At 42.1% G+C, this 72,089-nt stretch overlaps 3 protein-coding genes across 3 annotated transcripts in view; 1 reads left to right on the top strand and 2 right to left on the bottom strand.

Annotated features, from left to right (window-relative positions):
- kctd12b (potassium channel tetramerisation domain containing 12b) overlaps window positions 1–7,781 on the top strand; it is a 17,899-nt gene extending 10,118 nt beyond the window's left edge. Inside the window, exon 2 of the mRNA XM_085370022.1 lies at window positions 7,210–7,781. Within this exon, the coding sequence (XP_085226148.1) occupies window positions 7,210–7,781 (572 nt within the window). The remainder of the gene's footprint in view (window positions 1–7,209) is intronic.
- Window positions 7,782–55,180: 47,399 nt separating this feature from the next.
- Window positions 55,181–57,663, bottom strand: rhogd (ras homolog gene family, member Gd). The gene is made up of 2 exons (XM_085361896.1): window positions 57,613–57,663; window positions 55,181–56,997 (listed from the first exon to the last, which is right to left on the bottom strand). The coding sequence occupies exon 2, from the start codon at window positions 56,966–56,968 to the stop codon at window positions 56,393–56,395; it is 576 nt and encodes a 191-aa protein (XP_085218022.1). The 5' UTR covers window positions 56,969–56,997; window positions 57,613–57,663; the 3' UTR covers window positions 55,181–56,392.
- A 6,264-nt stretch (window positions 57,664–63,927) lies between these two features.
- fhdc2 (FH2 domain containing 2) lies at window positions 63,928–71,839 on the bottom strand. Its single transcript, XM_085361886.1, has 11 exons — window positions 71,375–71,839; window positions 71,193–71,254; window positions 68,818–68,920; window positions 68,502–68,587; window positions 68,186–68,286; window positions 67,800–67,870; window positions 67,507–67,614; window positions 67,220–67,290; window positions 66,231–66,348; window positions 65,944–66,108; window positions 63,928–65,847 (listed from the first exon to the last, which is right to left on the bottom strand). Exons 1-11 carry the CDS (start codon window positions 71,837–71,839, stop codon window positions 63,928–63,930), a joined length of 3,270 nt encoding a protein of 1,089 aa, XP_085218012.1.
- Between the last annotated feature and the right edge of the window lie 250 nt (window positions 71,840–72,089).

Raw genomic sequence — 72,089 nt, 5'->3', positions numbered from 1 at the left:
AATTAAATTTTTATTAATTGACCTTGTGTGAGTAGCAGATATATTTTGACGAAACATCCAAGCACAACAAAGCATTTAGGGACTTTAAAGCCAGTGCAATATGAAAGTTTTTCCTCTTTTTTTCAACAAACCAACATATCATAAACATTTGTAGGCTACTAACAGACGGTGTAAAAGATGGCTGCAGCCACTATGATGTCACCTGCTGTTAAAAAGCCTCATATTGAACATTGTCTCCATCACCATTTTGTTGTTATGAAACTAAACTTGATGAGGGTAAAACACTTCTCACTGTGAAACCAACGAAACTGCACATGTTCCAGGTTCAATATTGCAACTTGCTAATGACGTTGTTTGAGCATTCAGTTAGTGTTAGCCAAGAAGTTAGCTAATGCTTTTATAAATTATCACTAGCAAACCAACATTAGTAACCTAAATTTGGCCAGACTTGATAAAATATTTATCATATTGTATAAATTAATAAAGAAAACACTTGAAATGCTTACTATATCTTCTAGAAGATAGTTTCATATAAACATCGCAACGCTATGACATCACAACTATATTGACATGGACAGACATTATGATGATGCAGGAACAACATCAGCACAGGGATATCAGCTCTTATATAGAGTGTATATACATCTTTTTTAATTTGTAAAACAGACATAACGCTTTATTCAGCATGATCTCAATTTTTTTTCTATAAAAAGAGTAGTAGCCCCCTCCTGGCCATTAAAAAGAAAACACATTTGAGGCACACCAGCATTGGCTTAGTTTTTAGAAATGGAAACAAAGTCCATCTATCATGCTGTCTATGTACAGCATTAGCAGTCCCTTGAATATTTAACTTATAAAATTATTCAGTTCAGTGAACTTTTAGTAGCATGGAAATTTGAGGTTTAGCTTGCTAATGATTCCCTCTAGCCATTACTTCCCAGCTTTGTTATGGCAACATCTGTGCGCTTCAGCTTCAGGGCACAATTCTAGCAAAGACCTGACACGGGACCTGAGAGATCATCAGTTGATCCATCAACTGTTCATCAAAGCCTCATCAGAAATGGTCTCAGTGGCAGGGTGGCTGTCAAGAAGCCATTCTTAAAGAAGGAAAGCAGGGAGAAAAGGCTGAGCTATGCACACAGAACTATTGGCCTCCCCAGATCCCAGATTTCAGCCGCAAACATGAAGTCACACAGCAGTCTGTGAACATACTAAAGCCTTGACTTTAGTTTGATGGCGACCTTGGTGTGTTTGGAGTAAAAAGTGAACATTTCAACAAGGAAAGAATTAGCAATCATCAGCTATCGGAGAGTGTTATCAGCTAACATTAGCATGTTTGGTTAGCAAAATGTCAACAGAGCCTATATGGCACAGATAACAGTTAATCAGTTCTTACTAACATACTGATAAAAATCCCAGTATTTACCTCACCAAAGATGGAACATGGACTTCTTAGAACTGTTAACCACACAGTGAGCAATGCTATTTGTCTGATATTATTGCATTAAAATAGGCCAAAAGGCATTAACATAAACAGTAGCGGTGAAGCTAGCTAGCAACACAGCCACCTGTATCATCAGCTACCTGTCGCTCAAAGTGGCCACTAATATTAAAAATTACTACTAATTAAAAAGAATCACGTCTTCTCCTGTTGTTATAAAGTGGGTAAATTAGCCATACAGACTAAAAGCATTTTTTGCACCACGATGTAAACATATTTATTTCTGCTCAAAAGCTGGGCATTTTATTATGAGAATGATTTGTTCAAGTGGCCATTTGACATTTATCATTGCCTTTTTTAACCTCTTTATAATTACACAAGTCAAAGAAAATCCTTTATTTTTATTTCAATTGACTGTTAATATCAACCCAGCTTTATTTAAGGCCCTACAAGCTGTTTCATGGCTTTATTTAGTCTCCGTGTGGGAATAAATGGTGCGCTTTGATTTGACCAAAATGAAAGATCCAGGTGACAGCATTACAAACAGCAGAGGAGACGTTTTATAAGAGAGAGGTGATAAACCTCGGCAACAGTGACACATTAGAGTTGCTAATAGCAGTAATGATGGCAACGCAGGGATGTGACACACTGAACAGATGGGAAAGGCAAAAAAGGAGGTGGGGCGGGTGATGTGTGCGAAAAAGCTCTAGCTTTTGCATATATCCCTGGAGAAGTGGCCCGGGGAAAGGGTTGAGTGCACTCTCTTGCTGTTCTTCTCCATAAGGCTTAGTGGTGGAGGAGGAAAGCACGGAGCCCTTCCCCCAGTGGATTACTCCTCTGACACTACTAAGCCCCCATACTCCCACGTTCAGGAAGCCCACAAACACATGTATTCATCATGAAGACACTGAATGCACCAAATGCACAAGCACACACAGCGGAGAACATCTTTCTACCCCGTTCCCTCCTCCCCCTACATCCTTTCTTTCCCTCCGTCTTTAGCCGTCCTCCTTTTCATGCCCAGAATAACAACACACACAAACAAACGCATCTGCCCATACGCAAGCACACCTACACATGCACACACACATACGCTTATATATGCATGCCCAGGCACACACAGCTGACACTGACTTGCTCTTGCACACTAGCTTGAGCACTTTCTGTCACACACTCGCATTCAGGTATTCAGAAAGCCAAGGAGCTGGGAGAATATGCCGTGCCGCCTCCGTTTGACACAAGCAGCTTTTGCCGTTATGTAAGGCTGGTTAGCGTAATGATAAGCTCTGCTAAAGGAAACAGTGCAGGCCGTTGTGTGTCATGGTATGTCTGTGAGCATGTCTGTGTGTGTATATGTGTGTGTGTGTGAGCATGTGTGTGCTTGTTGCACTGAACATGTTTGAGAGTGCTTAACTGTTCATTTGCATTTTCATGCACTGTACCTGCATGCTTCACAGCCAGTGGAAACGTGAGTGATCACAGGAGTAGGTTTCATTGGTAAATGGAAGGAGACACATTAGTTGTGGGATCTCAGGGTCTTCCCCCAGGAAATTTTGAGCTCCACACACTTCGTTTCTTGCATTCTGATGGATTTTTTCACCCCTTTGCATTTTTTCTGCATCAGTTACTGGTAGACTTTTCTTGAATGGGAAATAGCAAAAGTCAGACCCCCAAGGTAACAGTCCAAGTATGCTTTTTTTTCTTATTTAATATGATGTTGCATCAACACACACACTGAGATCTTGAAGTCATGTGATGGCTAACCATGTGACGTTAACTTGTATGTCATTTTGGACATGTGACAATTATGGTATGCACTGGAGCGAGGTACACACAAGAGAGAAGAGGAATGAAAGTCGATGAAAGCAAGAGAAAATACACGTGTGTGAATGAGAGGGAGACACATGGAAATATGAGTATGCAAGGAGCAGAGCTAGTGAAGGTGGAAGAATTTAAATGCCTTGGGTCAATGACCCAAAGCCACAGACAGTGTGCTAGAGAGGTGAAGAAGAAGAAAAAGAAGAAGAAGGGCATCTTTGAGACTAGTGTTGGGGTGATTTGTGACACAAGGATAGCAACAAGAGTGAAAGAGAAGGTTTACAAGGTGGTAGTGAGACCTGCTGTGATGTATGATTTGGAGATGGTGAGACAGACAAAAAAAACAGGAGGTGGAGCTGGAGGTGGCAGAATTGAAGATGCTAAGATATTCATTGGGAGTGATCAGGATGAACTAAATTAGCAATGAGTACATCAGAGGGACTGCTTGAAGCAGTTTGGAGACAAAGTTTGAGAGGCAAGGCTGAGATGGTTTGGACATGTGCAGAGAAGTGATAGAGAATGTATTGGACAAAGTTGTTGAGTGTTGATGGTGGCGCTTCCAGGGAGGAGGAAAAGAAAAAGACCTCAGTGGAAGTTCATGGATGTTGTGAAGGTGGACATGCAGAGGATTGGTATGACAGAGGAGGATGATAAACATAGGGTCAGATGGAGGCAGATAATTGGCTTTGACAGATTATCTCATCCATCTAAAGAGAGCATCAAATAGATTGATTGATTGATTGATTGATTGATTGGTAATTTATTTCAACATGTGAACAATATACAAGTACATTTAGAAAAGAAATGAGAGAAAAAAAAATATACTATACAAATTACATACAAAAAAAACATTCTGATTAATTTACATGTTGAAAGGGAGTGGGAAGAAGTATACACTTATTTAATCCCACCCCTGTCCCATAAATTATCAGTGAATATTTAGTCAGCTTCCTTACTGATATAATTTGTAATAAAAATAGTGAACAGATTTCTGATATACTATATACTATAATATCACATCATGAATTTTTTGTTTGTTTGTTTTTAAATAGAGACATTCACTTAATTTAAATATTTTCCTTTTCTTTATAGATCGAGAAGATCATATTTTTATAACTCTTTTTGAACAGTTTTATGTTTGGACATTGCTTTAATTCCATATTCAGTTTGTTCCATAGTTTCACTCCTTGAACAGAAACACAAAAGCCTTTTCTTGTAGTACGTACCTTCATTGTTTTGAAGTTACAAAAACCCCTTAAATTATAACTTCCTTCTTTCAAAAAAAAACATACTCTGAATATTACCTGGCAGTTCTTTATTTTTTGCTTTGAATAGAATTTGTGCTGTTTGGAATTTCACTATATCGTCAATTTTCAATATTTCAGACTGCAAAAATAGTGAGTTTGTATGTTCCCTATAACCTGCATTGTGGATGATTCGAATTGCTTTCTTTTGAAGAGTAAAAAGTGAATGTAATGTGGTTTTATAGTTATTGCCCCAGACCTCTGCACAATAGCTTAAGTATGGTGAAACCAGTGAACAGTAGAGAATATGAAGTGATGTTCTGTCGAATACCTGTTTTGCCTTGTTTAGTACTGCAATGCTTCGTGATACTTTGGAATGAATATATCTTACGTGAGCTCTCCAGTTAATGAAGAAGGCAGTCAAGGTGACAAGTGGGTTTAGTGACTAAGGTCCTAATCACAAAGCCCTAGAGACCATCTGTCCATGACCACCCAGCACTGTTTATGAGAAGAAAATGTGTATTCCTCGACAGGTTGGCAAGTGGTTGCTGGAGGTTCATGGGAGTCACTAAAACCCCAGTCAAACAGACATGGAGGCTGGTAGTTGACCTCCTGGCAACCACCATCAAAACAGAAAGATGTGCATTTCTAAGCAGTTGGTAAAAACTACTTTGTAGATGCTTTAATCACTAATGATTGCTATGGTTGACCATAGTTTCCATGCAAACTTTCCTACAAACACTCACCAGCTACTCTGCGAGTGGTAATTAAACTGTGCAAAGTGAGGCAGAAACCAGAAAAGGACACGTTTGCCTTTTTTCCTTCAAAATAAAATGGTTGCAGTGCTGAGGCAACCAATTTGAGACTTGCAAATGAATGGTCTCCATTTCCAAGCAACCAAAAGGAAGGTTTTGGTGCAACATCCTCCTTGGGACCATTTTCACCCTGTGAGAGCCAGCAACCTCCAGCTACCCTTCATGGAAAAGACATTTTTCCTCTCGTGACTGGTGGTTGTATCAAATCCAATCTGGTTGAAAACTCTTGAGCTGTGTGCACATTACGGCATGTCAGAACCCTATATCGACATTTGTGTTTGTGTTTGCCTGGATCATCGTGTTCTGAACTCCTAATACCTGTTCAAAAATTTTAAAGACCTCTTGCTGCAGAAGAAAAACATTTCCTGCTGAGTAGTATTGTAGCACAGTGTTTAGCTTGCTCCCATGTAATGTGAATGACGGGATAAATGTTTTGCTCATTCAAATGCTTCATACTGTTTAACGTCCAGCCTAAGAAAGAACATAATATTCAACAAAGTGGATCACATGACAAAACAGTTTGAGAATACATAACAAATATACAATATAGTGAGATTTAACATTACCTGTGGTCAAAATGTGAGATTAGTATAAAAGTGAAGACACATTTTTAAGCGCATTCACTTTAAGGTAGATGCAGGTGCTTTCTGTAATTTCACAAGCAAATCAGAGCGTGTGTGCCATCATGCATGCAGCAGAAATAAAAGGACAGGAAGAGGCTGATTGCTTGCTCAGTGGTTTCATTAAAAATAAATAAATAAAGTGAGGGAGAGAAATAGAAGCTGCATTTGAAAATGGTACATTGGTTTTCAAAGACCGTGAAGTACACAATGTGCACACACTCTAGTTTTTCCAAGAAGTGCCATAGCAGCAGCATCCTCAGTTCTCACACAGAGATGAGATGAAAAATCATCACGCTGTGAAAAAAAAAGCTTCTTAAGCTTTTGGTCAGGAGGTTTCACGCCATCCGTTCAGCGCCAGTATTTATCTTCACAGATAAACAGTCATGCAACCAAAGGTAATTTAAAACTGAAAAAAGCAGTGAAACTGCCCTCCACTCTCCTCATCTCTCACGCTGAGCTCCATTCTCTGCTAATTACTGCCTCCATAATGCTCCTACATGCTCTTGTGCCAGCGTGTGTTTACTTTTGTACTCTTGGAGACAAAAAACTGTAACGCTGAAGACTCAGGTGTTTGTTTCTGTGCCAGCCGCACACTACTGACACACTCTGATAAAGAAGAGGGAGTAAAAAAAAGAAAGAAAGAAAGACAGGTGAAATGTAATCAAATTTTTGTGGAAAGCTTCCCAGGTGGCTAAGACCTATATGCAAACAGAGCAGACATCTGAATGTAAATGCTTGTTATTCGTATACGTTTCATTTTTATGGGAACACTTGTCGGTGAATGGTAAATGAGAAAAGCAGTACAACTCTGAAGCCTGTAAATCGAATGCATTGCTGGATGCAGAGAGTGATTAGCTTAGCTTATTTTAGCATACAGACTAGAAAGAGGAAAACAGAAAAGCCTGACTGAGTCCAAAGATTGTTACGCCTACAGGCACCTTTAAAGCTCCCTAGTTAATCTGTGTTCAAGTCAAATCCAGTACTTATATATAGTGTACATTACTTTCCTGGCAAACTCACCATGACTACAGGACTGTGGGCGGTCGTTATGCCCTCCTGTCTTTCAGGCAAGAACTAGTATTCTGGAATGCCCTCCCTATTGATTTTAAGCTAAGCTAATCAGCTGGATTTGTCTGTGTATTTACTGAACATATGTAGCCTATTGTATAGACACAGTAGCAATATTTTTATTTCACTATAAGCACGAAAAGATTTGAAATCAGCATAAATTTAGCTCATAAATATATATTTTTTTATTTTTTCTGCAGGGAGTTCATCAGATATTTCCAAGGCAATGACCTCTGACCCCCCAGCAGCGACTACCACTGAAGCAGTGACCTCTAAACCCACTGCCGCACCTACACTGTCAGCCACAGCAGAAACCAGCAGCAGTGGCCGAACCCAAAGCCTTCCTGAAACCAGCACCATCCCAACACTGGACCTCCGAAACCCGCTTCCTCCTCCCCTAACACCTCCCCCACCTCCTCCTCCTGCGCCAGACATCCCTGACCTTCCACTGCCATCACCCCCGGTCTTCCCCCTTCCTCTGCCTTCATCCAAACCTTCTTCATCATCCAGTCCTCCTTCTCCTCCATCGCCGCCTCCCGCTGACAGCCCCCAGCGTCCTACCACGCTCAAACTAAAGACGCTTCCACGTTCCAGCGTCAGGGAGAACGGCTGCCCCCCGCCTGGGCTGGATGAGGATGAGGATGAGAGGAAAATGCTGGAGGAGGATCTGAAGAAATGCATCGAGGACTTTAAAAAGATCCGCATGCCCAAAGTTTTTCCAGATCGCAAGAGGCACTGGCAAAGGGACTTGCTAAAGAAGTACAATGCATAGAGAGCTTTGCTGTGGCATCATAAGGAGCAAACCTGACAAGGACTTTAAAACAATGGCGAGGACATGCTGCTAGCGCTTTATATTTACATCGCTTTGATTCTGACTTTGTGAAGAGTGTCAGCAAAAAACCTCTAATGTAGCTTTTGCATGTCAACAGAAGTGAACTGCTAAAGTATAGTTCTCCAGCTGAGCTTGTCTAGCAGACATGCACTACATTTGATGTGTTTACCCAGCATAGAAAACATTCACGTCCAGATTGTGAGTCATACGTATGTTCTTCCCACACAAGGTTTTTTTTTTCTTTTGGAATAGAAAAAATATTTGGACTCATTTTCTTTTCACTCAGTCAAACAATATTAATTGGAGCTTTCTGCCCTTCTCCCTGTACCATGTCTGCTGATCAAGCAACTGGAAAATGTAAGCAAAGTTTGAAATTTTAGGCGTTTGACCTTAATGATGCAAAAATAAAAGACAGAAGTGAAATCTCTGGTGCTAATCATCTAAAACGCCTCACCTCATCAATATTAACTGTCTGACTTCAAAGCCCTTCTACAGTACTCCTTTCTGCCTCTGATTCAGAAGCGTTGCAATTTCGTTCTTTTTGTGATTACATTATCTTCCAGCCCGCACTTTTGGAACGAGGGGGGATCAGAAAGAGAAAGCGGTGTACCAGGAAGGAAAGTGGGTAATTACAGGCAGCCAGAATGTGGAATAATAATGACAATAATGACTACATGAAGCAATGCACAGTACCATTTGTTCCTCTATCTGCTCCACATAAAATGCTCATCCAGCTGCACTAATGAATTACCAGGTGTGTGTGAGTGTAGTCCCATTATGGGCTAAATGATTTCCATAAAAATAAGGGGAAAGAATTTATTTTACATTTACTTTGTGTATTAATTCTGAACATCGTAGTATTCAACCATTTAACAAGCAGTAATATCATTCTGGAAAATGTGCGTACTTGCTTTCACTCTGACATGAGAAGGAGACTCTCCCGCAGTATGGAGCTTGGTGGTTAGCTTAGCTTAGCCTAGCAATTGGGAAACGGCTTGCTTTGAAAACCAGCCTGCCACCACCTCTGCAGCTCTTTTGTAACATGCTGCATTTAACATTTATACAAAAAAACAACTTAAATCTTAAACTTGGCTTTAAAGTGTACATTTGAACTCTAAAGAGTGCCTGCTTCTACTTTGTATGCCATAGTATGCTACTTTGTCAGTTTCTAGCTCCTGATTTATTTTTTTTATTTTTATTTAACCTTTATTTAACCAGGAATGTCCTGTTGAGATCAAAGACCTCTTTTTCAAGGGAGTCCTGGCCAAGAGGCAGCACATTTCAAGACAAATACATACGAACAAACAAAGTTAAAATTACACAAAACAATTACACATTATTGAGGCAGCCTGTAGGCCTTTGAGTTTAGTTTTAAAAACATTTAAAGACAACAATTTATTCACAGGCACTAAAAAAACGCAAGTACACACTGTGCAGTTCTAGGGTTTAATGTATGAGGATATGATAAAATATAATCTGGTCCTTGGGAGGTCTTAAAGTGATGTACATGCAGCTCAGATGAACAATAAAACATAACATATCACACTGCGTCATTATGTATTTAATAAAAATTAGGCCAAACTACAGAAGCAGTGTGTAAAAGAATAAGTACACCCTTAAAGCACCAGTATACCCTCAAATTGGTTGCTTTTGAACGCCACTGCATTATCACACAGCTACTTCTATTTATGCATTAAGGCGCAGGAATCATAGGTGCTGATATTGGAGGACATGAAGTCAAAAATATGTGTACATTTCTCAGCTTCTGTACTGGAATATCATTAAGATGGTGGCAAAAACTGGCACGATGGTACACCCGTGTCTTCAATTCAGCTGTGGCAGCGGCGGGGTTACGAAGAAGTGAACAGTTGGCCAAAGCGTTACAAATACATTGATATGCGCCACAGGATGTGGCGTCAAACTAGGCGTGCGTCACACATTACAGGGGGGGAGCACGGCGAGCATGAAAACACCATTAGTGCTTCTATTGGAGTGTGAGTAGATCAGACTGTGCAACACTCAGAGAAACTGCAATAAAACATTTCACACTCTGAAATCCATCGCTTCTGCTGATCTAAAGTTGTGTGACAGTGGCAGCAGGATAAGTAGGGTATTCCTGATCACCTTCTCCCCAGTCAACTACCCGAGGAACTGTTCCCAGTTGGGCATACTTTGAAAACCTCCAAAAGCGAAACACCCAGGAGGAATCCAAACCAAACTTGTTTCCTGACCCCCAACGGAATAAATCTGATGTTAAATTAAATTAAGAACATTAAATACACCGACCCTTAAAACTGCTGGTGTGAAAGAGGCTTTCTGGAACTCATAATTATATGATGTCTGAGTTTCAAATTGTCGACACTTACACTATTTGTTACCGAAATACACACTAATAAGTTAATAAGTAATGTGTCTCGTGCCCAGCACAGTTTTACAGCTGTGGGGTGTTGAGCCACATAAAAAACCAAAAAACAAACCCTCCTTCTTCTTCTTAAAAGTTACTCACCATAATGACTCTTGCCTAATTACTTTTCTCCAACTGCAACTTAACACACAAAATGCTTTTGAATTTTTAAAACCTTTTTGATAAACTTTCCTCCATGTCTACGCCAGCATCCTGTTTCCAGTGATGCAAGAGAACATCAGACCTCTGTTTTGTTTTGCTTTGACAAAAACACCCATGTTTCATTTGCTTTCATGTTAAGCTTCTACCGAGCAATAAATATTACACAGAGCCTCGAGTATATATATATGTACACACAGTAGAGTTTTGACTTAATGAATGCAGCTTTGAGGATGTTTTTATGAGTAATTCTTTCCTTTTTGATCATTTTATTTCTCTGCCTGCCTCATTTGACCTGATGTAACCTGTTGCTTTTCCATTAGGCCCATAATGAGACCCGGTGGCTGTCTCTGGTTAGAAGTCCTAATGATGTTGCCTTATCCTAGCACTTTCCATCAGCACTTTGCCTCCAGCCTGATGCATTTTAGCTTGGGTTAATATTGCGGTTAAGGCTTTAATCCTTGAGTGTTGGTTGAGGGTGAAGTTAAACATGGTTAAGCAAACAGAATAGTTTTATCAGGCACTGGTACCTGCTAAGCAGCACTAGAGATATCCTCTGGCTCTTAGCAGAGGATTAGCAACAGATTAAGGTTTTCACAGTCCAAAAGAGTCGCCAAAGAGATAGCTCCTTTTAACAGCTACATAATGACAACAATTTATGCCATCCAGTCAGTCCTACCATATTTCACACCGGCATCAACACTCAGGACAGCTCCGACTGGCTGCTGATTGCTGAGAAATCCATAGTAAAGATTCCACATTGAAGCTCATTAGAGAGTATTGCCTCATCAGCTCCTTTTCTCCACTTTTCTAATCTTTCAACATAGGCTTGGATGGCGACAGTGTGTTGGCCAGTCTCCCGGGCTCAATGGAGTGTCACCATGAGCTTTGTGAGTCAGATCACATGCAGAGGACTGAAAAGATGAGCCTCTCTAATTTAAAATTCCATATTTACTGTCGCAGAAGTTGCACAGGCTGCTGTGTTTGAGTCATGTTAGACAAAATAGGCATCTTGCATCCAAAAACAAAGCTCTTGATTTGGATTTGGGTCTCTCCATAAGAAACTGATCACTTCCCAATTCTCTTTCACCCTTTGTCTTTTTCTTTTTTTTGGTATAACCTCCTGAAGCTGGCCCCTTGATTTATTACAGAGGCACCAAGAGGATTTGATCTCTGAAGTCGAGAGGCTTAGCCCTCCAACAAAGGGAATACTTATCCTTTGAAATAAAGAGGTAAAGCAGTCTAGTGGGACCGGGACTGACAGAAAACATTCTTAGACAGAATATTTAACCATGTGAGATCAATCTCAGCAATTGTAGCTATACGGTGATGATTAGCGGACTGGGAAATACCATCAAGTCTTTCTTTAAAGTCACTTCCTAAAGTTTTTACTGGATTGCAACTAGTGCGCACTGGATTCAGGATTTCTCTGGATTTCTCTAAGTGATATGCCATAATGAGTAATCAGAAAAAATGAGAGATCCATGAGGCGTTCTCAAAGGAACCAGTCATCTGTTTTCAGGTAATGTCCTGTAGACCCCAGCAGCCTCGAGCAACAACAGTGAGTGTCAGAGTGGGGAAAGCTGCCACTAACTTATCTGTTTCTCCCCTTTTTTTTGCTGACACGCGGGGCGCCTTGCATTTGCATAAAAAGAGCACCTTGCAGATTTATTTCAAATGGCCAGCAATACATTAGCATCTCATTTCTTCTTAGCATGAGTTATTTCAGTACAGTCAGCTCTCCTGACAATTAAAGCACAGCTGAAAGTGATCCTCGTGAAATACAATGTTGCAGTGAGAGCGGAGATACTTCAGCATCTCAGCAGTCAAGAAGAGCTTCACATTTTAAGATAGAAATATTTTGTGCAAGTAGTATGTGCTAATAAAATTAGGCTTTAGAGGAGATAAGAGAAGTGAGGCCTAATTATTATGCCTAAAACGGAAGCTGGCAGTCAAGCTGTCTAACACACTTGAAGGATAATTTCTGAAACATTCTGCAGTTTTTTTTCTTTATCGGGGTTTTGGAGTGACCCAAATCAGACTGCTTTGATGCAGTTATTCTAAGAGGCAATCGCTACTTTGGCATGAGTTGAAATCATTGAGTGCAAAGATCCTGAATGATTAAAAAAAAAGTCTTATCATTATACGATACTCCGAGTGCAAAACTCGATGTACTGCAGCTTAGTAAGGCACTTAATCAGGGTTGAATCAGAGTAGCTGACTCGCGCCCTTGAATAACAGATCGGACTTTTTAGTCCGTCTGTTGATGCATGTGTGCTTGGGCAAGTTTGGGTGGGGGGGTTAATTTTATGGTTGCAAGTGGCTATGGCAGCTTTTACTTTACACCAAGGAAAGCTGCAAAGATAACATTAATCACACGAATGTGCCCTACAAGACCAGATAAATATAAACAATGACCTCAATTTTCTTCCCTTTATTTTGTGGCATTAAGTGATTATGCAACGTCCAGACCTGATTATACAGGTTCAGGTTATTTTGGAAGTCTGATTACTGTGAATCATGCATTGTAAAGTGTTTCAACCAGACTATTACCTTAATCTTGTTATTTACAGTCCACAAGTTAGCATGTGAGTGCAAACGTGAATGTGTGTGTTTGTGTGGACAAAAATGGAAGTGCAGTCCTGTCCATATAGTAATTGTTAACCAGCTCGGCTGGGAAAACATGTGCTTGCACATAAGTGTCCTTTAAACAAATATATGTTCTTTAATGGAAAGAAACTGGCCATCCCTGGAGGTGTTCTACACAATCAGCAGGAGACACATGGAGAGAGGCAGCGGAGAGGAGAAGAGGGCCAGAGAGAATGTGTCAGACGCTGTTCACAGATTTTCCATTTCCATCATTAAAACCTGGAGCCTAATCCTGCAGCTACTTTAATCTCTTAATTCTGTACCCTTTTTTTCTCCTCTGCATACAGTGCACTCCTATTCCATTCTCTGTCTCCTCCTCGCTGATATAAAATATTTTCATAGATTCAGTGAGAAAGCTTTTCCCTCCTCCACCACACACACACATACATACAGAGAAATACTTGTAGTCTTTAAGTAGGGTCACTTTGCTTGCTTTCAAATCCTTTGCGTGAACATGCCTCCACACGTTGAGTGCACATGGAGGGGTTTTGATGCCGTCTCAGTGATTGCCGTCAACCTCTGGATAACCCAACATCATATGGGCAGTGGCGTGAAGTAAATGGGGACACTAGATGACTTGAATATCAAGCATCACATAAAATAGTGAATATGTGGGATGGCGTGGCAGATGGCCTGATAGTCCTATGTGTGGGCCAAGTGCCTGGCCCGCTACTTTTCTCAGTGGAAAATATGACATGGACCGTCTGAATGCGAGGCAGGATTGGAAAGGCCTCCCTTGCTCTGCATGCAAATTATAGCTCACCAAATATAGAAGCAAATATCAAACAGGCTAAGCCTCCTGCAGGAGTGTTGTATATTTACAAGAACTTCTAATAATGGCAAAAGCCGGCATTAGCAATGTAAGTCTGCATCTACATCACATCATTTGAATTGATTAAGATTCACCAACGTCACTCCGACAGTCGTCCCAAGATGCTCTGCTGCTCATTAATGCTTTCCTTGGCACAAACCACTGCACCGTGTTCCGTATCATTTCCTCCCTTTTTCATACGGTTGACAGTAGTTTTTCCGCATAACAATAAGTGCCCTGCTGACATGTTACCCTGCAGGCCATCTGCTGTCGTCGTGTAGAGGAGCAAGCCGGAAAATGCAGCCTGACATGAGTTTAATCTACAGCAGCGGTGCCGTCTGCTTTGTCCTGTCCTGTGACTGGTCCCATTTCTCTACTTTGTGAACTCCATGGTGGGAATTCAGTGCAAATCTGAAAAGCAGGCACACGAGAACTGCTTGTATCTGCACAAATCTGGAGAGGCATCCTGCTGCTACAGCTTGTTTTGATGGGTTTTTGTGTGTGTGTGTGTTTTTAAGATAACTCTGAAACAGCATTAAAAATATACAGTACATCTGACAGTAGGAGACGGAAGCACGTCTCATTGATGTTGCTGTGAACAGCAAGCATTCTGCTGATGCTCATGATGCAGAAAGAAATATGCCTGCAAAAACAATACACTTAATACAGTATTGAGATATCGGTCCCTGTCTGTCTATAAAAAAATTTGCTATAAAAATAGAATCTGACACTTAACTGTTCTTATAACCCTCCTATAGCGCATGGTATCGGCGGGGGAATAAAAAGCTCTTGAATGCTGGCTTTTAAACACCAATTAGCCCTTAATCCTTATTTGACACGAGTTCACCTTAAATGATATTTTTAAGAGCGTTAAACCTCACCTGTATGTAACCTGTAAGCTGCGGTCTTATCTGTTATTCAGCACAACACAAATAATTTAGCTTCATGAGCGCATAATGACTACATCCTCCATCGCACGGTTTATCCTTCCTGTATAATACGATTGGAGGGAAAAAAAGGAATACTTATGCAAAATACATAAGGTTGACTTGGAAGAAGAAATTCTAGTGAGTTTGTTAAAGACTAAAATCGCACACATCAAACCACTTTCAGATGACAAGTGTTTCCTTGTGATCTTCACCACTAAGCTCCATACCGAGCTTCAAACGCTGTGCTGTCACCTAGTAAGTGCAACAAAACTGAATGCACTTATTACCAATGCTTTGCTTTCTGTTTTGTTTATAATTTACACAGCAGGCAAACTATTTTTGATTTTTTTGGAACGCTGGACATGCCCCATGAATTCATAACAATGTTTTCCTTCATTAAATAGGCATTTTTGATACAAACAAAAAAGAAACTATGGAAATATTCTGCAGTTCTGGTGTTATTGTTAAACAGGGAATATGAAGTCTACCCGATAGCAGAAATCATACATTTTTCATGTGGACAGTCTGGCCCGAATATTGTCGAGCTGCACTAAGACACTAAAAGAGAAAGTATGGCTGCAGTAGTAGGATCCTGATTTTTATTGTCAAAAGGAAATCTCCAGTGTGCGACTGTGACATTGTTAAAATTTATATTAATTCCCATCAAAAATGCTGGAGACTTTCAAGCTCTGTGAGTTGCACTGCAGGGACTATTGTTGCTGTATTCTTGTTATTTGTCACCCCCACACCCCGAGGTGATGATTTCAAATGCTGTGTCTCTTTTGTTTTTAACATTAATTGAATCATTATTTTTACCAAGAAGGTCTGCGGGAACCAAATATGCTTTCTGAGTTATTTGGCAGCGCATAAAAGACGGGATTATTAGGCTGATGGGGGGATGAGGAAAAGATGAATAAAAACTCAGATTTGCAGTTGTTTAACATTCGGGGACACGTGCAGCAGCAGATAGGCTGCATTAAACGACAATGCCATTAATAACAAAGTAAGGGAGTCTTTGCGAACTTGCTTCTGGAGCTGCAATGCTGCACTGTTTCTGGCACGGGAGGACTTGCGGTGCTTTGGGAACAGATAGTAGGTTCCTTGGCCCTGCACCCCCGCTGTGTGTCAGCCTGAGTCACTGCACTCTCCTGGCATTGTGTACTGCTGAGGAGGCTCCTCAACAGATCGAGGCTGTACATCATCATCAGTCCCGATGTGCTGCGTGTGTGTGTATGTGTGTGTATGCCTTCTCCGCAAGTCTCCCACGAGACACACACAACTCTTGAGCAGCAAACAAACACTGCGGCAACAACAAAGCCCGCTCGAGTTCCCCGCTGGTTCCAAATATACCGAGAACATTGTTGGCTTCCTTTCTTTTTGCATTCAAATGCATTAATGTTGCTACATCACAAATTCACACTCTCAAACGTCCCACTCACAGAAACTGACTTTAGCTTTGTGGAAATTTTTATGGTGGCTACTGATAACATTGTTATACCAGCAAGCGTAAATTGCTAATTGTATGTTAATAGAGATCGTCCAAAGTGATCCACAGAGATTTCTACCCCCTCAGTTTCACAGAGCTTTATGGTTTTTCAGATCATATTTTTAATTGATTTCTCACCAGCAGCTCTAATGTTTTGGTTTCTCTGTCAATACTGCCTTTAAAACCATCAAGCAAACCTTACTGTGACAGCAATGTCGTCCTTGGCCAAAAAATTATGTGTGACAGCAACCTTACGGATTTATAATATTTACATTCAACAATCACATAAAGCCCTCTGAGCAAGCACTTGGTGAGAGTGGGGAGGAAAAACTCCCTTTTAACAGGAAAAAATCTCCAGCAGAACCAGGCTCGGGGAGGGAGGGGATAGCCAGAGGGGGCGCTTTAGCACTGCTCCATTATACAGCTTGTGAAATATTTCATATGTTCCGATGATTATGGCTTATAACTCATGAAAATCAGAATTTCACAAACTACAGAAACTTCGCACTGGACTTCAAATTACTGGAATATTTCCCAAGATTATTTATTTGTTATATTTTTAATTATTATATTTATATATTTCCAAAGGCTTTAAAACAGAGATATACCCAGCTAATGGAAAGTATGTACATTTATGCAACCCCATTTCTATAAAAGGAGGAACGTTGAAATGTAAATAAAAACAGTATACAATGATATTTAGATCATAAACATGTTATTCACAATAGAACAGAAGCAACAATACAAATCATATCAGATCTTTAAATTGAGATATTTTGGGACAGAGACAACAAAAGCCTGGAAAAGTAGGTGATGCTAAAGAGGAACAGGTGGAGGAGCAATTTAATGTCAGACGACTGTCTGTCCCTGAGCCTGGTTTCTTCCTGTTAAAGGGGAGTTTTTCCTTTCAACTCTCGCCAAGTGCTTGGTATTGGGGGATTGCCTAGTTGTTGTTGTTTTCTCTGTATTAATGTAGGATCTTTACTTTACAATATAAAGAACCTTGAAGCAACTGAGGCTGTACAAATAAAACTGAATTAAATTAAATTAAATTCTCTGCTTGTCTGACGGTGGTGTTTGCAGTGGGTAGTATTTGCCATCATGACTGAGACTGCTGTGCCAGTTAATGAGGTCTGGCCACTGTTCCTGTTCATTCATGTAGATAATAATGCTTATAAAGCTGGATACAGACTGCGATTTCACCACAACATAACAAAGAAGACCCAGGACTGTTGAGCAGTATACTATAATGACAAAAATGAGATTACATTCCTCACCTAAAGGTCGAGCCACTGGTCTCCTCACTTCCATGCTGTTTACAGACTGGTGTTAAAAGAAGACTGGATTTAAACCATTTGTAGTACTGCTCAGGTGTTACAGATGCCCAAGTTGCTTGATAGTAGCCTCGTTTTTATGTTGGGTTTGGCATTTCTCAGTTTCTTCTTGAAAACAACCTACAGTTTCACTAGGAGGTTCAGGTCAGGGCAGTCAGTTAGCTAATCAAGCTCAGGAATAACAATTAGTAGTACTTTTGGCACTGTGTGCAGGTGGTAAGTCCTGCCGGACAAGGAATTCAGCATTTCCAGAAAGATTTTCAGCAGATAGAAGCATGGAGCACTGTAAATCCCCTGGCAGAAAGCCATGATAACTTTGGACTTCATAAAGAAATCGAGGACCAACCACGACCACAAGCACCAGCAGATGGAATTATCACAGACAAATTATCACAGAATACAAAAGCTTCACACTGGACTTTAAAAATCTTGAATTCTGTGCTTTTCAACTCTTCCTCTGGGCTCTAGGACCTTGATTTCCAAATGAAATGCAAAAATTGAACCACAAACCTTCCCATTAATAGATATCCTGCTTTACCTCCTGAGCTCCAACCGCCCCATGTTTTATGAATGCAACAGTTGTAGCTCCTTTCCCGAATGATGTACCGACATCAGTCTTTTGAAGCACTCCCGAGCACTCCTCTTGACAATCCTCTCAAGGCTGTGGTCAGCCCTGTTGCTCACGTATCTTTTCCTATCACGCTTTTCCCTTCCAGTTAACTTTCCATTAATATGCTTTGTTACAACACTCTGTGAACAGCCAGCCTTTTTAGCAATGACCTGACAAGTTAGCAATTGTCCCAATGATTGTGTTTGCATGTAATGAGATTTACCCTGTTTGAACAGCAAAATACTCAAAATTAAAATTAAATATTCTAATAAATTCTCATCTATATCTTGTATCTTGGTGTACTCCGTCTCTCGCCCTATGACAGCTGGGATAGGCGCCAGTGCCCCCTGCGACTCTAAAAAGGATAAGCGGAAGCGAATGGATGGATGGATGGATGGATCTTGTATTTATTCTTACTAACACACTGGAAATTTTTAAAAAGTATGTTTTTCCTATGTCGAAATATTTCTTTGAATGTGCCACAAAAACCAAAACGGACAACAAACCAAAGTCGAGTGACTGGCATGTGATCAAGGCTTTGCTGGGTTTTCTAATTCCAGCAGCAGTAGCTGCATCCTCTCTCAGGTGGCCTCTCATCTTATTAAGGTGCCCAAGGAATAATTACCTCTAAATTAATTGGGAGGGAAGAACAATGCACTTCAGAGCGGACTGCTCTTGTGTCATCCATTATGTATAGGTCCTCTGATGGCTTTGAAGTGATCATCACATTGGTGTATTTTTCTAACACAGTCTTGTGAAGTCTCTATTATGGCCTGTGGCTGTATCTCTGTCTCGGCACATCAAGGTGAGCGGAGAGAGTGCACTCCCTTGTGGCCCTGGCTATTACAATGTACAGAAAGAACTCAATTCAAAAACACCACCAATAGAACATGGCAGAAATACTGAGATTTAATCAGAGTCCATCACACTCAAAGCACTGAATGCAACCAATTAATGGAAGGCTGAATTAATGGTTTTAATGGAGGGCTGAAAGAGCAAAATGCTAATTTCTACCCATCAGCCTCCACATATTGTTAGAAATGCATTTAGAGCTTTTGTTTTGTTGTAAACCTCTAAGCGAGAATGCATTCCAGATTTTGCTTTTAGCTTTTGCAGCCTATAATTAAGCGCGCACTGTAACAGACCAACTCATTTGTTTCTCATGGTAATAACCACAGCAGCAATCTACATTTCGGGGGTCATACCACATTTTAGTCAGGGGGCAAATTACAGCGGTCATCAAAACTGGATGCAAATTCTTTCCTTACACAGTTTTCATAATTTGCTAAATTTTATTGGAGTCAAACAACACAAACCACTCAAAGTTTGTAAGTTCATTTGTGCTGCAGACATTAAAAGGACTAAAAAGCTTGCTTGTTTTGTCATTGTTTGATTTCGCAAACATTTAAGGAACTTTTCACTACTGATAAGGCGAGCCCTGTGCCTTGTACCATCTGTAAAATGCATGGTTTAAACTGTTATATGAGTGCCCTGACCAGACAGATGCCAAGTGCATCTTCCATCAAGTGTTTACTGTGCTTGATGGAAACTTGGAGGCTGTAGACTTCTTGTATCTTTTACACATTTACAAACTGATGATGTACAGTCAGCTTGCAATACAGTTTCACTGCTCTCCACACGATTTGGCAAAACATTTTTCTCCATTTATATTTCCTCATCTTTGCACCATTCACAGGAGATGTGAGTATGTTGGGTTTTTAACAAGTGTCAACATTGTGTTATTGTGTTCAACATGTCTATAGACCTTAGAGAGTGTGATATATAGATATATATCTATATGTAGCTTCTATATATTTCATATATACCATGTGACCGTTTACAACCATATATATTTATTTCCAATTAGTGCACTTCACTCTCTGACTGCAGGCTTCCTTGTGGAGTATTTAAAAGTAGAATGGGAGACAGAGCCTTCAGCTTTCATGCCCCTCTTCCCAGGAACCATCTCCCTGGTTGGGTTTGGGAGTCAGACACCGTCTCTGCTTTAAGATTAGGTTTAAAAGTTTCCTTTTTAGTAGAGCTTTTCGTTAGAGGTGGATCAGGTGACACAGAATCCTCCGTAGGTTACACTGCCATAGGCCTAGGCTGCCTGGGTCTTTCCCTGATGTGTTTCTTCTTCACTCAGCTCTTTTCACTCTCTTTTTTTTTTTTTTTTTTTTTTTTTTTTAATGACATCAGAAACAGCAGTATGCGACATTACGTGATGGCAGAGCTTCAGTTCATCCTTTGTCATTTTTTTTTTTTTTTTTTTTTTTTTTTTTTTTTTAATAAATAGGACAGGGGGAATGAATGAGAGAGAGAGGGGGAGAGAAAGAAAGAAAACCAAAGGGGAGAAGAGACGGTGAGAAGGGGGGGGAAGAGAGACAAAAAAAAAAAAAAACTCCTGGGTCACCTGTATGGAGAAAAAAAAAAACAAACAAACAAACAAACAAACAGAGGAGACAGCAAACAACAAAGAGCAACATAATAATAGAGAAAACATAGCACCATCACAATAAACTAGCTAGTCATAGATATCAGTATTTACTAAGTAATAAACAATATTGTGCAGCACGCAAGATAGACAGCGCACAGTGTGCTTTGAGGCAGCAGCCAAGAAAGCTTTAGTCCGCGTCTGTGAATACCCATGTGTGCATACCTGTGTGGATCAGCATGCTTGCATTCCAAAGGTTTCTCCATGTAATGATCTGCTAGGGAGTGTGGGGGGGCCTCAGCCCCGTCCTCCAGGGTGTGAAGCGGGTATGGAGGAGATCAAAACTCCAGACATCCAGAGGCCCCCAGAACACAAAAGACCATGGAAGACCAACAGAGGGGCAGCCGCGCCACTGTTCCAGTAAGAGCTGAGGAGAGTCCCAGATGAGGGCTCACTCAGCAGCCGCGGAGCAGAAGCCAGGGGGGGTTGCAGTGACGCGCCCGTGAGCTCCGCCGGCCCCCAGCTGCGCCTGAGTGACCGAGCCCTAGGCCGAGAGGCCGGGGGCACCCCACCTCCAAAGGGGGCCCGAGCGAGCCCCAGGCCCCAGGCCCCGACAAGCGGCCGCCAAGGAGTGAGCCGGTGTGTACCCGGACGCCCACCCCCAGACACAAAGAACCACCAACACACCGACACCTGAGGGAGTCCGCCACCGGCAGGGGAAGTGGTGGTGGGTGGAGATAGGCCTCCAAACCTTGGAGGGCCTGAGGTGTCCCCAGAGAGGTGGCGTCTGATACCCAACCTGACATATAGACACAGACATACAGGCACACACAGACACAAACATCCATTCCCACCCTCATGCTCTCATATGCACTCACTCCACACTCAACCAACGTGGAGACAGACATAAAGAGACGCTGTACACACAATCACACTCCCCAAGTGTACTCTACAATCCGGGTCTAGGTACCCTTGCCCCTGGAGGGGGGAATTGCACCCAGACCCAGGTGGTGTTACCCTTTTCCCTGCGGTGGGGAGAGGCAGACCACCCCGACTCCGCAGCAGCAGGGAGGCCCCACACCCCAGACCGCAGTCGGACGGCCAACTCCTCCTACTAGCCCTCCCGCTCCAGCAGGCCGCAGAGAATGGGGGTGGGAGAAGACTCCAAACCTCCCTCCACCCGCTCATTGTAGTGTTGATGCATATGTGTTCTAAGGTGCAATTAAAACCCAGGAGGGCATGGAGCTACCTGCCAAGGAGCAGCAGGTAAGCGCATAGTCCCTCCTGCTAACCCTCAATGACTAAGTGTATTTAAAATTGAGAGGTGGGCAACGACGTCAGGGGTGAGGTATACACCCTGATGGTGATTTGGACTCCGTGATTGTGCCCACCCCCAAGATCCTATATGTATGTGTAATGAGAGTGTGAATAATGTGAATGTCTAAGATGTGGGATAAAATTGAGGCAGAGGCAGCCAGAAGGGGACAGGGGGGGGGGTAGCCTCCCCTGCACCCTGGTGACATACCCCCACTCCAAGGCCCTGCATGTGTGGGTGGTTGTGGAGGAGCGGGAAGAGGGAGGCAGCTGGAGATGGGGAGGGAAGGAAGGGAGGGGCAGGTAACCCCTCTTTTCACTCTCTATGCATTTATACACCACTTTACATTTAATCATTATTAATAATCTCTGGCTCTCTTCCACAGTGTATATTTGCTCCTGTCTCCCTCCCTTCACCCCCAGCTGGTCACAGCAGATGGCTGCTCCGCCCTGAGCCTGGTTCTTCCACAGGTTTCTTCCTGTTAAAAAGGGATTTTTTCCTCCCCACTGTGGCCAAGTGCTTGCTTGTTTATTGTTGGGGTTATCTCTGTATTTTTTTAGCTGGATCTTTACCTTACAATATAAATGCCGTGAACATTGTTGTGATTTAAGGCTATATAAATAGCACTGAATTGTACTGAACTATGATTTTAACATTGCTGACAGAATATACAAAGGCACTGAGTTAAATTTTGGAAACCTAGACAGTGTTATTTATTTAATGAGTCCTTTATAGGTTTTTCACCTGCCCATTTTCATATTGCTTTAATATAATAATGCAATATTTATGCTTGTACTTTGGTTGAAAAACATGACTTCAGACTTCAATTAAACTTTGATGCTGGAACATAAAATACAAACTTAAAACCATTAAATTTTAAAATGTCTTTTATCCAGTAGTTCCTATGCAGATGGTTTGCAGCTCTGTGAAATATAATTTTACTTTCTTCACCCCAAAAACAAAAAGAGGAGCTCCTGCCCACTGTGTTGCTTACTGGTGAAATATTCATGTGATTAAGGAGCTTGCAAAGAAAAGCGTCTGGACTTCTTTAAGTTGCTTGAAGACGTCCCACAGAGGGACAAGGGGGTCCTTTTGTCCCTCTGTGGGGGGTTACTCCCACTAGGTTTATATCTGGGACTCTCCACCATTTGACCTTAGAACTGAAGAAGCTTCTCGGATGAGAGGTGAAACGTCTTCAAGCAACTTAAAGAAGTCCAGACGCTTTTCTCTGCAAGCTCCTTTGACTACGATGACCTGGATGACTGAGAACCTTCACAGACATATGTGATTATAAGCACGCAGAGCAGTTTTTGTTTTGTTTTTTCAAAATATTTTACGTGATCACTTCCTCCAGCGTGATTCTCCCGATCCTCTTTGCTGAATTTGTTGTGTTGCACTGCAAACAGTGTCCTTCTGTTGTACTGTCAGAAACAGTCATTTTATTATGCATTAGCCTGTTTTATGCTTAATTTTCCACATTTTCTCCATCCAGTATCAACATTGTAGCCATTGTCATCACCCACTGACTTTAGAATCGTAGTTTCGAAGCCTTGATTTGACATCTTCCTTTTGTTTTGTTTTTTTAAACAAGTAGTGGTCATTTCTGTCTCAAATGCAGAGTCCCAAGTTGTCAGCTTATCCTAGCTAGCTTGTATAGCAAGGAGCATTTGGGTGTACTGCAGAAAAACAGCTACCCTGCTAGAAAGTGTTAAACAACATACATCTAAATTATTAAAATGTCAGTCACCAAAGCTGAAGCATAGACACCTTGGACAGTTAGTTAGTCCAGTTAAACACACAGTCATCAATGCTACTTGTCAGATAATAACTTACCCCATCAGATACACTGTCAAGCGGTACATCGGTGACTCAGATTAGCTGATGTGATGCCTTGTGGACACACAGCAGACTAGCTGAGACCCACTTATCAATAAAAGCAGCCCCTAATTTGGAATAACTGCAAGACTTAACATGGGTTGGATTGGTGCATGCAGTGTTGCATGTACTGACACAGAATTGTGTTTCAAGCTTTTCACGCCGCATATTTCCCAGGAAAAAGTCCTTCCACAGAGTACAGTGGACGCATGCTTTCCTAAACCTGTTTATTATCTCAGCGAATGTGACATTGTATAATCTATTGATCTGTATCTTGACTCATTCAAAATTTCAAAAGGCCCATTGAATTGTGTCAGTCATTTCTATGTCACACTTCTCCTGCGGTTTTAGTGTAGTTTTGGTGCAAGCCCCGATAATTGGATTCTCTAACATCAGTGTGTCCGCGCTGCCAGAGAGGTGTGGGGAAATTAAAGTCTTCCTTGTGCAGTGAATCAATACAAAAACAATCCCCCATCACTGTTAAAATGTGTGACATTCACAGAAAAGCAATTAACCCACTGTGGGAATTGATTTGGTCCACTTCAGCTTATCTCTTTTTTGGCATAACCAAGTTTTTACATACCCGCTGGGAAGATCAAAAGTTTTTCTTGTTTCAAAACCTGACAACATCGCCGGATTAGCACTGATTTTATCTTCACCAAGCAATTACCTGCTATGGTAATCAATGCAGGGCTGCTGGCTTTAATAGTCTGTGATATCGCCGCCTCTGCAGGCTTGCGCAAATTGCAGTGATTCATCACAGTGCCGCACTGCACTGCTAGCAATGCTGAATCAATTCACTTCACACATACTGTACACGCACACACATACGCCCGCACTGTGTCGTTGCTACTACACTGGCTGCTAACTAGCTCTCTATTCTGGCGGAAAGGTTGCATAGAGAAGCTTATTTTTAAAGGAAGTCTTTCATCAAGATGATTTCCGCCAGGAAACGAATTAAAAGCAAGAATGCCGGCATTCACAAGCATTCTGCTTCACACCAGAGGAGCCACAGACACGTAAACACAAGCTGCCAGCAGTTGTAAACTGTCTTGGCGAGTAGGCTGTTTATAATTATTATCATAGAGACTGTGTTGACAGATTTGGCACCATGTTCCTTGGCACAGCCTCAGAAGTTGCAGTCAAACATAAAGGTGGATGTACTTAAGTCTTTGTTGAATAGAGTAAAATTAGAGACTTTATATACAGTTGAGGACTAGCAGCCTTATGGCTCAGTAACACTAGAGTAAAAATAGGATACAACCTACATGTGAATAAGAATCTCTGAGTGACCACTTTTGATTGCAAGGTGACTGCATAGGTCGCCTGATGGGAGGCAGCCTATCACCAAAGAATCACGGTGCTATGGTCCAGTCAGTTTGGAGGTTTTGTATTGTTTTTTCCCCTTGTGCCCGTCCGAAGAATCCGTTTCTGAGTCTCAGGTGGTGATGTAGGCAGGTGCTCCCTGGATCTGCCTGTGGGTGGAGTCTTCCTGTTTGGCTTGTGCTTCTCACATATATGGTTGTAAACAGTCACATGGTTATCTGCTAGTGTTCACTAACCCCAAGTCTCTGACAGCTTCCTAGTGATCTGCTCAAGCTCAGGTTGAGAAACCTGTTCCTTTGAGGAATTTAATCTGAATCCATGTCTGGAATCCTGAACCAACAAAGAGAAGGACATCGTTTTAACTCACCTGCCTTCTCACTCTTGGACACCTGCAATTAAAACTGCACAAACTGACCTGCAAAATTCAAAGACCTGCTTATACTTACCTTAGCCTCAAATTCTGCCTCTCCTACAGTGCTTCTCTTTGCATTTCTGCAGTGAGTCCCAACTCTCAAGTTCCATCTTGGTGTGTCAAAAAGTCGAGACTGAAGAAGTCACTTCGATGAGTGATGAAACATTGCTTACACATGAACAGAATCAACATTTTGGGATTTCCTTACCTGGATGACTGAGCATGCATCAAGACATTCCTGGTGTGCTGAGTCTGAATCCAGAGTCCTACATTTGTTAAATATGAAACAGCATCTGATTTGGCCCGACTGCAGTCACTCTCAGACAGAATGACAAAGGTCTGCAAAATGTTCTGTCTAAATTTTTTGAATGCAGACAGATTGCCAAGACATTGTAATCAATCTGAGTCAGTCTGAGCTATTGGGCACAATTTATCAGTAGCAGATTTCTCTTTGCAGCAGGAGACTCAGATCAGATGGTTGCCAACTGGTTGTATTCTGATTATATTCCTACTTTAAAGCAAGGCTGCAGAGCGCTTATGTCATTCTGCAATTACTACGTCACTACTCTGAATCTAAGTAGTTCATATGAATGTGCTCTGAAGATGGCAACTGACTGTGAATAATCACAGGCCAGGTCCTCATCTTTGAAGCTACAAAGGCAACAGTATTGCACATTCATTGCACACAGTTGCAATAATTCTGGTCATGCCACAATCTGCAACAGCTATTTGCCCTAGTATCACTGTAGCATTACAAAGCCTGATAAACCCCAAGAGGAACATACTGATTGTTCTTTTTTACTTTCCCTTCATACAGATACATGAGCTTAGGAGAAAGAACAACGGCAGCCTGTTTCTATCTGGCCAGTTCCTACAAATGTTGCATCTCAAAACAAACTGCAGTTCAGCAGTTTTCAACAGGAAAGTGTGGAGACAGGAAAAGTCAAAACAGGAAAACAGACAAGCTGGATGCATAGTGGGGGAAATAAGAGGGAGGAACAGAGAGCAGTGCTGTACTTCCCCTTTTAATGTCAAAACTTAAAAAGAGTTATTCTTGAACCAGTGATGGTTTTAGCATGAAACTGAAAACAGGAGATAGCAATATGACAAAAGGCTAGTAGATTATTAATGAATTGAAATGAAGGAATGCAAGCCATAGTCGGTATGGAAATGGATAAAGCCAAAGCTTTATCTTTTGAACGATTGCTTTATTTTTTTATTTTTTTATGGTGTTTTATGTCATATTCGTTCTCAAATAGAGGAATGCTTTCCTAACATGCATCCATTTATGAGATTATCCAAAGCATTTTTTGCACAAAAATCAAATTTTACACTGACACACACACGCACGCAAAGAAGCACAACTAGGTCTTCCTGCTGAAAAAAACTGTGGCAACTGTAATGTTAAAATCACACCATACAAATCACTTTTTTTGTTCTTCTTTTGATCAACTAAAAAGGACGTGGCTGGTGTCCTTCAAACTGCCAGTGCTTGTGTAAGGGAGCAATGGTAAAATAAATAAATAAATAAATAAAATATGACTGAAAAACAGCATAAAACAAGGTCAATCTTAAAACATGATAAAAGGCCTTTATATTGCATGGATAACAAGATTAAAAATACACTAGTGCATACTGGCTTGTGCCTTCTTCACAATTCAGAGATACAACGACACAAACATAGGATGGTGTGCAACACTAGTTACATGCAAAATTCCTTTAATCTACAGAGCAAGAATGCTGAATTCATTTCATATCAATGGCCACGTACAGCCCAGTTTGATCTTAAGGGAAAGACCAGTGAGCTCCCCTTTTTGTCACTATAAAGACGTTTAATTACACATTGAAACCCTGAGATATCCTAAAATACTGTAAGACAAAGAAGTGCAGTGTCAGCTTCTCCATTTTTTCAAATGATAAAGAAATGCTGCTGCATTAAAGAAAGAAATCTGCCAGCACGACTCTTTGGGCTTAAACCGTAAAAATGTGTAAAAATACAAAGAAAGTCCTGGTAGCTCATTGCCTGGTACCTTTTCTTTTTTATAACGTATTGTAAAAGCATACGTTTTTTAGTAAATAGTGAAAAGAACAGGAACTTTTCTGTCACTTAATTGTTTACCTATCAGTGAATTATTTTGGTGTAGTATGAGTGACGTGTATCAATAGGAAAATGCAGTTAAAAGCCCAAAATGTATGTCCCATTTTTTCAAAGCCATCCTGAGGCTGGGCTGGGGTTTCTGAAAGGCCGATTCTGGGCCCCTGTCCTTATGTTTGACACCCCTGGTCTAGAGGCAATAGTGAGCATGAAATACATACCCCCCCGATGGACAGTTAAAATCACTTTTCTAACACAAGTTCCAACACAAGAAGTTTAAATGTATAAACAATGACAAAGAACTAATATCACAACAGAGCAGGTCCTCTGAAGCAACAGCACATTAAATATACAGGAATTATGTTCCCCCTCCCAAACCTGAAAGCTGGATACACCGGCCTAAAGGTAGCTTTGCTGTGGTAATGTCACTTAGTAGTAGGAAAAAGGTAAACAGACACAGATGTAGCTTAGCAACAAAAAATCCTATCCCCAGTTTCATAAACTGTTATTGCAACTCATGACATATACCATCTCAGTGCATTCATAGCTGTTCTTATGTAGGTCTGACTATGCATTAGTAACCTGAATTCTTCTGTGGCTAAAACACATGAAACCACATCGTGGGAGTGATTCAACCCTAAAAGTACCAGATATAAATATATTTGTTATGTTTTATTGTGTATAGATTTGAACTTCTTGTGTTTCTGCTCTTTGGTTAAAGTGTTTTTGACTTGTTATCACAGGGCTATTTACTTCCTGCGTTTTGCACCTAAAGACTGGAGAAATGCTGTACTTACCATTGCCCCCAGAGACCAAAGAAAATGATGCAGGGTAATTAGTGTTGTACACATGTGGTGAGTGAAGCTATAATTGCTCTGTTTGCCTCTCCTTATCTCTAAACCCCAAAGAAGGCACAAGCCAATACGAGTCAGTGTATTTTTAATATCTCTAGCTCTGTAAAATAAAGGCCTTTTATTACTTTTTCAAACCTTTCCTGGAGTCCCTAGACTTGGATGTTTTATGCTGGGGGGGTTTGGTCATATTTTTTTCCATTTTTCTTTTTGTTTTTCATAACATTATGTTTATCTTGTTTCCTGTTTGTGAAGAAGGGATGATAAAGGAGAGTGCCCTTTAGGGCAGGCCTTGCGATTGATGAATAGCTACCATACGAGTGTGCATAGTCTCTGGATTACTAAGTGTGAAGCACTGTTTGCTCATTAACTCCAGTCTCAAAACACCAAGATGGTGACAATGAAAAACCTCAGCTCACATGACTCTGCACTGACCTGTGAATGTCCGTCTGTTTCTCCGTGTTAGCCTTGTGATGGACTGGGGAACTATCCTTTCGCCCTGTGTCTGCAGGGATTTGCTCTAGCCCCACTGCAGCCCTGGTTGGATAAAAGGCCAAGAAAATGAATAGACGGACACCCCATGTAGGCTTACATGTTTTCTTCACAGTTGTTAGCCTCAGATAGCAACATCGCCGGTATGAAGCACTTTTATCTCAGCAGCCATCCGCCCATCTTGTGTGGGTGGATAACATCTGGTTCCCGTCTTTCTCTGTATGGCGGTCACGAGATGAGCATCTTATTCTCCGCTATGTTCTACACAACAGGGAGCCGTATCGGAACAATACCCTCTGTGGTTTATTGTAAGCCAAACAGATTGATGGATAAACACTACCTAAGCCAAATCCATTGCTCGCAATTTCGCTTGGGTTGTGTTTACCCAACATTTTCTTCGATTCAAGCCCCAAGGGTGAGGGATCAGCTGTGTCTGCATCAGCAGCCCGATTTGATTCCTCGTGAAACAGATGCTGCCGTTCAGAGGCGTTTAAAATAGCAGGTTGTACGTCTTTGCCTCACAGCCTAAGACAAAGACAATAAGTACAAGAAGAGGTTTGTCATAATCAAGGTAGGTTTGGTGCCAAAACTATTATGTTTGGACATAAAACGAGTCCCTGGGCTGCTGTTAGAATGAAAATATCGTCATTATGATTAAGTGCATCTGCATGAGTGGAATGTACCTTCATTTCCTGAAAGGACAAGATTCAAGATCAGATTATTCCCATTAACGGTGCAGCAGCATCAACTCACAGGCGAATTTGATGACAATAGATGTGAAAGTTCTTGGATTTTTTTCTTAAGTAAATCAGCAATGTCACAATGACCTGCACTCAGATTTTCAGCAACAAGTACTTATTGTAAGTATAATTTGGGAAAGCAATCTCCCAGTTTGAGGAGTTTATTTGTCAGTTAAATGAGGATGCTGTCTTTCCTCAATTCTGCCTCCACTGCTGGGACTATTCTGAGAGAATTGGACTACTCTTTTTGTCACTTTCCCATGTGTCAGACTTACCTCATTCTCACTATTCTGGTCCAGTGACCTTCTCAGTGCTTCCTCAGAGGCAATCAGTGTCTGCTTCCTCTTTATTGTTATTCTGTCACTCTGTCTGTCAGACTACTTTTTTGCCAGTGCTCTTTCTCCACCACCACTAGTGGAGTCTAGACTTCATGGTCCTGTCTCTACCTTACACACAAATTACAAGTCAACAATCATGCACCATCATACCAATAATTTTAACATACAGTCATGTCCAAAAGTATTTAGACAGTTATTTTTTAGGGGGTAGTTTCCCCTGGATTTCCCTGTAAATCAGACCTTCACTGGTTACTGGTTTAGAAATCAAAGCCATCTCAATATATAGTGCCTCATGCTGAGAGGGCCAAGTGTAAATGTTGCTGTACAAACGCAAAATTAAAAAGAATACATCACTGCTGAAATACTTATGGACCTAAAAGTAAATTTGTGATAGCTTGCTAGCATTAAGCATATCAAAAGTGAATATGTGCATAGTGAAAAAGAAAAAGAAGATCAGCAGAGTCTATAGTCTGGTAATAGATTATTATTAAGTGAGTTACTATAGATGATTACTAAGTGAGGTAGATGTATCAAAGTCTAGAAGCAAGAGATCATAAATGAAAATACAGCAACAAGGTGCAAACCAGTGGTTACACTCATTAGCACGAACACCAGATGAGATTTTGCCAGAAAAAAAGAAGAAGAGAAAACAGGCTGCACAGTTCTGGGGGAAAAAATCTTTGGATAGATGAAACCAAGAACTTGTACCAGAATGTTGGGAAGAGAAAAGTCTGGGGAAGGAGAGAACATATCACTGCAAGGTCTTTACCTGTATAAATAAAAGTGAATCGAATTGAACTAACTACAAAAATGTGTGACTGTGATCACATTATATTTTTCAGTAACGCATTAATATAGCATGTTATTGGACTAAATTCACTAATTGCATTAATGCAAATTACTTCATCCAACGAGTAATTAACTAACATTTTGCATTACTTTAATTAAAAGTAATGAGTATTACTTTTTTCGAGTAATGACCCCAACTCTGCAGACTACAGCAGATTTTAATCAAAGCATTAAAAAAGTAACCCTAATATTTAAAATTGTGTTAGTTTACAAGCGAGCCTCTGAAAATGAGAAACTGACTGTAAACATTCCTGTAATACCTGCTGAACCCTTTAAAGCTTAATCGCTGAAAGTCTGCACTTTAATCACTTATTGATTGATTTAAAATCCACTAGAGTGGTGTACACAGGCAAAATTAAGGAAGGAAATTATGGACTGAAGTGTATTTTTTCACCCACATTCAGATAGAGGAGTTATATAAAGACCAGTGATTTATATTTGCTGCTCAGTGTAGGTAGCACTGTAATATAGGAGGCTACGAGGGGGACTGCCAATTATTGTAAAATTAAAAGTACAACATTTCCCTTTGAAGCACTTCGAACGTTTCTCGATCACAAGCAAAAGTAAATATGCCTTCTCCTTACCGCTAAGAGATATTAATTACATTAATGCGAGCTGACAAAATGAATGTGCAGATATGAACATTATGATACATACATAAATACTAGGGGTGCAACGATACTCGTATCGATATTGAACCGTTCGATACAGTGCTTTCGGTTCGGTACGCATATGTATCGAACAATACAACATTTGTAATTTATTTTATCAACTTTCCTTCTGACGATGCTGTCTGTGTTGAGCGCTCAGTGAATCTGCGTTCGACTACTCCGCCTAGGCTGCACTGTCGAGCGCAGATCCACTGAGTGTTCAACACAGACAGCATCGTCAGAAGGAAGAGCGCAGGGCAAGCTAGCGAGACAGAAGTTAAGCTCTCCTTGCAACATGGCAAATTGAACCTCCCCCACCCTCATTCAGATCTGGCGTTTGTAATTATTTTGGTTTTCATGTGACGTATGACCCTGAAGGTAAGCGCGTCATGGACTAAAGTAAAACAGTATGTTGGATGTGCCAGCAATGCTCAATTACATGGGTGGGAACTAGTGTGTTAGCGCAGTTAGCTCGTTAACGTGTTGGCCGTCTAGCCCCATGCAGGGGTAGCTCGTTAACGGAGATTTGCCGTGTTGTGGCGTTAACGTCATTTCAACGAGATTAACGCTGACAGCACTAGAGGGAACACAACGAATATGACTGCACATTTACGCCGACATCATCCTAGTGCAAAGACAAGTGGAAGCAGACAAAAACAACAAGCATGCATGCTACAAACTTTACCCGAGTCATTTAGACAGCCGTTAGCACATGATTCTCCTTATGGGGACCTGATATGTTTAATATTGTGGCGAGCTCAGACAAGGAGGAGACGGAGGTATCGTTTGGTCTCGCTTCGCGTGAGCTAGCCAGGGAGCACAGCCGTTTATTGACATCTGCAGAAGAACACTGCCGCTAGCTAACTGCTCAGCGCGGCAACCGCACAGCAACAACAACAACACACAGAGCGCCCTCTGACCCCGGAAGGACACACCGTTGCAGCGAGAAGGCGTCACCCGTCACTATGGCAACATAAACAAAACATAACTGTACAAACAGAACCCCGAACAGCCCTGACCCGCTACATAGCCCCCACCTAAGGGGTCAGTCGTCCCCGACGACCCCATTACCCCACACAAAGTCCTGCAAATGTCCAGGTGCCTTCTTTTGGCGCACCGGCCGGTCACGACCGGCGGGGGAAAAGTCACTCAGGTCAGAACATGGGGTGCCACCATCATCCCACTTCTGACACCAATGTGGCGAGCTCAGACAACGAGGAGACGGAGGTGTCGTTTGGTCTTGCTTCCCGTGAGCTAGCCAGGGAGCACAGCCGTTTATTGACATCTGCAGAAGAACACTGCCGCTAGCTAACTGCTCAGCGCGGCAACCGCACAGCAACAACAACGACAACAACAACAACACACAGGGCGCCCTCTGACCCCGGAAGGACACACCGTCGCAGCGAGAGGGCGTCACCCGTCACTATGGCAACATAAACAAAACATAACTGTACAAACAGAACCCCGAACAGCCCTGACCCGCTACAATATGCTGCTGAGAATATAGCCCAGAAGAAGCGTATAGTATCGCTTTTATTTTGGAAAGAGCCATTTCTCTGTAATAAACTCTCTTTTCCAAAGATGAGTGATTCCTCAATCAGATACAGGTGTTACCGCGCCAGATCCGCGGCCCCGAACCGTAGTAAGGAAACCTCTGGCAGTTACTTGAAGGTTCCGTAACTGACTCGTAGCCGGCAACAGCTTACTATACAGGTCAACTCCTCTAGTAAAAAGATCGAAGGAGGCGTAGGAAACTGCTTCACCGAACTTTATTTCTTCTCTAAGGCACGAACACCGCGTACAGTGGGCTGAAACAGTTTACTCACAGCGAGCATCGCCGACACAACTCTGGCTGTCGAGGGAGTTATTATATTCCTTTTATTTATTTTCTTTTCGTCTCTTCTGTAGCTAACCGTTACTTTTTCCCCTTCTCCGGTCTCTCTCTTCACACACACACACCAGGCAGTCCCCCTACACACATCCCGAATACATTTCCCATCAGGCTTCATCCTTAAAGGGCCATGCCTTTAACACAGGGCTTTCAAAATCACTAGCCCGACGTCCCGGAGCTAGCGATTTTTCCAGTCGGGCTACCAAAATCTATCTCTGCCCTACCCGTCGGGCTATTGTAGGAAGGAAAAATATATGTCAATGCTTTTGCATTCTTTCGGAAATGTAGCTGGGTAATTATGTCATTGGCATCGGTGAGCCACTGTCAATATGTGACATATTGAAATCGCGTTTGAATTTGCGCTTGTTTTTTGCTTTCACTTTGCAAATGTCCAGGTGCCTTCTTTTGGCGCACCGGCCGGTCACGACCGGCGGGGGAAAGTCACTCGGGTCAGAACATGGGGTGCCACCATCATCCCACTTCTGACACCAATGTGGCGAGCTCAGACAACGAGGAGACGGAGGTGTCGTTTGGTCTTGCTTCCCGTGAGCTAGCCAGGGAGCACAGCCGTTTATTGACATCTGCAGAAGAACACTGCCGCTAGCTAACTGCTCATCGCGGCAACCGCACAGCAACAACAACAACAACACACAGGGCGCCCTCTGACCCCGGAAGGACACACCGTCGCAGCGAGAGGGCGTCACCCGTCACTATGGCAACATAAACAAAACATAACTGTACAAACAGAACCCCGAACAGCCCTGACCCGCTACAATATGCTGCTGAGAATATAGCCCAGAAGAAGCGTATAGTATCGCTTTTATTTTGGAAAGAGCCATTTCTCTGTAATAAACTCTCCTTTCCAAAGATGAGTGATTCCTCAATCAGATACAGGGCTCGCAAAATCGCTAGCCCGACGTCCCGGGGCTAGCGATTTTTCCAGTCGGGCTACCAAAATCTATCTCTGCCCTGCCTGTCCGGCTATTGTAGGAAGGAAAAATATATGTCAATGCTTTTGCATTCTTTTGGAAATGTAGCTGGGTAATTATGTCATTGGCATCGGTGAGCCACTGTCAATATGTGACATATTGAAATCGCGTTTGAATTTGCGCTTGTTTTTTGCTTTCACTTTGCAATCGCGCGAACTGTGTATAGAGAGCGACAGTACTGATTGGTGAGTGATGATAATTTGCGCACCAATTCCTCTGACATCGTCTTATCAATCGTTAGCTTACTATGCAAACATGACAAGTGAAATCTCCCGCAGCAAGCTTAAACATATGAGAGGTTGATCGCGCAGAGAATCGCTGACCGTTATGTGTGTGTGTGTGTGTAAAAGCAGCAGGATATATATTTTAGTTCTGCTGAGCCAAATAAGAGAGGTCAGGGTGAAGAAGTGACAGCCAAAGAAAAGCTTACCACAAACCGGAAAAGTTATGACAAATCAGACTATAAGGCAAAAAGAAAGTGCAGCTTTATGGTTTCATGGACAAAAGAATTTCTGTGGCTGCAATATGACGAGCAATATGACGAGCTAAATAACCGGGGCTGCACATAAGTGGTCCGCAGGTGCGCATTCGCTGTCAAAAAAAAAAAAAACGCGCACAAGATATGAAGTTGCAACGCGTGTTTGCATACATAAGATTTTCTGGAGGAGGATAGACATTTGTTTAAAACTCTTAAAGATGTCGAAGAAGCTCCTTTAAGCAATTACTTTGGTGTTCCTCTACCTCCAAAGAAATGTCAGAAGGAGTCCGAACCACAAAAGAAGCGCGTATTCTCGGAAAAGTGGTTGCAGGAGGTGAGCTGGCTTCAAACAAATGATGAACGCACAGAGATGTGGTGCGGAATGTGCCGTGAAAATCCCACTCTAGCGGACAAAAACAGTGCTTTTATATGGACGCAAACGCGCGTTGCAACTTCTTATCTGGTGCGCGTCTTTTATTTTGACAGCGAATGCGCACTTATGTGCACCCGTGTAAATAACATAATGTTCTGCCGGGTGTGTTGTTGGTTTTCTCTCGATTTCTGAGTCGACAAGCGCCTTTGTTACTGGGACCAGTCATTTTAAGAAATGCCCCCATTAGAACCCATGAGAAATGCAAGAAATGCATTATTGCTCAGTCTGCAATATCTTTCCCAGAACAAACACCAATTGCAAATAACATACTAAAAATAAACCTGAAAAATCTGTTTAGAACAGCGTACTATGTTGCAAAGAGTGAACTACCACTGGCAAAATTTAGCAGTCTTTGCAAACTTCAAAAAGCAAATGGCCTAGATCTTGGTTCCACTTGCCTCTTACCCGTGACTTCAGCGGAAATTTCAAATTCAGGATCTGACACAGACTGATTCATGTCCTACACAGTTCTTACAAGTTCATAGAAATTTCTGTTCAATTAGAACCAAGTATTTGAGTTGATGATTGTAATTTTTATACAATGTTGTAATTTGTTTTTCAACAATTTTTTGATTAATGTTTTGTTTCCTTTACAATATTATACTTTAATGTATAATATTGTAAAGGAAACAAAACATCAATCAAAAAATTGCTCTCTTTTTTATTCGGGCTACTTAAATTTATTTTGGGCTACCAAAAACTGAAGAGTCCCTGCCCGAAGGGCTACCAGGGATTTTGAAATTTTGAGAGCCCTGAGATATATTTATTTTTTTAATTACTTTTGTTTCAGCAACATTAAATTTAAAAACTGTAATTTTGAGTTAAAATATATATTTATAATTTTAATAAATGACAAATTAAAAAGGCATGAACATTTTTTTTGTATCGAAAAAATATCGAACCGTGACACCAAAGTATCGAACCGAACCGAACCGTGAATTTTGTGTATCGTTGCACCCCTAATAAATACATAATACACAGTGGGGTGTCTGAGGGTAAATCCCTCAGAGCTCATGTTCAACCCTTCTTAACTTTGTATCATGGACTAAGCATCAGAGACTCAGTCATGATTTCACAGTGTGTCAGTGGGAAGACGCTGCTGAAAAAGCAGCATGGTTCTTCTTTTACTTACAGGCTAGAAGAGTTTATACAGCCTGTCGACCAGGAGGCAAACAGAAGGTGAGAGCACATCTAACCACAGGGCGAAGCACCTATCCACTGTTTAGAGAGACTGGGAGGGTCTTTTCACTGTTTAACTGTGGATTTCCGCTCGGGAGCTCACAGCCATACGAACGTACATACCAGCTTATTTTCTGCAATGATAACATTTACTTTGCTGCAGGTGGGGTCTTAGCAAAACTCTATGTGATGTGAACACGCCGCAATAAATTTCCCATACAGATAGGCAGAAGGTATTTTGCTTCATGTGGCTTTGCCGTGACTAGAAAAGTCTAGCCTCCTCTAGCTGAAAAAAAAAAAAGAAAGTTAATGGTACAATTTGTAATTACATCACATCCAGCTCTTGACAGGTGGCTTTGTAGCACTTTAGTTTCAGGCGCAGTTCTTTCTTTGCTTACGAATAGTTTCAGGGGCTTCTGCGTGCCACTGGGGATGTGTTGAGTCCTCAGATAGGAGGAGATGTGTCAGATCTTGTGCTGGATCAAAGCAGCCATCACTCTCCATCTGTCAGCAAAGACAAAATACAGACTGTCACAAATGGCTCGCTGGCTGTTGCTGCTGCTCCTGCAGAAGCTCAAACCTGCTCTGACGTCTTTGTTATCTCTGTCATCGCCTCGCTTCCTCCACGTGTCCCCCTCACCTCTCGGTTTCTTTCTCCATCAGCACAAACGTGAACCTTGAATCGGAGATCAGAGCGCATTAGTGCCAGAACTTCGTGCCTTTGTGAGTGTTTACATATTGAGGGATGCGAATATATATATGTACTGAAATTGCCTTGCTAAACAAAATAAGGCCACAAGTTCCTTGAGAAGGAAGACAATTGCCTTGGACAGAGTTGAAGCTTTTATATGTAAACATAATTGCTGTGTTTATTGAACTAAAAGAAAAAGCCATCATCCTGGCAGCGCTGCGTAATCCTAATTTGGAATTTGATCGCTCCGTGATCTCATCGGGGTGGCAGAGCTTCTCCCTCCATGCCAAGTTAATGTTTCGTTGTTCGGCAGATGCAGTACATGTGGATGAACACCTGACAACTGTCCTTCCCCTCTTTTTTGATGACTCAGAAGGTGCAGCGTTTCAGTGAAACACAGGACAGCACTCTGGCAGCTTGGTATTCCTCTCTGCTTCCACAAGCTTTGTTTATGCATTATGTAGAAAGAGATAATAAAGAAATAAAGAAAATAAGACTAAAATGATTAAAATATGTCCAAAAATAGTCTTTAACTATGTTAGATAATAGGGTGGTGACATGGAGACTGACTGCATCTGTCTGCTGTCTGGACAGGGGAATAAAAAGTGTACACAAGTGATTAAAAATACATTAGAGAGAGCAGCCGTCTCCTGACTTCATCCTCTGGCAGTCCCAGGAGCTCATGCGGCTGATGCATGAAACAAGCTAGTATTTGTTTTGTTTGACGCAGGTAGCTTCAGTTCCCAGGGGAGGTTTGCTGTTAATGACTTAGCAAAGAAGGAGCGTAGGTGTGAGGGTGGGCTGGGATTAAAAGAGAAGGGAATAAAAGCAAGAGCTGGAGCTAATCACCACAGGCTAATTAGTCTTTCAAATGTATGCAAACATGCTCAGGTTTCTAGTCTGGAGAGATTTTATGCAATCTGTGTGATTTCAAGGTAATTTAAGCAACGACGGTGTTATTTATTGTTGTCGAGTTATTGTTGCATCTAACTTTCTGAGAGCAGATGATGAATATGATATGTGGCGAAAGAAGGCTTCCGGGTGAATGACAAATTAGGTGAAAACCCTTCAGTGATGACAGAGAAAAAGTTGGAAAGTTATGCTCAACATCTGGTGAAGCATTCCTATCCTGATGGTAGTGGTCTCTTCCAGGATGAACATTGCTTGCAAACAGAGAGATCAACAGGGTCACTGAAAGGCTGATGAGTGAGCAAATGATATCAATGTGGACTTCAGGATCTGTACATCTCCTTTATGTTTAGTTATATAACAGCTGTATGCACTTACTAGCCACTTTGCAAAGTACACCTGTTCTTCTTCAACTGATCATTAACACAAATATTTTGTCAGTCAGTCACATGGCAGAAACTCAATGCACTTAGGCATGTAGACACACGACAGCTCTGTGATACTATCATGTCAACATGGACTAAAACCTCTGAGGAATGTTTCCAGCACCTTGTTGAATCTATGCTATGAAATATGAAAGCAGTTGTAAAAATAAAACAGGGTCCAACCTGGAGTTAGTGAGGCATACCTAATAAACTGTCTGGTAAGTTCATAACAAAAATATGAACTGGATGTAGATATTTATAAATCTCCTGACACATGTAAACATCTCTCTTCTCCTTGCACTTCATCTTAGATTGTAAACTGCATTTTGTTATCTCAGCACCTGTCTTATGTGCACTGACAGCACAGTTGAATCTCATCTAATCTAAATGATATCAGTAATCTGATATATTCATCTAAATGTACTGCCGATGCACCACATAAAAGGAGTGATTAATCTTCTCCAGCACAAAGTGTAGTTTGCTTGGTGCACATCGTCTTTTGAAAACTCACAACCCACTTGCTTGCCATTTGCGTAATACTAGCAAATATACAGAGTGCCAGTGGGTGAGTTAATGTTCATATAAACACACACATGCCACGACAGGGAAACAGATAGAAACAAGTATTTTGAGGCAGCTGGTCAAATTGAACAATTTTAATGTCAGTTTCATATGTATAGTTAATAATCTTATATTTACCATGTGGGGACGGTGCCTCAGTGGGTGTTATATCGGCAAGATGATGCTGAAAGAATGAAAAGCAATGAACATAAACTAATCTCATGCCTCTCTCTCTCTCTCTCTCTCTCTCTCTCTCCCTCCCACACACACACACACACACACACACACACATACACACACACCTTCCGTGGATGTTTAGAATCAATCCCAAGGTGCATTGATGCTGGCAGAGCATAGTGAGCCAGCAGCAGCAAGGTAATGTGTGGTTCGTATCGATACACCACAAACAAAAACTGAAGCAAACGACAAGTCATCCTTTTACAGTACACATACTAGACTATTTCTTGACTGTATGGGACCAATAACTCCATGCAGTCACCTCCAATTATTTGAAACATCTGACTTATCAAATCAACCCACTGCTTTAATTAATTTTAAAGGTGTTTGTAGGATTTTAGTACATTTGGCTGATAAAAACTATAGATATCAAGGGAAAGCCAACAAGTCTCTATCAGAGAATAAAAACATCGACTTCTCAGCACTTGTACACTTAAATTCAGAGTATACAGTTCTGTGAAAAGGAAGGTGTTGTGAAAAAACACATAAGCATATTCTTAGTGCTATTGTTCTTTAGGAATTAAGCACATAAGTAGCAGCCAGGTGACGCTAATCCAATATACTTGATTAAATGACCCTCACCAAGCAGGAGCACCTCTATAAAAGCTGAATTTATATCAGCTAGAGCATTCAGGTGTGTTTCAACGCATTGCCAAGGAGGAAAGAGATCAGCAATGACCTTAGAGATGCAACTCTTGATGTAACTCAGTGAAAAGATTATAAAAAGTGAAAAACATTCACAACAATTACAAATCTTCTCAGGAGCTGGACAGCAATGCTCAGAGAAAGTGCAAAAAACTTAAGAGCTACACCATGGGCTCTACAGGCCTCTGTTTGTTAAAGATTGTGACAGTAAAACGACTGAACAAGTAAGGCTTGTATGGAAGGGTTAGCAGGAGGAAGGCTCTTCTTTATAAAACGAACATGAACAAGACTTCTGAAACAATGTCCAGACCAAACTGAAGAAATGTGACCATAATGCACAACACCACATTTGGCAACAACAACGGCATATCAGCACAATAAATGTGGTTCTATAAGCTACTGAGTTATGGGATGTTCTTAGCATTTTCAAGGAACAGTAGAGTCCAGTGAAAACTTTCTTTTTAATATGACTGAAGATCTCGTTTGTCTTATTTGTACGCAAACTGCAAAATGCAAAAATAGGAAGTGGTGAGCTATTTCTTGGCCAGATTCTTTGACTTCTCAAAGACCTCATAGTAAAGTTAGCATATGGTGTGAGATTTATCATGTGCTGTGTACTGACTTATTGTCCACCACCCTGGACCATGTTCCAAATCAGTGTTCTCTACTTCACTGCTGATATTTAAGACCTTACTTCTGGAGTCCATTTGAGAATTATTCGCAAACCTTAAGTCTTAAACACACCCTGCTTCCCCTAGATTGAATCCCTGCCCTGCTGGTCACCTTGCCCGCCAGCCATTCATGCCCTACTCAATCCTCACTGGGTTTTATGTGTGTCAAGGCCAGAATGGAGTGTGCCTGCTCAGAGATAGCCCAGTGGGATTGCAGCGTCCACCCAGCTCCTGGCTTTATTACCTCCATCTGTTTCCTGTGAGCGAGCCCCAGCTGCAGCAAAATAACAGTGGAGCATTTGGGAAAAGCATCAGCCTGATTTAGGAGTCACAGCACTCCCTCTGCCACCCCCTCCCTGTCCATCCCCCTGCTGCGTCTCAGCGCGATGTGCTGCATTTCACATAAGCACATTCCTTGATAATAGTACAAATCATGCCTCTTTTCCCTTCTTTCACTCTTCATTTCCTCTACATTTACCTCTCCCTGTCTCTTTCCGCTTCCAATCAAGATGCAAGTCTTGTCGTACTCATGACTCTCCTGTTGCTTTCCTCTACCTCCTGCCTTCTGTCTCCCATCACCTTTAACCCCACTCTCTCAAGAATACATGTTATTTAGGATGCTCTCTCCCTGTAGCCCTGAGAGACGTCCACCCTTGGGGTTAGTCTCATCTAACTGTCCCTTTATAGATCGTTCAACTTCCTGTGAGCTCGGATGCTTTCGCGCGTGGAAATGACAACAGGCGCGCACACACATACATCCAGTGAAGAAATCCCAAATCCCTCTCCGTTTTCTCCTGCTTCTCCTCCTATCAATAATTCAAGCCTTATTGATGGCAGCCTAGGCAGGGGGAGGCGTTGGAGGCTTTGAACAGAAGGTCAGGCCTCACCAGGGCCCCTGGGATGGCATTAATTAGATACTTCCTGGTGCCCCCTAAACAAACACCTCCACACTAGATCTGCTCTCATTACCCTTCCCCTCGCAGCAGGTACTGAAAACCTTGACATATTCATACAATAGCCAATCACTTGCACCCTTAGCTTCTTTCCTGGGAGGGGTTCCTGGCCACCCCCCTAGACACACATAAACACATCAAAACACACCTCCACAAGCTGACCTCGAACTGTAACCAAGCCCCTAGCAGCTATTTCTGTTTCCCACTAACACTAGGGTGTTTGTTCTCTTCCTCATCTTGCCTGACTTCCAGTCTGACCTTTCATGGACTGATCACTCCTTATTACCCGTCACTCCATTCCAACCTACCCACTACCACTCCCACTGATCTGAGTTTCTGTCCCAGCACCTCATTACAAGAGTGATGGCTCACTCACGCTCCCCCATCAGGCAGCCGCTTCCATCCTCATCTGTGGCCATTCATCTCTGTAGCAAAAGGGGAAGGTAAGAGGAGGACAGTAAAAAACAAAACAAAAGGAATGTTAAGGCAGACAGATATAGGGAAGGAGAGCAGAAGTGCTGACGGTTAAACAAGACAAAAGTCTTGTTAAGTTCATCTTTGCTTTTCTTTAAGTTGTCTAAAATAATCCCCTTTAAGATGCTGAAACACCAGAATTACCGCCTAAAATGTAAGACCCAGAGGCTGAAAAGTGTAAAAACTGTGAGCTGCAACACTTCTACTGAAATATTATGCCACATTAAATCTTTGCTCCAGAATAGGCATCATTATGCATATGACCTGGTTGAATAAGACTAAATGTCTGCAACCATTCTGGGAGTGCTGTGCAGCTCTACTTAACCCACTGGCTAAAGTATGGACTGAGGAAGCTGATTGTGTGCTTCAGGGCTGAGTTGATTGCACTAGATGAGATATTTATCATCTGATGCAGTCACTTGGGGAAAAGCCACATGTGTGGCAGCAGCTGCCTGGAAAACACAGTGCCCACAGAATTCATATGAGCACAACCCAGCCAAAATCCCACCAGAAATTACAAGATGTGACCCATAACTATGTGCCCACTCCCTTCTATTTTTGCAACCCTAGAAATGCATCAGAGAGGCAAAGAGGCAGCACGGGCGCAGACTGGAAACTGGACTCGTTACAAACAGAGACAATACCGCACTGCTAAATGAACCGAACAGTCTATATGCTCATTTTGAAACATACTAAAATTTACCTCTGCCACTCTGAGCAGACCTCTGAGCAGACCTCTGAGCAGGGTTCACCGACCTGAGGCCGTGAAAACTTTTCTGAATGTGACCTCCGGAAATTTGCAATGTATGGCGAGTACTTTTACACACACACACATTCAACCTGCTTCTTCCACAGGCCAAAGTCCCCACGTGCTTCAAGACAGTAACAGAGTGACTGGGAGTATGATGGCTGTCTGCTGTAAAATATCACAATGCAGATCTAAATGTGGACAATCTGTACTCGCTATAATGGACTGTCATGTGTTGAATACATGTTGAAGCTTTCACAGTGAAGGTTAATAGTTGGCTAAAGGCAAAACAGAGCGGCAGAGCAGTGAATAACACTTAAATAAAAAGTGGTTACAAAATGAATGGGTGGATGATGTACTTGCTATTATTATTCAAAATAGCATTTTAATGTCTACTTTAACTTCTCTACTTTTTATTGTAGCTTTCTTTGGTGAATTGTAACTTTATGAGAATGAAAAACATCGATTTTAACTACATATTCTGTATGGACAAGCTCAATAGGGGATAAGGGATGGAAATTAGCAGTAGCATCAAATTGCAATATACTTTTAAAATAAAATCTGCATTAAGACATTAGTTAGTAACATGTTACAGTAATTTGAGGTTTCAGCTTGTGTAACTGAGTAAAAAGGCACAGATGATGCTCTGTTACTCTGACAGTTTGCAAACTTACTCTCACAGTGGGTGGTGTTGCATTTCCTTTCATTTGGTAAAGGTTATGCATCACTGAGCAGCTTTCATTAAAAAGATTTAGGTGGCATCTTGTAATCCAGTATCTAGCTCCTATTAATATATTTATGGTACAAGGGGAACTGATTGTTGAATTGATTTGATTCAGCCAAGACAGTATGAGTCATCGTGTGCAGATCACGAATGTCTGTACAGCATTTCACGGCACTCTCAGGCTGTGCCAGTAGCACAGCTATAACAGAGGACTGCTAATTAACATCCAAAGATTTGCAACTTTGAGGCAGTTTCTGCACTCTTTTAGACATGCAGACCTCCTGGTTTTCTGTCCATAAAGCCTGTGAGGGCTTTTTAAACAAGTTGTGGTCCTTTACCCACAAACCACTCGATCTTGATGTCTAACCACAGTGACCAAATATACTGACACACACATAACTCCACTGCAAGTTAAAAAGACATAGTTTATCTCTGAGGCAGCCCAGCAGGAGAGTGTGCCGAGCACATAGTTTGCCTTGAGGCATTTCCACAGCTTGTCCTTCGAGCAAGATAAAGGGTGAACGGGTTGTCTTCCTTTCCTGCATAGTAAGTCTGATTTAAAGAGGAAACAGAGACAAGACAAAATACCCTTCCCTGCTGCTTTTGCTATTGATTGAAAAGTAGCAAGGGGAGTAAATCATCTAGCTCTCCACTAGTGTATCATCTAGAGCCAGACGCAAAGCTTAAGATTGGATCTGTTTCTCAGAACATGGGGCCTCCAGCATCTTAAAGACCTCTCGTATCCTAATAAAAACAACCAAAGGCATTCTATTTAAGCTTTTGCATGCTCTTCATTTTACCCTTCACCCAGACAATGTCATTCCCCCCCAACAAAGCCAATTCAGACCTGGGCTCTCTAGTCCATGCCTATCCTCAAGCAGACAATGTCACCACACTAAATATCAGTTTTCATGAATCATTCCCCCCCAGAGCCCCTTATTTTGTTCTAGATCCACAGCTGAAAACAAAGGTTGGTGGAATTGGATATTAATTGTGTTCCATCAGAGCTGATTACTAGAGAGGTGTGCACGTAGCTGTTGTGCGCCTCCACACGCTGAATGTGTGTGTGTGTTTGGAGTGCATGTCTGTGCATGTGCGGACACCGCGTGGGCTGGTGAATCACAAATCTATTTTGGTATTGAAGAGAATCAACACTGAGAATATAATTACAGTCATCTCTGTCAGTGCAGGGGAATATGACAGAGGATGTTGGGCCCTGCAGGCTGAAACACTCGTGGAGAAGAATACAAGAACACTGAGCAATACCTTGTATTCATATATATATATGTAAATATGTTATGACTCCTGCTAATTAATTTCAATATTGTGTTTTCTGAAAACCCAGTGGGATGTCACTGATGAACATAAAATAAAATTCTTTGTTTTTGCTTTAAGATTTGCCCTCGCGGGAGCAACAGCGCCTCTCGGTACCGTGTTAAGCACATTTTGCTAAATCAGATTAAAAATCTAATGGACAATATTGCTGTCTGGCAAAAATAGGTAATCAATACACTTCTTTATAAAAGATGAATGTGCTTTCTTAAATAGAAATTAAAACTTTAAAAAAAAATTCTTAAGGTCGGGGGGGGGGGTTCGCCAGACAAGATATCAGCACCGTGACTGTTTCTGATTGGCTGGAGATCGTTATTGCACAACTTGCTCGTCATCTAACTAATATCACGAAACTGTTCAAATCCCCCAAATATCTATAAAGACCTGCTTCTGAAGTTCAGAAATTTCTTTATGTATATATACAGTATATGTATAATACTTTTTAAAGAACATAAGAGCAGAGGGCACAGTATCCATGTCTTACAGGGTATAAAATCGACTTAAACAGTCTTAATAGATTCCCCTCTTGATCTTCTTTTTACTTCTGAGGCTTACATTCAGCTCAGTGCTGTGGGCATCAGGGATTCTCACTGGATGTTTTATTCAGTACAAATCTTGTTCATTTACCAATCTGCTTTGTGCCAAGTAGACAGAGTTGTCTTCTCTCTTCAGCTGTGAAATTAAAACTGTGGGAAAAAAAAAAAACCCTGGTGGCCACTGCAGAAACTCTTAAAGGGAGAATATGTGACTGACCTTGTGTCTGCGTATACCTCTGGGTGCAGTGACGCATGCACAAAGAGCATGTCTGTGTCCGAGAAAATGTTTAATGCACGATTCTTGACTTAAATTCCATCACACGGTGAGCACTGTGGTCCTGTGTGTTTGCGTGTGGTTTAGAAAATCCTCTGGTTGCCTGTACTGCAAGATTGTGCACATTTGAGATGACTTAGTGAACACTATATGTGTTTGATTGTGTGCAAGTAGCCAATATTGACCTTCATTACAGGAGCAACTAAAAAAATGCAGGCAGGGGTCAAACACACTCTACTGGGCAGTGTTGGGAAGGAGGTAGACCTTATTAGCGATTAGTACAGAGTCCTCGGGGGGCCAGCTTCAATTACTGCACACAGCTTGCTTACCAAGCCATTGGGGGAGCCTAAATCCACACCGCTAAGCAGCCTAACCCACATCTGGAAGAGACATCTCTCACACTGAGCCAAGCAGACTTCAGCTTAGAGGAAGAAGATATCATTTGGGTGTGATAAACTGGTAGTTTCATCCAAGTATTGGGTTGGGGGTAGGGTGGGGGGGGGGGTAGCATATGGCGACCAAAAATGTAAACACACAAGACAAGATCTGTGATGATTGTGTTTTCGTCTGTCTCTCCTTCTCCTCTCCTAATCAGTTATGCTCTTCAGGATGAAAGTATCTAAGTGTCAGCTCGCTGACTACCGTAACCAGTGAACCGGCTAATTTCTGACCTGTCTCCATTGTCACAGAGAAAGCTGTCATTCTCGGTTCGTACGGCATTACAAAAGCAAACCATCCATCAGGAGCTCAAACATAAACTGTCTACACACAGCCTCCTGCAAGCAGAAGACATACACACACAGCTTGAGCTTTAGCTAGCTATATATGATTCAAACCCTGAAGGAGTTGTGTACCATTATATTTTCTGTATGTCTGTATTTTGAGTCTGTATACCACACCAGTAAATTTAATAGATTATGTACCACTATGTAGGAAGCAATAAAAATGATTTTGTTTTTTTATTCTTTGTTACAGTGGGCCTTTTTCCTGCCTCTCTCTGCTCTAACCCCCCAACAAGGCACGGCAGATGTCTGCCCCTCCCTGAGACTGAGCCTGGTTTTCTTCCTGTTGAAAGGGAGTTTTTCCTTCCCACTGTCACCAAGTGCTTGCTCATAGGGGGCAGGCTGTATGTTGAGATTTCTTTCTAATATTCTATAGTCTTTATCTTATAATATATAGAGGCTTGAACTGACTGTTGTTGTGAATATGTGCTATATAAATAAAACTGAAATGAGATTTTTTAAAATAGATTTCAGATCCATTTGTGTAATCAATATGTGGGATGTATGAGTGGAAAATGTGGTCTTTATTCAGAAAACAAGGCTCTTCACCTTTATTTATTTGATTAACGGTGAAGATTAGTCAGGAAAGCAGGGATTGCCTCAGGTCGGAGGCAAACCCAGGCCGCTGCATTTCGCCTTGCAGCATATGGTCACCTACTCAAACTGTGAGCTAAACTGGCACCTAGCAAAAAACATATATTGACACCATATTGGCAAAAGCATGTGCACAACTTATTGCATTCTAGGACTGCTTTTTCAGAGTGACTTTAGATTTGTAACAACAGTTTTGGTTTCAGTTTTGTGACCACCAAAACAATTCATTGCTGTTTGAAAGCTACATCAGTCACGCATGTCAGTGCTTAAAAACTGAATTCAAGTGTAAACAGTCTGGTGCTCATTTACGGTCTCAAGCTTCATTCAAGTGTATTTATGTGACATGGTTTTTATTGGCAGATGGATTTAACCCAGTTGAAATTAAACTGGAATCAATTTCTATTTTTTTTTTTTTATTTCTTTGCACTTTAGGGACTTCTTTTCTATTTCAGTCCTAATCCTCTTGAAAAAACGTTCAAGGCCAAAAGCTCTATTAGCTATATGATTTTAGCAGGTATTTGGCAGTGGCTTAAATGAAAACTCTCAAAGTATGAATCTGATTCTAATAACAAGGATAAAAATATCCATCAAACCATGTCTGGATCCGCTGGGTTTCCAAGTTGAAAATCAGGACAAGAGACAGCAGTAAATGTACACATTCTTCTGTGGAGCTATCAGAGAGAGAAAAAGAGACAGGGGCTGAGGGACACAGAACAAAGGAGGGAGAAGTTGGGAGAAACGTCTCCATGCTTACTTTGGAGGAGATGCTACCCATGGGAAAGTAGTATTTTTTGGTCAGAATTAGTTCTTGCTGGCTACATAATTGCAGCTTAAGCAGACACTAATGATAGTCACAGATGAAGCACTAACTGCTGTTTCTCAGCACAAAGAGCCTAAAATCAGACATTACTCTTTGTGAGGAAACAGCTTTTTAAACCAGCACATCATCTTTCATAAATCCAGCTTCCACATTTCATCAGCATCAGACCAGGAGGTTTATGTGTTGAGGGCCAAGTATAACAGTGTCTGCGTCAGTGGTGAAGTCCCTGTCCAGAAGAGGCTCAACTACAGAGGCTGACCTTTCAGTAACTCATAAACATCTCCGATACAAACATACATGCGCATGCACAGTTAGCCGGACAGTAAGCCCAATCCCCTTTCCCTCAAAAGAGACTAAAGACAATTGGATTAATGCTCAAACTGTTAAGCTTCACAGCTTATAGATCCTGAAAGTCCTGTAACAATGTCATCGTCAACAGCAACAAAACCACAACAGATATAAAAACAAATCAGTGGTACTGTCAGGGTCCTGGGACTGGGCGACCCAGGATCCCTGAGCAGTTATGTATTATATTATTATTATTATTATTATATGTATTTTGGTATTGCTGCTGCTCTCCTCCATGATTGTAGATGTGAGTGTGTGTGTTTATGTCTGTGGGGATGCTTGGAGGATGGAGCTCAGCCACCTGCAGGCCTGAGGGGTGTGGCCCTGCGGAAGGACTGGCCACACCCGAAGCCACACACCTGCCGCTGATCAGGGCTCGTCGGGGGAGCTACTTAGGAGAGTCTTGGAGCTCCCACCGACGCGGGATCATTGCTTGGGACTCCACGTTAGTTACCCAGTTTAGGTTTTGGTCGTGTAGTGTATGCCTGCCATTGTTCAGTGTCCTGACTGCTGCCGCTATTGTTTCCCGCAGGAGGAGCGTGGAAGGCTTAAGGAGCAGCGAGCACCGGGAGTGCAGACACGGGAGCAGAGAGCACTTGGAGGACACGACACGGGAGTCTGGGGAAAAACACGGGGATTTATTGTTGTTTGATATCACCCTCTGTAAATAAACGCACTGCTTGAACTTTGAGCTCCGCACCTGGGTCCTCCTTCCCCACATCCCCACGGTCTGCCAGCCAGACCGTGACAGGTAGATAGATAGATAGATAGATAGATGTGCATTTCAACAAGCAAAAGTCCATAGTAAAGAGTATGTCTGCTTGTAACCGCAGAAAAGGGAAAGAAAAGTGAGTTCAGATAGGATGAAAACGGGCTCCCTTCTCCTCTAGAAAGCATTTTCCACCTGGTTAAGTCACACAGTCTACCTTGATGTGAGCAGAACAGTGAAATCTGCTCCCGAAAGACGAGAGGAGTGAGATCAAAGCAACGCTGCAGGAGAGCAGCAACCAAAGCAGAACAGGACGCACATGGAGGCCACAGCACCACCAGCTCTCTCTTAATGGCTGAAATACATGTTGCAATGAAGCATAAGCAGCCCGCCAGACAAGAACAGTGTCTTGTTGCCGTAACTACGCCATGCACTGCGAGCTCAAGGGGATGAAGTTTGCAGAATTCAGAGCTGACAGCGTTTGGGTCCGGTTCAGTATATTGCTGTGACCTTTTGCTTGCTGACTGAATTGACAAGCTTGTGAAAAGGTCCTGCTCTCTTGCAGACAGATCATGTGGATAGCTAACAGTGATGCTCACCAGAAAGCATAAACAGAAGCATGGAAAGGACAAAAGGGAGAAAAAAAATGGAGGAATGTGGAAATATGCCTTGTTTAGACTTGAGTGCTCGGTTTCATGCTGTCTTGTCATCTTTGTGTTATGACAGCTCAGACAGAGCACAAAACCAAAGTTATAGCTGGTAATTGGATAGGGCAAAAGGCTCCCCGTGTGTGGTCAGTCACAAGAGCCATCCAATCTAAAGAAAGAAGCTCAATGATTTCGTTCACTTTCATCTAACCACAGCATGTCCGCAACAATTTTCCCTCTTTTTTTCCCTCCCCCCTTTTCTCGCCTCATCGGTCTAACCCTGCAGCGGTGTGAGCGTGCCACGGAAAAGTGTCGGCGTTGACTTGCTCTGGCACCTCTCCCCACTGTGGTGATACAGACATCAGTGAATGACAGCGTGTGAACAGCCTCTTGTGGATTTAGAGGGTTTGCACATCAACAATAGGCAGCCGCATTACACGGGACATGTAATCAGCACAGTTTTAACCTTGGCTTGTTTTTAGCGGAAGCCTCCCCAGAAGAGCAGTCTGAGCAAAAAAAAAAAAAAAAAAGTGAGGAGAGCACTTGAGGACTTTCTGTTCCCAGGCTGTTACTTTAGCAATTCACATGCAGTTAGTTCTCAACCTCTAAGCTGCAAACCAACATAATTAATACTTGAATAGACCTGGGTGTCTATTCTTTTCTTTCCTCTGTTCGTGCCTCTTTTTATGCTCTCAAAAGAGCTCAGCGCCTGCAGGCCTTCATTTAAGCTCGTTCTGAGTTGCGAGGAACACAGATTTAAAAAATAAATAAATAAAAATGAACTGCATGTTAAAAGAAATAGTTCAAATTTGCTGGAAAACATGCTTATTTGTTTTGTTGCTGACTGTTACCTGAGAATGTCAGTATCAGTGTCACATCTGTATGCTAAAAATAAAGTTTAGCCAAGAATAACGATTTAAAATGCTGGAAAACTGACACCACCTCAAAATCTCTTCGGCGTGTTATATACACTCACTGACCACTTTATTAACTGCTCCTTTATGCAAATATCTAATGAGCCAATTACATGGAAGCATCTCAGGGCATCTAGGCACATAGACAACCTGCTGAAATTTAAAATAAGAATCAAAATGAGGAAGTAAGGTGATTAAAGTGACTTTGAACATGGCATGGTTGTTCATGCCAGATGGGCAGAAACACTAACACCCCAATTTCTAGGCTTTATTGAGAATGACTTTAATAAGAGACAATATCCAGTAAGGGGCAGTTCTGGTTATGATGGAGGAAAATGGCCAGACTGCTACGAGCTGATAGGAAGGCAATAGCAGATGGCAAACAGCAGCAAAAGACCATACCAAAGGCCATTCCTGTCAACTAAGAACAAGAAACCAAGGCTACAGTTCACACAGGGTCACAGAAGACTGTTACCTGGTCTGGAGCAAGCAACATGAAAGCATGGATCCATCCTGCCTTGTATAAACAATTCATGCTGCTGGCGGAGTAATAGCTTGGAGGATATTCTATTAGTATGCTTTCCGCTCAACTGAATCTAATTTAAACACCGAGGCCTACCTGAGCATCATTATCTACCACTTCCACCCCTTTATGACTGCAGGGTACCTGTCTCATACCTGCTCAAAACAAGAACAACAGTCACCACAACTCAATCCAACAGAGCACCTCTGGGAATTGGTGGAACGGGAGATTCACATCGTGGATGTGCAGCTGACAAATCTGCACCAACTGCGTGATGTCATCATATCCAACCTTGTACCTAATAAAGTGGCCAGCGAATTTACATAGACGTCACTCATTCCTTTGCAGACTCTGGCATTTTTCATCTTCAGCTTTCGCCTCATAGCTGTTTCTATTTTTGTTTTGTGGTGTCATATTTAGCTGAGAGGGGATATCTAGGCTTTAGAAACGTAGTGAAACCACATGACAACAAACACATCTTACACGTGTGTTTATATGTGTGTGGTTGAGGTGGCTGAAGGTTATTGGAGAGGAGACTTCTGATGCTGCTCGCTTCATGCCTGAAATCTAAGCGTATGATGTTAAGTGGCTTAGTAAAATGGGACTGTACCTGAACTGAAAACACTTAAAATTTCCAGAAGAAAAACCCACAAAAATTGAATTTAACTGGGCCCCATTAATTCTGCAGTACCAGAGATTCAGAAGTGCTGATGAGTCAATTTTGTTACCCCTGATACTGTTCTTCATTTTGTGCTAAGATAACCAGCTGCTGGTTGTGTGTTATCCATCTTCTGCTGTCAACAATTATTCTAAAACTGACAGCGTTTCATTATGGTAGAAAAATTCAGGTTATCTTGCTCCTTCATTTCTCCCAGAAATCCCCCACTCGAGCAGTTTGTCCACAACCTCCAGTTTTCAGGTGTTATTTACTGTACAGCTGCCATCGTTCCATAACTGACACAGCACTCCTTCTCCTCCGCTCTGAGCCCTGTTTTGTTGCGAACACAGCCATCGGCCTTCACTCCCCTCTGTGTTCCTTTGCAATCTCATTCTGCCTCTCCTTCTGCTGGAACAGTTTGATTTGAATGCAGAACTGCAGCTTTCTCAGTCTCGCTGTAGCTGCAGGCTGTCTGTTAGATCAAGGCTTTTTGCTTTTTCATCTTTAGACAAGGAGAAGAGGAGGAATCTCCCAAGTTCCTTGACTGAATAGTGCTGCTCGGCCCTTTTGGCTTTAGTCAGAACATCATCAAACGGACAGTGTGAGGGAGGAAAGGAACAGGGGAGATTGAGGGCCGATAGACGGAGCTGAGATCAAGGTCCCGACGGGGGCCATCACTCCCACTCGCTACACACTGATGATTCACAGAGTGGATATCAGCTGGTTGGCTCACCCTCAGCTGCACATTTCTATCAAGCAGGCAGAGATGGAACAGAAAAATCTCACCTTCTGCTCCTGCGTTCAAACGGTTTTCTGACTGCGCAGCACGCAAAAAAGAAAACTACACTCACCTTATTTACAACAGACTGTAAACTGAATCTCCATTTAATAAAAACAGATTGGAAATATTCATATTAATTTTGGACTATTAAACAATAAAGCGTTATTTTCAACTGATTGGTGCATAGTGTGAATGAAGCTGGTGGTAAGAAACGACTCCCAGAATGCACTAGGGCAGCAAAATACGCGTCAGCTGTTTCTGAACTTCCATAACATTGTACACTATAACTTTTCAGCCAATTGCACTGCAGCTAGAGTCTCCAAACACATAGATCATAAATTCAACATTTTAAAATTTTGGTAGTGCTCATGTTTGCGTTCTTTTATTCACTTTCTCACTCAATGGTTAATCCAGCACACAAATTTGGGGCTTCACCCTGAAAAGTCGTGCCCACTGCAGCTAACTGTTAATAAGTCTGAAGCTTTGATTTCAAGGTCTTGATTTTTTTGACAACACAACTCAGATGTTTTTAATCCAGCTTTGAATAACTTTAAATTCCAGTGAATTTATCAGCAGTGAAGTCAGCTACCTCGTTTATATATAGAGAGCTGTGAGGAGGCTCAAATCAGTCCTTTTGCAGTCCACTCGGTTTACAGTGGATCACCATAACCCACCCATGTTTTTTTAATCTGCCTGCATGTTGCAGAAAGAAACATGCCCATCCTTCATCATCATATTTGCTCATTCATGGCCTCCAGGCATTATTTTTGCCTTTAAGGTTCATATTAACAGAGCACAACTTACACAAGCTGTAAACATACATTCAGCACAGTCTGCCTTGTAAAGCACTTGTAGACAGACCACAGAGGAAACGGGCTCTAAATGCTGCTGCAGTGATGCTGTAACAAGCCTTTGGTAGCGTTTAACACATCCGTCATTTGTCACATCCACCAACCATAAAGGTCAAAGGAATTTTTCAGAGTAAGGAGCGCACTGAATTCTTAAACCCCAGAAACTGATTGAACTTGTGTGTGTCGGCTAAGTTGAATGATGGCCTGGAAACCAGATGGTATAGACCATTAACTTCAAATGTACAGAAGAGGGGGGGGGGGGGGGGGGGGGGGGGGGGAGAGAGAGAGAGAGAAAAGAAAGAAAAAACTATCTTTGAAGACTAGTGCTCATTCTGGATAATAAGCAACTGAGCTGGAGGGCTGTGTCCATCTAGTGTTTGGACTCTGTAACTGTAACATTAACATGAAAGATAGCATTACAGTATGTGTGCTACAGGAACATAATGTGGTTTCCTGAGCTGTAAGCGTGTGTAAATGTGTTACTCTAGTTTGTTCTGCACTTCAGCACGACTTTCTTCTTGCATTACATCCCTCTAGCTGCAAAGATCTGCACTGACTGCATGCAATGCTACAGCAAAACAGCAAGGAACCAAATCAGAGGAAGACAGTCATGGGTCATGGGTTTAAGAAAAAAAAAATTAAATGGTTTAAACCACCGTTTTATTTGGCATAATTTAAAAATCATTTCACTGTTAGTTCATTTATACAAATATGCTTTTGTTATTTATAAAACAATTACAGATTTCTACAAATCAAGTTCCCAGTGTAAAAGCGTAGTACCACGCACACGGTAGCATACAGCTCCAGGACACAGACACAGAGCCCACAGGTGTATGTTCCACTTTAACAGCATCATCTAAGTGAATTTGGGACATGGAAAGAAAAAAAAAAACGAACTCACCACAGATGACAGTTTTTAACATAACGTGCACTTACATTCAACTCTCCACAAACCTATCTGGGAAATGTTCACACATCTTCTGGCAGATGTCAAACCGCATCACTGTTATCACAAAAACCTCTTGCTCGGTTTGCACTTCAGTTATTCTAGACTTTACACCGGCCACAATCTAGGCTGACTTATTATATACCCGCTCAAAGGTGTACATGAAAATAACTATAGTAAAAAAGGGTTTCTATATTTGCTGCCAGCTGTAAGCAAAAAATAAAAAATAAAAAGAGCAGCTAGTCATTACAAAAACTATTTTACAAAAACGTATAAAAATCTTCAGATGTGACAAAGCACGTTCCACCTACACACCTTTTTGCTAACCATATGTGCAAGTTCCGCTTGTGCCTTATTCCACCATGCAATGCAGGGAACCGCAATCTGTTAAGAAGTGTGGAACTCAAGAGCTTCGTTTCACAAATGCAAAGACTTGCTGCACAAGATGTCAGTTTAGCACCTGTGTCTTTAAAAAAAAAAGTCTGCAAGATGAGTGTATTTACTGGCAGGAAGTAAGGCAGAGGGCTTCTGAAAATTCACAAAAATAAAACTCTTGAGTTGGGTGGGACCTGTGCTTAAACATCTTGTGGCACTTTCAGAGCTACGATGAGAAGCTTTGGGTTTGACGAAGAAGACTGCTATTGTCTTTGATTTAGATAAGGCACCTAACCAAAAAAATAAAGGCTCCTTTCATATTGTACAAAAACTTCTATTACATGATTAAAAAGGGAGCCATCACGGTTCTTCTATGATGAAACCGAGACAATAGCGAATTACAAGTATATAGCCAATGTAAGCCAGTTAAAACATATTGCTTTACTGATTCAGTTAAGCGGTGTCATAATTGATGAATTTCAGTGGAAGACAATAATGAAACTGAAAAGAAATATGGAGTTCTGGTTTATCAAATTGAAATATTAACTACAACACACATACCTCTTACTGATCAAATAAACAGACTATTACAAAAACATTTACCTTTGGCCGTACTTGTAGGTTAAAAAAACATTTATGGAAAAAAAAATCATTTACAGAGTAAATTCACTATAATTAGACAAAATACAGCCTCCTTGACCACCACCCTATCAGAGAGAAATTCTTAGGCATGTTTTTAAATGGCACTCGGTGTGAGCTTCAACAGTTAATAAGTAGACAGAGAAGCTTCACGACAACCTGACTTCCTGACTGCGTAAGCTCCAAAACTCCTGTACCAGCATCAGTTAATGTGGCTGAGTCTTTATTACACCTGCTCCTCCATTACTGAAGAGGACAAATGGTGTGCTGCTTTTAATGGGTCTGGCTTATCTTCAAAGACCTACTGGTTCTTCCGTGTGGAGAAGTGAAAGAGCAGTGCGAGAGGCTGAAGGGGCAGCCTGCCAACAGCTCTAACACACCAGACTGAGCACAAGGGAATTGTAATAAGGGAATTTAACCTTTAATCTGTGCATTTGGTTTAAGGGCTACTGGCATTTCCCCAGGAGTCATCAAACCATGTCTGGGCTCAAACTGCTTGAAATTAAAACTTGTTCACCTTCTACTCGGCTGTTCATTACGTCTAAATAGTCAAAGTCAAAGCATCTTGATGGTAACCTTACTTGAGACTCATGAGATGCAACCTAGGTGAGAATTTGAGGTAGTCATTAGTTCTCCACCTGAACAAAGGCAGATCTCTTCTCTCCAGTCAAACAGGGTAGCTTGGTTGGTTTGTTGGTTTAGATGTTATTATGGCTTGTGACAACCATTATCAGCATTTTATAAGGCAAAGCAGAGAAGCTAAAAATGTAGAACAGATGTAAAATGAAACGTGTAAATATCAAAAGTTAAAATGCAAGAAAAATAGAGGAGAAACGGTCAGTCGCTCTCATTAAGGCATGGTCACTTTGGTGATGATGGCAACACGGCGAGATCCTCCTGGCGATGAAGAAGGAAGAAAGGAGTAACAGAGGAGCCAAAAACTGCCAGAGGTGATACGGAGACAGCCGATTGGTGACCTTTGTTCCTCAGCCTTCCCTTTGCATCTGTGGATCTCCACCATCCCCTCTCCACAGTCCAAATCTGGGAACCATTCATTACAAAAGCACACACTTTTCTTTTTTCTTTTTCGTGACTGGATACAACACTGCCCTCACAGCTTCAGAAAACACCTCCTTGACCCCATCCTGCAGCAGTGCAGAACACTCCATGTATTTAACAGCCCCAATCTGCTTGGCCAGGGCATTGCCCTGCTGCTGGGTTGTAGGGACCAGACCCTGCTCCTTTAACTTCTTCACCGTTTCTGCGTCACTTCTTAGGTCCTTCTTGGTGCCTACCAGCAGGATGGGCACATTTGGGCAGTGGTGAGACACCTCAGGGTGCCACTTGTGCCTGACATTGGCGTGTGAGGAGGGGCTGCCAATGGAAAAGCATATAATGAACACATTGGTTTGGGGATAGGACAGAGTGCGCAAGCGGTCATACTCCTCTTGGCCTGCCGTGTCCCACAGATTGAGGCTGACAGTGCGGCCATCCACACTCATCTGAGCGCTGTAGTTGTCAAACACTGTGGGAATGTACTCTTCAGGAAAGGCATTGGTTGTATAAGAGATGAGCAGGCAGGTTTTACCCACTGCCCCGTCACCCACCACCACACACTTTATGGTCTGCATCCTGCCTACGACCACTGGGGCTGCAGCACCTGGCAACAGGGGGGGAAAAACACCTGAATAACTGCTAACAGCAACATATACACATACTGTGTAGTGATAAACATGCAATTTCATTCCCTGCATGATCGTTAACCGGTGAAAGGATCATAACACAAGATATCCGTTTTATTAGCAGTACAGCTTTTCACCCAGTTAGCAACTGAGCTAACTGTCCCCGTCGTTAACTAATCGACGTAGCGTTCATCACCGTTACATAGGTACGGTCCAATTCCAGATGCTCCCTAATTAACAAACTTTATAAAAGTTGTTGTCCAGGAGAGGCCGGGGTGTGAATGGAAAACAAGAGGCATTTTTTACCGGTTGTTTACACTTTACTGCTGTTCACTTTTAATACTAGGCGTTCCCCTAGCATATAGCTACTCTCTTACTAGCATCGAGCTAAGGAACTAGCGAATTTGGTGGCTAGCGAGCTAGCTAGTTAGCAAACAAGCTGAAACTTGATTTACAAGTCACTTTCTCAAAAAGATATGTTTAGGACCAGTTATTGCCCCACCAGCTTCTCAAAATTCCTGCTCAATTTTTGTATATACTTCAGAAGTAGTTTCGGGCTGTACGAAAGAAATATAACGGTTTTCATGACTTACCGCCACTTGGCTTTCGATCTCTTTTTGCCTGGTATAGTCAATCACAGCCGCATCCGGGGAGCTGTCTGTCACGTAAAAACCGACGTAGGGAAGTAATGCAAGCTGGTAATTGTAGTTCTATTTTGAGTCAGTCGTTTGCATAACACTAGATGGCGGTGTAAAGCTATTGTCATGACGTTGCACTCATGTAGCCGAAAAATATGCGGAGCCAAAGAGAAAAGTAAGAACAAGACGAGGTGAGTTGTACACTCACATTAACCAAGTCACTTTTTACTTAAATTGTGTATTTTTAGGACACTTTTCTAACAGTTTTATTTGACTACATTACCAATATTTGACATAGTAACTAAATGCTAAGTCAACTTTTCAAGTGCTAAACTATCCCTCCTTTAAAATATGCTGTAGTATATCTCATTAATGCAATAATAATAATAATAATAATAATAATAATAATAATAACAATAATAATAATAATAATAATTAAAAACCTAAATGGAAACATAAGTGCTTAATGTGGTCTGTTTATTCTAGTTAATATTCACATTAGAGAACCTATTTCTTAAAATGTGTCTATTTAATATTCCATCCATCTGTTTTCTTCTCCTTATCAAATTCAGGCTTGTGGAAGGGGGGCTGGAGCCTATCCCACAGGGGAAGCAGCAGTGTTCACATATTTAACTTAATGCAGGATCAGCCTCAGGATGTTTGTGACATCTATGTAAGCATACAGAAGTTAAGCCAATGTGGGACAGAGAGTAGAAGGGGTTAAATTGCTATACACAGGGATGCATTGGCATTGTGGCTATAAATTGTAGAATGTAGCTGGCATAATACACAAAGAACAGTAAATCGCAAAGATGCACAGCAATATGATTGTATATGTAATGTGGCTCAGTGATAGGAAGGAATCAAATTATTGTGATTATGTTGTTCACGCTTTAGTCAAACATTTTCTTAGTCCTCCTGGAGAGGAACGGTTACCAATGCTTTCCTCTCATCGTGGGGAATTATGGAATTCGTTACCGGGCTTCTTCACTGCCCATTTTTTTATTCCGCTCTCAAGACCAGCCTCTTCTTTTTGACTTTCAACACAGTTTGAGATGTTTATTTTTTATGTTATTGTTTTATACATTTTGAATTTTATCTTGTATTGCATCGATGCTTTTATTTGTTAATAAATTGCATTAACACAAAAGAAAATACAAAATACATATATGTGCTTATAAACTGTAGAATTTAGCTGGTTTGATCCACAAAGAACTGTAAACCTCAGAAACATATGATGGTATAGGAAAATGTACCCCAAGGGTTAAAGGCTAATCCAAGGAATCAAATAATTTGCTTGTGAATCAGTTTATTCTGGTAATGAAATGCACAGAATTACAACATGGCTATTTAATTTTAATAAATACTTCTCTGTTGGAGCTTCTGCTCCATGACCCTGTATTTGTCAGAGTAGAGACGTCAGTTGGGCCAAGGATGATTTTTAAGTTCCTCCAGGGTTAGGCGGTCTTTATGGATCTGGTTCAGAGAACCTGACAGAAAATCCTTGCAGTCTTTACAGAAATAAAATAGAGGTGTCACATTTTTGTGTTCCTGTAAATTTACATGTGGATGATCGATACAGACAAAGGCAAAGATAACACAGAAAACACTTCAAACACAAATTGAGGTTGGGGAATCAACATCCAGCTTACTGTCTGAAATGTCGCTACGTGTCCTAGATTTCGATTTGGTGGAGGTGTCTGGGAGGATGTAGTGCAACAGCTTATCCATCACAGTGCCTAGCTGCAAAACTGTGATGCAGTCTGCTGTATTCGCGTTGGATTCATACAAGTCCAGAGTTATCTCTGAAATCCAGAGAAATATTAATAATGGTGAGGAATTCACATGGACACAAGATGCATGGACAGTCCAGAACATTTGAACACTGGGACTGATAACCTACCACTTCTTCGAGTGACTGCTTCTGGAGTAAAAGTGGCTCCACAGCCAAAATCAATGTATTTCACTTGTCGATACATTGAAAGATCAGCTGATACTTCAATCACAATGTTGTTTGCCTTAATGTCCCAATGAAATACACCCCTGGAATGCATCTCAATAGCTGCATCTACCAGCTTTCTCATTATATTCTGACAAAGAAAAGAAAGGTATGTTCAAGCCACAAGCTTTGCATTATCCATGAAAGATTGCTATATATATTATCTCACAAAAGTTAGTAGACCCCTCACATTTTTGTAAATATTATTTTTTTTTTTTATTCTATCTTTTCATGGGACAACATTGAAGATTTGGCACTTTGATACAATGTAAAGTAGTCAGTGTAGAGCTTGTATAACAGTGTAAATTTGCTGTCACCTCAACATAACTCAACATACAGCCATTAACGTCTGAACCGCTGGCAACAAAAGTGAGTACCCCCTAGATGAAAATGTCCAAATTGTGCCCGAAGTGTTAATATTTTGCGTGGCAACCATTATTTTCCAACACTGCCATAACTCTGTTGGACATGGAGTTCTCTAGAGCTTCACAGGGTGCCACTAGGCTTCTCGTCCACTCTGATGATGACATCAGGGAGCCGGTGGATGTAAGAGACCTTGCGCTCCTCCACCTTCCATTTGCCCTACAGATGCTCAATAGGATTTAAGTCTGGAAACATGGTTGGCCAGTCAAGTACCTTTACCCTCAGTTTATTTAGCAAGGCACTGGTCTTTTTGGGAGTGTTTTGGGGTTGTTATCATGTTGGAGTACTGCCCTGTGGCCCAGTATCTGAAGGGGTGTTCTCACTTTTGTTGCAAGTGGTTTAGACATTAATGGCCGTACATTGAGTTATTTAAAGGGGACACCAAATTTACACTGTTTTACAAGCTGTACACTGTTTATATTTTATGAAAGTGTCATATCTGCAATGTTGTCCCATGAAAAGATAGAACAAAATACTTACCAAAATGTGAGGGGTGTATTCACTTTTGTGAGATTCTGTATTTCCTTCCTACCACTCACTTACCTTAACCTCACTCTCATGCAGAAACCTGTTTCTGCATTGCAGATACACATCCAAATCGATGGTTTTTTTCTGTCTTTCAAAGACCATAATAAGTTCGTTTACTGAGTCTAACCACTCCAGTAGTACTGGGGTAACATTGCTGCTTGTATTCTGTGGTCCTGCCCCAACTTTCATCAGCAATGCCACTTCCACGGGAACTTTGGTCATTTTACCATTAAGAAGCTTTAGAACCAGAGAAAATTTAGGTCAGTGTTCAAACAATGAATAATATGCGCCATGTGTTCAGGCAGGACATTTTCTTGACATGCTGTGAAATATTCGTGTTTCTCAACACAAACTTTCCAAAACAAAAAGCAAAAGTGTCAAGAGAAAGGACAAACATCACTTACCATTGGTAGGCGGTCGACACGATTCTGAAAAACATGTTTTATAACAACCTGCATTACAGAGAAAATGTGGTTTAGAAAAAGCACACAGTGCACAGGATTTACTAGAAGAACTGTGAGCTACACATATAACAAGTCATACTCGGACATTGTCTTCTTTGTGTTTTCCAAAGTAGACAGTCCCGTAACCTCCTCCACCCAGCAGATCCAGCTCTTCATATTTTGATCCAAAGTCCTCTACAGAGACACAAAACAGACATGGGGGTCTTGATTATTGCATGGAAAACAGCCAACATTGGCTTAGCTTATCTACACATTTATACAGGCTTTGTTAGAATGTCCTTACTAATTATCAGATGAATACCAGCTAAGCTTGGAGATTTTCTGAGGAAAACAGCCCTTTTACTAGCTGGAAAGGGGCTCTGTCATTGCATATAGGATTTCAACATATTCTTACCTAGCCTATGACTGTTGTATGTGCTGGGTAAGGGGACATCAGTCTTGTAAATGGAGCGGCTGGACTCCTCCCTTGAGCTAGATGTTTTGCTCTTTTCATTGAGTGGCTCCTCAGTTTCATTGTGGCTAGATTTATGTTTGCCACTCTTCTTTGTGAAAGCAGCTGCAAAAACGAAAAGCAATTAGACCTCTGAACTCTACACAGGGGCTCAGAGCTGATCAATAACAATAAAACAAAAGTAAATATCTCTGAATGTCTTACTTACACTTGTCCTCAGCGCAGTCTTTCCTCGTGCTGCTTATGAATTGTCCATCTGGCTTCCTGTCTTCTGTTCTAAAGAACCAGGGCTCAGTGTGGCCTTCTGTGGTTTGAAAAAAATATCAGTTTGTTAATGTGATGTTGATGTTAATGTAAACCAAAAAAATCAAGCAGGTAGACTTATCCCACCTAGATTATTACCACCACTCACAGCACGTGGAGCAGTAACAGTTGGCCAAGATTTAAAAGACATTTTGACATTTCTTCAGATATTTTCTCTTTGCAGTAAACTCACTGTTGACATTTTGGCTTTTGCAAGTTGTCTAGTTGGAACTATGATATACCCTCTTTAAATAATGCTGTGATGACACCATAGAAATCTAAACTTCTAATTTATGCTAATCCTGTCTCCGTGGCTACAGAATATCAAGTCAAATATTTCACTGTCTTGTGTCACCTTGTTATTTTTGGTTTCTTTTGATTCCATATGTCAGATTTTTTTTTATTTTATCCTGATGTATTTTTATTTCTATGTTCAGCACTTTGGCCAGTGATTGATGTTTTCTAAAGTGTTTTTATAAAGAAAGTTGGTTGGCAAATGATTAAAGAGCAGGTTTGTGTAACTACACCCAGGAGAAGTAGCAAGTCTGGGACAGAACATAGAGGCAAACAATGATTCACTTTCACATTATCACTCTTGACCAAACTTTTCCAATATAGGCCTCTCATTCTAAAAATAGACCCGAAAATATGCCCATATTGCACTTTCAATCAGTCTAACTGCAAATGAGGAAGGCTGTTCCTGCATTTGCCCATTTAAAGAGAGGTCTGCAGACTTAAATTTCTCTGCATACAAACAGACCATAAAAGACCCTGTCGTGTATCTTTTGGACCTCATCCTCTTTGATGAGCAGCAGTCTTTAAGCTCATATATCACATATTCACCTTCAGACAAGTCATTATTCCCACTAATCCAGTGCATTCAGATCACTGCAGAAAGAAGCTAAAAAGAGGGATCACTTTAGACTGCTCCGTCTTACACCCCTGGAGATCTGCTGTTGATGTCACCACTTATACACTGTGGCAGGTTAAAAGGCCAGCGGTGACCAACAACCGGACACTCGAGAACACAAAGAGGCACCAGTTTATTGCCTTTCCCAAGAGGTTCTGGCGTCACCGAAGCCTATAAAGGGAGAATTCCCACTGGGACCCCTACACCCACAGTCACCCTCCACCCCACCCCCTGCACCCCACTATTCTGCCAGGAGATTCCCCGGGACGTCTGCAGCATTTCCATGACTACAACCACTGACAGGAATGGGGGTGACTGTGTCAAGAGATGTAGCAAGAGGGAGAGAAAAATGGAGGGGTGACAAGAAGACAGCAAGAGCTGCAGCTGAAAGCAAATACATACTGAACAGACACAATATATTTATAATTTAAAATAAAGAATATATACTGACAAGCACATTTCTCAGACAATAACAGTTTCACATCGCTATCTTTATTTCTCTTCTGTTGTTTACAAAACCATATAATACAGCGAATAACAACCACTGCTATTCAATAAACTTACTCTTTTGATATAAAATAAGCAAAATAATAATAACAATCCCCCAACAGCCTCTTCTTCAGTTTATAAAGTGCATCATAATGATGAGGCCTCACCACAACAGGATGAATAGTTCAATATTGTACCGAGTTCGGTTAGGACTGTAAGACAGCCATGTTTGAGAACACCATGATCACTTAACAGAGAGGTCACAGTATTCACATTTGGACGCATTCCTAAAAAAGAAAAAGAAAAAAAAGTGTTTTGTTCCATACAAGAGACTGAAACGGTTTGCCAGATTACACTTCTGGCAGCACACTTGTACATACAAGGCACAGAGTAGTGTTGCATTTTATTACTGTGACTTAAGTATCAACCTGTTCTACAACTGGAGACAGAGTTTTCTTGTCCTATTGCCTGCAAAGGACACAAATGGGTGTAAATCGAGGTAGACTGTAGAAAATCCCCTATCCTGTGAAACAAGAGATGAAGTATCCCCGATGCTCCCACCTCACGGTCCTATTGCACATGTAGAAACCGAGCACTCAGACTACACATGCATGTCACACAAATCTATTTTTAATGAGCTCAAACAAACAATCACAAAACTGTAAAGGCAGGAGAAGTTTGAGGAGGCACTTATTCATGTCCATCACCTCCACAGGGGCTGAGCAGCAGGAGCGGTGGAGGTGGCAGACCCTCGGGGCATTTTGGGCCCAGGTATCCTTGAAGCTGTTGGGATTTTAGAACTAGCAGGAGTGGGGCTTGTGCTTGTCGTCTTGGCAGTTTTATTTCGAGCTGCCGATATGACAGCCGTACATATGGTCTTGGCTGTGGCCGAGGATGGGCTGTGGGCAGTGCTAGGCTGACAGGGAACCTGAGACTCTGAGTTTGGGGCGAGGCGTTTGGAAACGCGGAGAGGAGTGCCTCTGATGAAAGGTGGCTGGGTGCTGCCAGAGCCTTTCTCTGGCACAGATCTGTTTGAAGTCCTGCGGGCCAGGGTGGGCTTCCCCGGAGCCTGCGCCTCACTTACAGTTCTCTCCCGTGTGCTGTTACTTCGCTTCACCTCAGCCGCTCGAGAAATAGGAGATGAACGCATAGACAGACTACGAGGAGTAGCAAGGCGGGTAGGAGTTGATGAGTTTGTAGGGGGTGGGTTTCCACATGAAGAATCTGTTTTAGAGCGTACCCTGGGAATGCCCGTGCTACTGGAAGGGCCTGTACGTGACACAAGTCCCCTCTTGGCTCCTATCCCACTGCGTACAGGGACCTTCATGGTTCGAGCCTCTTCCTTTGATGTCAGAGACGCTGGGGTCGACCCCTCTCGAAGGTCAACCTCCCTTTCTTTCCTCCACTTGGAGCAAAGGCTCGGTGTTGGTCGTGGGAGTGGGGAGCCTGGGGGTGACAAGGCGTCATAGGATCTAAGGCCTTTCACCAGAGTGTGGCACTCCAGCGTTTCACCGACACGAGAATATGACCTCCCCGTCTCCCTCTCGGTACTTGGCAACTCAGGATCCTCCTCTGGCTGTGACTGGCTGAACTCCGGCAGACTGGAGGGCATCCAAGTCTCCTCCGCAGGTGTGGACACCACATCTGTGTCTGTCCGGTTTGTTAAAACTCCATCAGGCAAACACGTCGCAGCACTTGGTTCAATAGAGGGTGTGTCTCTCGTCTGTGGCTGCGACTGCTCCTCCACTGGAGCGCTGACAGATGACTGCAGTTTGGTCTCAGATCTGGAGTACCTAATGAGCCCAGTACTGTTGTCACTACAAGACTGTATTCCACTTGTATGAACAGATGGTTGTAATTCCTCATTGACACAAGAGCTGTTGGATTTTGAGTGAATAGGATGATTACTGGGCATTACTGGCAGGCCAAAATTCTGCCTGTAAGTGGAAGTTCTGCTTTTAACACACTGGGTTGGTTTGCTATGAATAGAAGCAGAGTCTGTATAGGAACAGTTAACTAAAGCCATGTTTTCATGTGAAAAATCCACTTCTTTTTCAGTTCCCGTTAACTTGGATTGGTTTTGCCTCAGATAAGAAATACTCTCAGGTCCATGTTGTTTCACAACAAAGCCACTTTCATGCTGAGAATGACTAAATGTTGCTGCTTCAGTGTTTAATTTTGTTTCTTGGCTGTGCCGAGCCGTGCTCCCTCGGCTCAGGACGGGTCCTTGGTCAATGGGGGAACACATGCCATCAGTCTCTGGAGAGCTGCAGAGAACAGCAGAGGTCTCGTGGTCAGAGGAGCTGTTTGAGTGATAACTGGTTGATGTCGGGCTGCTGCCCAGCTCAGGGAAGGGTGAGTTGTGGAGATGGCTATCGTTGTGAGAGTGTTGGAGGTATCTGCGGGAATCAGAGCTTCTAAGACTACGACGGCTCCAAGTGTAGCTTAGATTCCTCTCTAGGAGTTTTTCCAGCTCATCCTGGCTCTCCTGACTGGGAGGCTCTCTGGCGAGGCTCAGGCTCAGGTCTAACCCAGTGCAAACTGCCAGAGAGCGACGCTTTTCTGCCATCTCACGTTGGCGTTCCAGACGTTTCTGTTCTTTCAATTCACGTTCTGCATTTTCCTATGGAAAAATGAGAGAGAAAGGATAGTTGCTCACTCATCTTTAGCATACAGTTAAAGGTTCTATGATACAATTTTCCTATCGACAGCTTCTAACCTGGACTGCTCTTTGGAAGCGGTGGCAAAACAAATGAAAGACCCTGCAAGCCTCCTCCAATTTAAAAGTGCTGTCATCTTCACAGAAAAACTCCACCAGAGCCTGACTCGACATCTTCATACCCTCCACCTCGTCCTCTGCCTCCTTCAGACGCTCTTCAGCCACCTGTAGATACATTTTACATGAACATATTCATTACCCCTTCAATTAAAGCCCCAAAACTTGAACTTGAGATAACCTGCCTCAAGTTGGAGACAGTCCATTTAAAAATCTAATTTTTTGCACACCTCCAGGAAAGGCTGCGTCTGCTTCTGAATCTCTGCCTCAGTCTGTATATTTGCCTTGAGGGCCGCAACTCTGCTTTTTAACTTGGCCAAGTCATCAAGCACAGACTCTTCACAAAACCTGCAAAAGGAGGAGAGGACAAATACATACATGCAATCATTTTGTGAACTGAACAGAAACAGGTGGATAAACTGTATGTCTCAACAAAGGGTGAATAATTAAAGACTGGAAATAAATGATTGCACATGATCGAAAGTGTCTAGGAATTTGTCATAAAGAAGACCTATTATGCTTTCCACCTTCTCGTCATATATCCCCTTACAATGATGCATGCTCATAATAAACATGCCCAAAACTTCATATACAGAGGTCAGAATCTGGTAATTCCTGTTATCTTGGAGTTCAGGCTGCAGACTGCTTGGAAATACTTAGACATTTTCTATACCTCTTCCCTCTATATGGTCACCCCAGCTGCCCAGCTACCCACTGTTCAAACTTTCAGTTTTTCAGGGGTAGCCAACCAGAAGAGCCTTAGCTTAAAGTGATGGGGAAGAGAGCTAAAACGGCTCATTTCATGATGGCGTGTGAACTCCATCAAAGCCTAGCATAAGATAAGTAAGGATATTATAAGCTGAGAGTCATGTTAAACTACTCTAACCAGCAGGAATTAAAATCTGCAAATGAGCAAAACATGTCCCCTTTAAATATTCTAGCAAGAATGCAGGAGCAAGGGTGCAGGAATTGAGAGTCTCAGAGAGATAGTCATCTCTTAGCACCCAGCTGTAGTCACCAATCGAAATGAGAAAATGGTCAAAATGTCCAGCAGCTTAAGTAGTGGCCATCATACCCCACTGTCAATCATGCATCTTTTGCTGACAGCTGGGTGTTTTGTTGTTTCAGTAGAGTGTTTGAGGTATTATTGTCATTAACAATGATCATGCAGACTAAATAACAGTAGGATATAGATTTGGGGGGAAAAAAAAAGACTGACCTGGAGGCGGAGCCAACATGACCTAGTTGGCTGGGAAATGACAGTAAACTCTGGTCTTTTTTCACAGCTTCCTGTGGAGACAAACACATGATTAATCATCCATTGTTTCAAAGGAAGCAAAACATCATTTACCAATGGTGAGAAAAATCTGACGCTCTGCAAAGCAATCTGGTTTGAGGGCCTTGAACTACTTTTTTTTTTTTTTTTTTTTTTGAACCAACACCAACTGTATTTCTTCAACTGAAAATAGGTACTATATTTCACGGCATCTACATTTCAGATCTTACCATAGCAACAAAATGCAGCAAATTCATGCCTGGCTTGTTGGCTTTGGTGTCAGCCAGCTTCAGCAGCGATGAAATTCGAAAACCAGCAGCATTTCCTGAATATCCACCCTGAGAAGACACGCACAAGGTCAAAACAAAACACACGCACAACACGTGACAGCTTTAAACAAACAACGATTCAAAACCCAGGTGCGCAGTCTGAACGGCGCCTCTGAACACAAACCCAGACCACTAGCGTTTGGGTAACTGTAAACAGATTAAAAGAATCGAAAGGGAAATAAAGAAGCACTCACTGCATTCATATAGTTCCCCGCTTTGAGGACCAGACGAAGGATGGAGTGTAATTCTGGGCAGCTCAGCAGTTCTAGGAGCATAAAAGACAGATTTAATACTGTGCCTCATGGTTGAAGGAGTGTGAATGAAGCGGACATGAAGGGCATGAAATAAGTCAGCAACTTTGTTCTGACACTTAAATTGACTATTGCACTACACCTTTATTTTAAAAAGTTGCTAGCAGCAGGTTACTCCTAAATCTTTAAAGTATTTAGCATCCAGAATAAGTCATCTCATTTGCATCCTGACTCCTAGGATTTCTGCAAATACAAGCATTTAAAAAAGGGCAACAGGGTTCCCAGATCTTTATAGTGGCGGAGTACACAACTCCCTGCTGTTACTTTACCTCGGGCTGCTTCCCTCAGACATCTGGCTGCCACACACAGAGAGGTCACAGCAGGGTCAAACTCTTGCTGCAGGATCATGGCATCCAGACGAAGGCGAAAACTGGTGAAGGAGGGAAAAACGGGGGAACAGATTGATCAGTGGAGAGTGGTGATTGATGACAGGGACATCAGGCACTGCACTGGTTAAATAAGCAGTCGAGCATCAGTGAAAATCAATTTGAAAATAGGAGTTAGGTTCTTTTGGAATACTTTTTTGGGTAAAAAACAAACAAACAAAACAAAACCCCAAAAACTGGGGGTTGATAAAGAGCGTACCTGGGGACTTCCACCAAAAGCAGCATGAAAAGATCAGGCTCTCCAAGCCAGCTCCGGTCCCCGCTGAACTTCTTAAGGCGAGACTCCTGACGGAGAATAGAGGCTGGGTAAAGCTGCCAACATCCCATTAACAGTCAATTCCACTATCTCCTAGTGTGGTACTTCTCTAAGAAACACAGACCACATCACATGCAACATGGTGTAATGGCTAACTCTTGATCATTCTAAGCAGAGCCAGATGGTGAGTTAGAGGAGGGCGGGAGGAGAGGAAGAAGCTTGTCACTGTTGCGTTTGTATGCCAGAAAAGGCGCTTTACCTCCTCATTGTCAGGCAGCAATTTACAGAGCTCTGTGAGCTTCTCCGCTCCGTAACGGCCTCCGGCGCCCTGCCTGATATCCTCAACTATCTCCTTAGCCGGCCTGCGGAAACACAACAGACACAATTCAGCATGACGTAATTTGCCAAGCAATACTCTTTTCAAGTCAAGGTACAGCTACCCAAAAGAAATGAGTACAATCAGCTCCGGTTTTGCAATGATCGCACAATAAAAGAGGCTTATCCTGTTCTTATCAGTCCGAGTGTCACGGAGGGAGGGTCAGTTGACGCCACACTGGCGATGCAAAGTAGCATATCCACTGGGCAAATAAAATGCAGACATGCACAGACGACGGCTGAAGGACAACGGGGTGAAAGAGCAGACACTGAGATGACTGGGTGTTTGATCTCTGTATTCCTTTCTGCAAGTGACACATCTGTCCTCCATTTCAGCAGTTTTCCCATTAGCCTCTCCCCAATTCCCACTACAGCACATCACAGGCACTAAAACTACAGTTTGCAGCCTTTATCCTCAAACAAACTCATCTCATTCATGGCTCAGCTGTCACATCCGAATCTTATTGTCTAACACCAACGGATAAAGATCAACCTACGAAAACATGTAAAAGCAGTGCATGAGGGGGAAAAAAGAAAAAAAAAAAAAGGGACATCTATTTCTAAACAGAAAGAGCTTTTGTTAATTGCTCCAACAAAACCCATTGAAAAACCAAACAATCTAAATAAAAGGAGGAAATAATATTGAAGGGGGGCTACTAAGACACTGATAATACAAAGACTTGATTTTGTCTACACTCCACCCACATTTGAGCAGTAGCTCTGTCTGTCTTCAGACAGAGGGCAAATAAACTTCCAACTAGTCAGATGTTTGTGTACAGAAGAAGCTCTTTTCACATAATGGCTTCCCCTACATGTCTCAACAGATCTAGTTTAGAAAAGAAAAGGTTTTCAATTGAGTCTCTTGGAGGCATGACAATCCCTAAACTTGGCACGTCGTACTCCTGAAGTTTAAAGTACACGTAGTTCTGCTAAGTAGATATCGTTTGTTAGTTTCATTCCATTTCAGATGTTAAACTGTATGCAAATGTATATACATGACTATGAAACCTCTCGTTCACTGCAAGAAGTGCAGCTTTGTTTGAGCCAAGCAAACATGCTAATCGGGCTTTTAGATGAATATGACAAGCCACCAGTGGGGTCTCTCTCTGCAGGGGGGGGGGGGGGGGGGTAGCTTTAAGATTAGACACTCTTTAAGGGCACCAGCAGGTGCCGACAGGCTAAAGCCAGCTGCTTGTTTACCACCCTCCTTCAAGATCCAAGCCAGTTGTTCAGGGTACACCACCTCCTCCTCCCTGACACCAGACATCCTCTCTCCTGACGAAGCTTCGCACTTTAACACGGACACCTGTCCACCTTTGACATATGGCCACTCTCTCCAGTTTAACTCAAGTCAAATACTGCTCCCTTGGGCACTGCTGTATGCATCCCACTTCAAACGGCCTCCAGTACTGGTGGCGGTTTGATGAAATGCAGAGAAAAGGCCTAGCTGTTGGCACTGCAACTAAAAACATTATCCATGCAATACAATTTACTTCCTCAGCTACTGTTTAACCTCTGAGATGTCAACACACGTAAGAAAAATCACCATATGCTTTGAACTAAAATGGGCAAGGACTTCTCCAGCCGACAGCCCAAAGCACAAAGAATATCAAGTACATAAAGTGATATGAAACAGGAAATAAATTACAGTACCCCCACAACTTATATAAGGTGGGACAGCCAACAATCTTAGGTGCCTCTGTGATGTAAAATTGGTTGGTTCATTGACAAGAATATTAGGCAGTCTGCCAGAAGTTATTCTTAGGCCCTTATCTCTTTTATGATGCACAAGAAAATCTCCAAACTTAGATCCTTTTTGCCCTTAGCTGCTGTAAACAGGTTGATTCCTGCATCAGGCAGAGCTCTCATCACATCTGCTTAAACTGATAAGTGGCAATTAGGAGATATGAACAGATTACTGCTGTACTTGTTAAACCACTCTGACTGCCTGATAACTTCTACTTTGCTTTTAAAATTATTACTTTGAAAAAGGCCAAATTAATCCCTTATGTAAAACGGTCTGCCTATTGAGATTAGACTGGCTACATCATTAGAGTCCCTTGAACCTCTTCTTAAAAAGGCCTTTATGAATGTTTGCTCTGTAGCTGATTTCTATGCTCCTTATCTTCTTTCCTTCTGACCCGTTTTGTTTTATTTATGATATGTGCTTCTTTAATGAGGTTTTTTTTTCCTATGACCTCTTTGTTCTTTCTGTGAACCAACTGAAACATTTCAACAGTAAGAATTTCTTAGGCTTACATCTTGAACTGACGTAGAAATATTCCAATGTTCATACTGCGTTTGGAGTCCAATAAGGAGATCTGTTTAGAAAAAAAAAGAAAAAAGAAAGAGGACAAAAAGCAAAGGACACATTGTGAGAGCAAGAAAAACAAACGAGCCCAATATTTTTTAAAACAGTCTCACCATCTACATGATCTTACCTCCTCTGAGCTATCCTGAGGGGATCTGCAGTGCAGCAGTGAAGAGCGCCGTCTCAGGGTGCTGGTTCGGTCCCGAGGCTTACTGTCCTTCTGACCAAACAGCTCATCCAGGGAATGGAGGTCTATGGGGAACTCATCTTCATCTGGGGCCGCCCCACTCCACACGCTCTTTCTCCCCTCCACCTTCTCTTTGGGGATGCGCTCCCAGTTCAGCTTCCTCAGCCGGCTCCGACGAGCGCTATCCGCCCGGCTTAAAGGTGAGGAGGAGGAAGAGGTGGAAGCCGTGGGGGGAGGCGGGGGAGGAGGCGGCGGCGGTGGTGGTGGAGGTGCTAGAGGAGGCGGTCGAGGAGCGACCAGCGCCGCGCGCGGCTCCATGGTCGTCACTTCCGCAGCGGCAGGAAGGGCAGGCTGTGTTCCATGAAAGGCACGAGATTCCTTGATGGCCACACTCAGGTTGATGTGCATAGAGGCAGCCGGGCTGTTTGAGGGAGGGTCAGTCTGCCTTTCTTCCAGTGATCTCTTGTCCAAAGGTCAGGCAATAACCCCAGTCTAGGAAACAAAGCGGCAACAACAACAACAAAAAAAATCTTATCTCAGACATTATTGAAAGCAGAAACAGTCGGTGTAGAGTTTTGCAACTGAAAACCAGTCAGTCAGCTTCCAACTAGGCCAGTGAGCTCCCATGACTTCAGCCTTACAACTGGTACAAGCTAAA

Source organism: Diplotaxodon limnothrissa, linkage group LG2, assembly GCF_057381915.1.
Source record: "Diplotaxodon limnothrissa isolate DT_005_m linkage group LG2, D_limnothrissa_male_GT1.1, whole genome shotgun sequence".
Lineage (NCBI taxonomy): Eukaryota > Metazoa > Chordata > Actinopteri > Cichliformes > Cichlidae > Diplotaxodon > Diplotaxodon limnothrissa.
The sequence above is the reverse complement of the archived record's forward strand: the minus strand, read 5'-3'. Positions and strand labels throughout refer to the sequence as shown.

Excerpts from the sequence above, each read along its gene's own strand:
- fhdc2 (XM_085361886.1), bottom strand. The coding sequence starts at position 71,839 with ATGCACATCAACCTGAGTGTGGCCATCAAGGAATCTCGTGCCTTTCAT. Across the intron at positions 68,287-68,501 it reads CTTTTGGTGGAAGTCCCCAG|TTTTCGCCTTCGTCTGGATG; the intron begins GTACGCTCTTTA and ends CTCCTTCACCAG. Across the intron at positions 67,291-67,506 it reads TGCTGCATTTTGTTGCTATG|GAAGCTGTGAAAAAAGACCA; the intron begins GTAAGATCTGAA and ends TTGTCTCCACAG.
- rhogd (XM_085361896.1), bottom strand. The coding sequence starts at position 56,968 with ATGCAGACCATAAAGTGTGTGGTGGTGGGTGACGGGGCAGTGGGTAAA.